At 40.1% G+C, this 72,089-nt stretch overlaps 2 protein-coding genes across 2 annotated transcripts; both read left to right on the top strand.

Moving 5' to 3' along the window:
* Nucleotides 1-7,839: 7,839 nt before the first annotated feature.
* Nucleotides 7,840-21,953, top strand: LOC311170561 (putative E3 ubiquitin-protein ligase HERC6; the record flags this gene model as incomplete). Its single annotated transcript, XM_084232963.1, has 10 exons — nt 7,840-8,175; nt 9,669-9,684; nt 10,076-10,235; nt 12,920-12,996; nt 16,220-16,441; nt 17,948-18,042; nt 19,367-19,494; nt 20,424-20,560; nt 21,098-21,165; nt 21,948-21,953. The coding sequence occupies 10 exons, from the start codon at nt 7,840-7,842 to the stop codon at nt 21,951-21,953; spliced, it is 1,245 nt and encodes a 414-aa protein (XP_084089089.1).
* Nucleotides 21,954-37,535: 15,582 nt separating this feature from the next.
* LOC311170560 (putative E3 ubiquitin-protein ligase HERC6) lies at nt 37,536-57,169 on the top strand (the record flags this gene model as incomplete). The annotated part of the gene is made up of 9 exons (XM_084232962.1): nt 37,536-37,640; nt 46,394-46,552; nt 48,917-49,060; nt 50,435-50,601; nt 51,776-51,842; nt 52,534-52,604; nt 54,401-54,584; nt 54,672-54,774; nt 57,138-57,169. 9 exons carry the CDS (start codon nt 37,536-37,538, stop codon nt 57,167-57,169), a joined length of 1,032 nt encoding a protein of 343 aa, XP_084089088.1.
* Between the last annotated feature and the right edge of the window lie 14,920 nt (nt 57,170-72,089).

Here is a 72,089-nt window from a genome sequence, read left to right as displayed (position 1 = left end):
TCATATTTCCTATCACTTGCAACCAAAGTGCAAGAATTAAATTATGTATTTTATATAAAATAGTCAATACGTGTTAAATAGTTAATAAGTGGGTGCTGTTATTTCCAAGTGCATGAACACAGATGAATTGAGAATTAAATCTCAAACAATAAAAGTGTACTCAGTTTCTTTAATGTAAATGTTATCCACTTATCTCATTAATATTTACTAAATTCTTTTTAGGTGGGAGACACAGTGCTAGGTGGTAGGGACAGAAAATGAGTACATTCATTTAAATTTTCCAATAGATTTTTGTTTAAAGATTTATTTATTTATGCATACAAAGTCTAGGGTTCCGGCCAGAGGTGCAGGGGGTGAGAGGATTCACCAGAGTGGGGAACAGAACAGATGGATCCACTGAAATCCACTGCCGAGAGGAGTGGGCCAGACAGGAGAGGTCTGCTGCGCCATGAGGATTAGCTCCCTGGTCAGGATATAACGACACCGCAGTAGCTGGAGATAGCTTGATAGCACTGAGACTTTAGCCTCTGTGCCATCAGGGAGGCCACCAGTAGATTTTTTTATAAACAAAATAACCATGAGAGCTCAATGTCTTATGCTGAAGAAATCAATCTCCGAATGTTTATACCTGAGGAGGAAAATAAACATTTAGGAAACTGATATTTAGAAAAATGTTATTGGGCCTCCCTAGTGGTACAGGAGTTAAAAAGTCTCAGTGCTATCAAGCTATCGCCAGCCAATGCATCATCAGCTCCTTCCCTGGCCACGGAGCTAACACACATGGCACAGCAGACCCCTCCTGTCTCGTTTGCTGCTCCCCATTAGCAGTGTATTTCAGTAGCTCCACCTGTTTTCCTCCTCACTCTGTCTCTGGTGAATCCTCTCATCCCCTGCACCTCTGGCCTCCACCCCAGTTCTTGTATGCATAAATAAATTTTAAAAATCTTTTAAAAAAGAAAAATATTATATATGGCATATGCTGAAATGGAACTAGCAGTATGTATGCTACTTCCACAATTCATCCACTCATTTGCCCAATACATACTTACTAACATCTGCCATGTGCCAGGGACTCCTGAGATAGGAAACATATTTTGGGTTGTCATTATTATATATTACTATACTAATGTTGTTTTGTCATTACTATTATTTTGAGAATTAAAAAATAGTCTCATCTTTAGAGAACTTAAAATATAATGGCACAGTCACACATTGCTTATGGCAGATACCGTCTGAGAAATGTGTCCCTCAGCAATTTAGTCACTATGCAAACATCATATAGTGTAAGTACCCATCCCCAGGTAGTTCAGCCTACTGTACACCCAGGCTATATGGTGCAGCCTATTGGACCACCATCGCATATGCAGCCCATAGTTGACCAGAACAGCATTGACTTGTAACTATAAAGAGAAGTAAGCTGAAAGTATATAAATGGATGAAAAAAATTATATCTAAGTGTAACCAGTGCTGACAACAGACTGTTACAGATGGTGCCCTGTGGAGAGGGCTGCTGGTGAGAAGGGATAGCTCCAGGGAAAATGTGAACAAAGTATCAGTGAGGGTGGAGGATTGTGGGGGCAGCTCCTGTGAAAAAGTATTCAGGATTTCAGGATTTTTAGATCTTCAGCAATTCCAGGGTCAGCAATTTCTGTCCCCACCATGCTGATCTTCCAGAACGCTGTTGCAGGCCTCTGAAGGACATTAAGAGGATTCCAGCAGCCAACCTCAGAGAGGAAAAGTCCGGAGGCTTTGCAAGTAACCAAGAGACTGAAACTGTTCCCAGTTTTGCTGCTGTACAGCCTGACAGGGAAGGCAAAGACCCAGAGCTGGGTGCCCTGCTGAGCGGTGAGTATGGCCCTTTGTCAGGTCATTTGGCCACTGCATCTGCTGTTTCGAGTGCCGCTTATTTGGTGTTGTGCTGAGGCATCTCGGCAGCCCTGGTGAGCATCTCCTATTGTGTTGTTGGTTGTCTTTGTGAGCTGGAACCTGGCCTACACTCTGGCTGCCATGTAATTCAGGTCCGCAGTGGCTGGAAGACACCATCTTGGGAGTTGGGCCTTTGGTTCAGGAGAGGAGCTCTGCCTTCTCAGTGGCAGGAAGGCGCCATTTTGGGACCTTTCTTGTTTAGTACTTTAAAACACCGGATACTGCTTCGGGTAAGGTAAACGGTCATTTTTTGGCCTCAGTAACTACTTGCTTTTCCCTGGTTTGTTAAAAAAAAAAAGTTCCATTATCGTTGTTCTCTGAGCTGGAGTAGTATTGCAATTTTGCACGCAGGTGAGAACTCAGACAGTGACTGGTAAACTATTTGGGCAGTGTCCTTGGCCAGTTTTAGAGACCCTTGCTGTCTGGTATCATAAATAAACAATGCTGATGATGGTTAACTCTATCGGTCATCAGTGACTTCCATTTTGCCAAATCTAAAGACCAACACACAATCCTTGTCTTGCTCCATAAGCCATTGACAGAGTTGATCGGTCTCTTGTGATTCACTGGCTTGGACATACCACTCCTCCCAAATTTCCTCTTAGGATTCCCTCTGTTAGGTTTTAGCCACACTCACCCCCTGGGTCACCTCATTCAGCCATCTGGCTTAAGTATCAAGTCCCAAGTTTATGACTCCATTGTGACTTCTTTCCACTACAAAATGGCTGATGCTCTTTTCCTTTTTTTTTTTTTTTTAAGATTTTTATTTATTTATACATACAAGAACTGGGGTACAGGCCAGAGGTGGGGGTGGGGGGTGGGGGGTTTGAGAGGATTCACCAGAGACAGAGTGAGGAACAGAACAGGCAGATTGACTGAAATACAGTGCTGAGGGAAGCAGCAGGAGAGGTCTGCTGCGCCATGTGGGTAGCTCCCTGGCCAGGGATCAGTGGATACAAATAGCTTCATGAGTTGCATCTTCACCCCTTGTGCCACCAGGGAGGCCCCTCTTTTCAAACATCTTACTGTTTACAAACATCTTACTGTTATTATCAGATTGGACTCCTGACTCATTGCCCCAAACTACCACCTCCCTCAGTTTTCCCCATCTATTGTGTACTGACTTAGGATTTCAAAGCCATCTTTTATTTTATTTTATTTTTAAATAATAAATTTTATTTTTATATTCCCCCATACAACTGCACATGCCCCATTCTGACCCCAATCCCTCCCCTCCCGGCCCCCACCCCCCAAAAAGTGTCTCTGGTTCATAGTTTTTTGTTGATTTTGATTTTCACTTTCTTATAGTTATTCATTTTCCTGGCCCCTTATTTAAGTTTTCTAGATTCCTGCTATGAGTGAGACCATCCGGTATTTTTCTTTTTCTTTCTGGCTTATTTCGCTGAGCATGATCCCTTCCAGCGCCATCCATGTTGCTGCAAATTGCATGTGTTTATCTTTTTTGAATGCTGAGTAATATTCCATGGTGTATATGTACCACATCTTCTTGATCCAGTCATCTATTTTTGGGCATTCGGGCTGTTTCCAAAGCTTAGCTATTGTAAACAGTGCTGCTATAAACATAGGGGTGCAGGTGCTCTTTGGAATTGATGTTTCTGTGTCCTTTGGGTAAATACCTAGGAGTGGAATTGCTGGATCATATGGAAGCTCTATGTTTAGTAGGTCCAGAAATCTCCACACAGCTCTCCATAGTGGTTGGACCAGTTTGCATTCCCACCAACAGTGCAGGAGAGTTCCTTTTTCTCCACAACCTCGCCAACATTTGTTGTTGCTAGTTTTTTTAATATGTGCCATTCTCACTGGTGTAAGATGGTATCTCATGGTAGTTTTGATTTGCATTTCCCTGATGACAAGTGATGTTGAATATTTTTTCATATGTCTGTTGGCCATTTGCATTTCCTCTTCAGAGAAGTTTCTTTTTAGCTCTTCTGCCCATTTTTTGACTGGGTTATTTTCTTTGTTGTTGTTGAGTCTCATCAGCTCTTTGCAGATTTTTGTGATCAGTCCTTTATCATTAGTGTTGGGTGCAAAAATGTTCTCCCAGTTGGTGGGGTTTCTCTTTGTTTTTGTTAATGTCTCTTTTGCTGTGCAGAAGCTCTTTAATATGATGTAGTCCCAGCTGTTTATCTTAGCCTTCACTATCACTGCTTTGGGTGATGTGTCTGTAAAGATGTCTTTGATGTGCAAATCACGTAGTGTTTCGCCTATATTTCCTTCTATATATTTTATGGTTTCAGGTCTTATGTCTAGTTCTTTAATCCATTTTGAGTTGATTTTTGTGTATGGTGTGAGGTAGTGGTCAAGCTTCATTCTTTTGCATGTAGCGACCCAGTTTTCCCAGCACCATTTATTGAACAAACTTTCTTTGCTCCAATGCATAGTCTTTGCTCCTTTGTCAAAGATTAGTTGACCATAAATCTGTGGGTTTATTTCTGGATTTTCTATTCGATTCCATTGGTCTGTATGTCTGTTCTTGTTCCAATACCATGCAGTTTTGATGATTATGGCATGGTAGTATAGTTTGAAGTCTGGGAGTGTGATGCCTCCATTCCCTTCTTTTTTTCAGGAGAGCTTTGGCTATTCGGGGTTTTTGGTGATTCCATATGAATTTCATCAATAATTGTTCTATTTCTTTGAAGAATGACATTGAAATTTTGATTGGAATAGCATTGAATCGGTTTATTGTCAAAGCCATATTTTAAAAGCTTCTTTTGAATGGTTTGAACTTGTTATGAGTAAATTGCTTTAATGAAAATGTTTTATTTATTTATTCATTTTTATAATTTTATTTTTGCGTAGAACTGGGATGTAGGCCAGAAGTGAGGGAGTGAGAGGATTCATCAGAGACACAGTGGGCAGCAGAGCAGATTTACTGAAATACATTGCTAATGGTAACTGTGGACAGGACAGAGAGGTTTGCTGTGTCTTATGTGGGTTACCACTCTGGCTGGGGATCAAACTCAGGCCGTACTGGTGATAGAGCTGAGACTTAACCCTATGCCACCAGGGAGGTCCTAATGAAAATGTTTTGAAGTTGGATAGGGGGTTTCCCTGGTCGCACAGGGGTTAAAGACAGCACTATTAAGCTATTGGCAGCCACTGCAGCGCAAGTTTGATCCCTGGCCAGCCAGGGAGCAACCCACATGGCCCAGCAGACCTCTCCTGTCTCACCAGCTACTCCCCTCAGCAGTGTATTTCAGTGAGTCTGCCATTTCTGCTCCCCACTCTCTCTGATGAATCCTTTCACCACCTCCCACACCTTTGGCGTGTACCCCAGTTCTTGTATGCAAAAATAAAATAAATCTTTAAAAAAAATAAAGATGGATATAAGGACTTTCTTATCAATATGAGCATGTCAGGGTAATATCAGCAATGTTGTTATGCTCCTGAGTGCTTATCGACAGGAATATATGCATAATAATGTCAACAAACCTCATGATGCTACCAAGTACTTATCAGTGTGAACATAGAGAGGACTATATGTCACTGACGCTATAATAATGACAATGGTGTCCATGCTGTAATGGACATCAATACTTTAAATACAGAAATGTGGGGCTTCCTGGTTGCACAGGAGTTAAAGACAGCACTATCAAGATATTACCAGCCACTGCAGCATGAGTTCAATCCCCAATCAGCTAGGGAGCAACCCACATGCCCCAGCAGACCTCTTCTGCCTTGCCTGCTGCTCGGATCTGCCTGTTCTGCTCCCCACTCTCTCTGGTGAATCCTCTCATCCCCTGGACCGCTGGCTTACACCCAGTTCTTGCATATATAAATAACTAAATCTTAAAAAATAAATACTGAAAGTTTATGAATGTGTGGCCTGGGCAAGGCTACACATCTCATCTAATTACTTCTTCAAAGACCTTGGGGCAATAGCCGTTCCTGCGGCAAAGTCTCTGCTGCAGCAAAGGCTAATAATCTCTGTTGCTGGTAGGAGGAACTATGCAGCAGCCCCTGAAGGATCTCGCCTATAAACACAGTGCCTCCCCTCTCTCAGCATAAAGCTCTAGCAGCAAAAGTCTTGTGCTTTGGCCTGGAGACTGGACATCAGCCCCTGGCTAACAGAGTAACACGCCTGAGTACCAACTCAGACAGGCACTCCAGGGGAGAAGGGAAATGTCCTTCTTCCCTTCTAGGTTCTTCTTGGACTGGCTGAGTAATCCAAGCAATATCAGACAGATTAGCAGGAGAAAAAAGCAGTTTAATTATTTACTTATGGGAAATCTACATAGATTATGAGGATTTCATTTCTCAGTGGGGAAAGGGCATATATCCTGTGCTAGGGAATAAACAGGGGCCTGGGCTGCAAGAAAGAAGAGGGCTCACATGATGAGGAGAGGATAACTGATACGACCAAAGACCCAGATGCTGTGTAATTACATTGTGGTTCTGCCATAGGGGGCTTTCTCTGGTAGAGTGGTCATTTCTGGAGCTAACCCTAAATCTGAGTAAACCTCCCATTTTCATCCATCTAGGTAGTTAAGGGAGTGGTTATTGTTCCTCTTGAGCCTGTAGGCCTCAAATGACCTTAGCTTGAAATAATCTGCATGCCATAGTGAGAAGTCTTAAGGTAGACTCTTCTGAGATCTTTCAGTACACCTCCACTAAATTAGGACTTTTTTTCCTACACATACACACACACACACACACACATGCTGCCTGCATCAGTGATCTATTATTGTTATGGAGCCTGTTATTCCTGTACTCATTAAGAGAGATTATTTTGTGTGCTATTGGCTTGTTTCATTACAATACATTGCATATCCTGCAGTGACCTGTGCCACATAAATTACTGACAAAGACAGTTACATTGCTCAGTGGCTGAGCAAGAATTTGAGCTTCCCTGCAAAAATAAAACACTATCCAGGTGAAGCATATCACCATTCACCAGTGCTTGGGCCAACCTTGCAGTAATCCTATTCCCTTTTTCTTCTTTCCTTCACTTCCTGTCCATATGCAAATCTGTGGTTTCCACTTGAAAATATCTTGAATCTGGCAAAGTTGTCCTCTCCTCCCTCTTCTTCATCACTTAAGTCTCCACATCTTCCTTTGGGCTTAGACTCTCCAGGGGCAACCAGAATGACTCTTCGCATACTAAAGTCAGCTCATGACACTTCTCTGCTCAGAACCTTCCAACTGCTCCTGGTTGCTCTCTGCCCCTAGATATGAGCATGATGCATTTCCTCACTTCCCACGTCCCCTCTACTCTCTGCCACTTCCTCAGAGAGGTCTTCCCTGATATTTTGTCGAAAAAAAAAAAGTACTAGTTCTTTCGACCTCCACTGTTTTATATTTCTGTACTGTTTTATTCTTCTTCATGTTGCACTGTTATACTAAGTATTTATTGATCAGCTTTATAGGGGAATGTAGAACACCAAGAAAATTTGTCTTTTCTTTTTCTTTTACTATTGCATTTGCAGTGCAAAACCAGTCTGAGAGGATGGGCACTCGGATGCTTTTCACTAAGCACTCCAGGCATTATTCTGACACTGGACGTATTGTCTCCTGACCTGACTCTAACACGTTGGGCTTGCTGTACTTTACTGTCCACACTGCATGCACATGGTAGCTGAGGCGCAGGACCCTTAGGTAACTTGCTCAGAGTCACACAGCTCACAAGTGGCTTCTAGGAGGTAAGTCCCAGCGCTTTTAACTGCTGGGACCCTCACTTCTCCTCCTTACTTTGTGAGTTTGATTTTCGAAAGTCAAGAGCAGGGAGGGGTCCAGATGACCTAGGGCAACTTGCCAGCAATCCTGAGGTCCAATTGGACCACAACGACATGCCAGAGGCAGACCCAATCAGTTTAGAGAGATCAGCCTTTGGGACACCTGCCTTTGGGAGCCCAAAGCAACAGATCCAGGGAGGCGCTCGCGAGCAGCGGAGGGATGTACTTTTGCTGGCGCGCGGGTTCTGATCCGCAGGGGCGCAGGGGGGCGGCGGGCCCAGTCCCCGGGAATCTGCGGCAGGCGGCCAGCGGGGAGCGCCACTCCCTGCTGCTGCACAGCGACGGGTCCATCTCCGCGTGCGGGGACAACAGTCGGGGCCAGCTGGGGCTGGGGGACGTGCGGGCCCGGGAGCAGCCAGGTGAGCGCCGGGCCCTGGGGCAGGACGTGGTGAGGGCGCTGGCAGCCTGCGGGGCTCCCACCACCCGAGAGCCGCAAACGCTGCTGTGGGATGCCCGGGCGCGACGTCCTCAGTTTCGTTTACCAGACGCGCTTGGGGTTTGTTTCACTTTCCAGTTCCTCCAAAGCGAAACTGAGAGGAACTAACCCTGCGCGCGCTGCTGCGGGCGGGGTCGGTGTCCCTCCCTTTCGCCTTTGAGACCAATCCTTGGTTTTCTCAAGGCATCACCTTTCAAACGCGCTTTGTGGGTTGCACAGTTGTAACGCTCTCAGAAATACCCTGAGACAGCTTTTTTCTTAAAATCAGCATATATGTAACAGCATTTTTACCGCTAGTGAAATTGTAGGAATCGCCTATAATTGCATCACCAGAAGACAACTCCTAGTATTTTGATTCATTTCCTTCTTGCCTTTCCCCCTATTATGTGGCTAACCATTATAAAAAATTATTCATTGTACAGTTTTATGTATGCAGTATTTATACAGCTCTGTAAATTGCGTTTTCACGACACGTAATAATATCATGAACATTTCGTTATGCATTTTTAAAGAACAGTTTAAATTGTCGCATTACATTTCAGGCTCTGAGATTGCTGTGATGTAATTTCTCTCCTTTTGTGGAAATTCGACTTTTTTCCATTAGGGTCTTTTATAAATAATACTATGATTGATATAAGTAAACACTTGACCAGATTTCTCATTCTTGCTTGGAATAAATCCCCAAACATTTGTCTAGGAGGGAAAAACCTTTTGTCTACCTTATTAGGTCCTTTCGTGGGGACCTGCAAATTAAATAAAGACTATTTATCTTTTTCAAAGGTTAATAATAGAAAAAAGCATGCAATTTTATTATTTTATGTGCAGGGAAAGGAAGTGATATGCAAGAAGTGGTTTGACTTGGAACTTCCATATCATTTTAACAAAAGAAAGAAGTTGGGCTTTCAGGGCTACTAAATTGTGGGGAAGTGCTTTGGAAATATTTGGAGGAAATTAGTGAAAAGCAAGGGCTATTTTAATAAAAGCTGTTTGTGGAGATTTATCTCGGTGCTGACTCTGGTGTTAAGGGTGACTATATTTTTGCTGGTATGAAGAGATACCTTCACAAAGGGAAAATTATGCCTGTCATTTAAGTAGATAAGGGAAGTATAGAGAATTTTTCCTACATCTGTTGCTTCTCAATTGTATTCAGAACAAAATAATCCTATGCCAAAGTGGCATATTGGATGTGGCCTATCCAGATCCCTTTTGGGCAGAAATAAAGGCATCATACTAATGTCAAATTGCTCTCCAGGAAAGTGGTAGTACTTCCCGCCTGCGTAGTTTTATGAACTGCTGGATATTCTTTTATTGCTGCATAGTTTGAAAACAAATCATTGAAAAGGATAAGATCATAAAGAATCAGAAAAAACCTTCATGTTAACAAAAGCTTAACTGATAATGGTGTTCTAACTCTTACCCTCTAGCAACTCAGAGACAACACTTTGGAAAAACAGGTTCTGTTCAGGTTATCCTTTGTAGTCATATTTGACCCATTTAGACGCCTAGTACTGCTTCCTTCACTGTGAGAGTCTCTGGCATCTGCCCTTTTACAGGTTCCTCCTTTGCAAGGTAGTTCCTACTCTTACTGTCCAGAGCTGGGAAGCCAAAAGAAGAGAGTGGAGGTGATCATCTCTCCAGTTCCCTTTATTTTTGCTGGATTTTGCTGCTGCTGTCATAGAGATACAAGAGTCACAGTCCCCAGAGATTCCCCTTATTCATGATGTGTGCTCCTTTATGTAGCAGCTATGTTCTCATAAAAACAGTATAATACACATTAAACTTTATACACATTAAACTTCTCTTTATACCTTTAGTATGGACTTTAGATCTGATTTAAAAGTCCATTGGAAGAGATAGAAATCCAAGTGATTCGTCTCTTTTGAAGGTAAGTGCTCTCTTAAACTTGTTAAGTTGATATCCTAGTGGGCATTGATGTTTTGTTTTGCTTTTGTCCCCACAGCACCAGTTAAGGCATTTAAAGGTCTGCGTATTGGTTTTGTGAGCTGTGGAAAGGAGCACTCTCTGGCTGTCTGCCACAAAGGAAGGGTTTTTGCATGGGGAGCAGGTTCTGAAGGTCAGCTGGGAGCTGGAGAAGATAAGAAAATAAGCCTTATTCCTGTGTAAGTATTTCAATTCATTCATTCAGTCAGTTAGTTAGTCAGTCAGTCAATATTTTTTAGTTCCATGTGCCAGGCACTGTACAAGATGCAGGGTACAAAGATGATTATGATAAACATAGTCTGTAAGCTCAAGGATTACAACATATTGAAGGAGGAAGGAGGCAACTTATAGCACCAAGTATTATTTAATTAGAGTGAAGTGAAGGAGATGGGTGGGATAAAATGAGAATGTGTCATCTTTTTCGCATCATTTTCTCTATTGGAAATAACTGTGGGGACTCACTTGAAACCTACGAGTTGGTATAAAGATTCTACCAAAAAGTGAAGGCATTTGAGCCACAGAAGATACAGAAAGATATCTCTCAGCTTAAAGCTTCACCTATTGATTAAAATAGAGACTTTCAAAAAACACAGCTGCCCTAAGCTTCTTGAGGTGACCTTTTCTGTGAATTCAGCTACTATGAAACCAGATTGGTGAATCCGCTTAAAAAAAAAAAAAAACAATCGAACCATCCATAGTCTCCCATCCAAGTCCTAAAACACCCTTTTTTACTAAGTAATATAAATAGCTGTTTACTCAGGCTATTCTACAAGTTTTCCATTATTGGGAACCCCCATGTGCATTTGGAAAATAACCTTGGATTTTCTCCATTCATCTCCATTCATCCGATGTTGGAAGAGAGTTTTCTTCTTTTTTTTTTTAAAAGATTTATTTATTTATGCTTACAAGAGCTGGGGAACAGGCCAAAGATCCGGGGGGGTGAGAGGATTCACCAGAGACAGAGTGGGGAACAGAAAAGGCAGACTGACTGAAATACACTACTGAGGGGAGCAGCAGGCTAGACAGGAGAGGTCTGCTTCACCATGTGGCTTGCTCCCTGGCCAGCCAGGGATCGAACTCTTGCTGAAGAGGCTGCAGATTGCTTCATAGTGTGGTGCTTAACCCCTTGTGCCACCAGGGAGGCCCGAGAGTTTTCTTCCTAACAAAATCTTTTCCCTAGTCACAAACCACTTAGCGCTAGTATTTTACATAGTAAAATGGTGGGGAGTTGGAGGGAAGGGAGGAAGCCACATATTCATGTTATGTCTGCAACACTACACTGAGAGAACTGGGAGTTGTGGAGCAGGCTGCACAATGCAGGATGCTGCTGAACAAGCAAGGTCCTGGCCTTTTTATTGATAGAATAAGCATATACAGCATCAGTTACAGGGGTAGGAGAACAAGGAAAAAAGATGGGTGAAACTAAAGAATGTGTTTTTGTCAATTAGGGCTTGGGGGAGACATGAGTGTGTTGGCCAGATAATTCTTATCTGCTTGACGACCAAGAGTTGTAATTGAGGGGCCTCCGTGGTGGCTCAAGGGGTTAAGCACAGCACTATGAAGTGATCCACAGCCTCTGCAACAAGAGTTCGATCCCCAGCCTGCCAGGGAGCAGCCCACATGCAGCAGCAGACCTCTCCTGTAGCTCCTGCTGCTCCCCTCAGCCGTATGTTTCAGTCAGTCTGCCTGTTCTGTTCCCCACTCTGTCTCTGGTGACTTTTCTCACCCCTCCTCCGCTCCCCGAACTTCTGGCCTATACCCCAGCTCTTGTATGCATAAATAAATAAATCTTTAAAAAGAAGGAGTTGTAATCGAAATCATACCTCAGACCCCCATCCATGGTTCGATCAACAAGGCTTGCCACTGATCAGCTTCTGGGGTCCCTTGTCATACACGGTCCTCGGCCTCCCAGGTGTTCCCAGCCATCCTCATGATGTATGAGTCGGGAGTAAGTTTATGCATCTGTGATTAGCTCCCCAAGCGTTCCCAGTCATACCTCTTTATGATACCCTTCCCCCGATGATCCAGCTTTCTGCTCTTAATTGATTTGATAGGCACCTTGTAAGGTTTGGCTACTATGACTGATTGTCCGGGCAGTTCTGACCTTTATATAGGAATGCAGAACAGCAGGTAACTAAATGGTGGCCAAACAGGCTGCTTAAGTCTAGCAGACCCACCTCTTCACAAATGCCTTACTAGGACAAAGGGTATAACAGTCTGAATTGTGCATTCATGAACTTCACACTTTGGGAATTTTCAAAAGCATGTGTTTTAATACTATTACCTTCTCCAGTATGAAATTATATGAGAGATATGATGATCTCTATCATCAAACGAGGAATGAAAAGACCAAAGTGTGAGTCTAGTGCTATGACTTCTTTCTGTGTGACCTTTTACAGTTCTATTAAGTTCAAAGATATGAAATTGCCAACTTTTTTTTTGATTCGTTCAAATTGCAATTTAATAAGATTGAACCCAATTATTTCCTTTTCTCACAGGGTTTAAATTAGTTGTTCCATACTGATTTTCTATAAAGTATAAAGCCCTGTGCTATCAGTGTGTGAAGACATTTTTCTTTTAGCCAATAAGGATAGAATGAAAGCTAGTGATTATGTCATGCATTAGAAGTTCAGTAAAAGTCACTTTTGCATCATATACTCTTTTGGAGTCATCATTGTGCCTTTGTACATGTGGTTGTCATGTTAGAAACAGTTTGAGGGTTTTGGAATAAAAGTGCTGGAGAAATACAAGAAAATAAAATTGTTTCCCTAATATAATGCATTACCTGGGATAGTTTTATATATCTGTAGGCTGCTTTGTGGCCCACTCTAAAGAAGGATTAATTTTCTCTATTTCATTATAGGGAGATAAAAACGTTCACTGATATAAAAATAATACAAGTTTCCTGTGGACACTACCACTCCCTGGCATTATCAGAAGGTATGAAAGGCTTTTTTGGTCTCCTACAGGTCATAAGGAAATACCATTTCAATAAAAATAGTATCTGGTGTGTTTTTTTTAAGATGTATTTATATTTATTTATGCATACAAGAACTGGAGTGTAGGCCAGAGGTGTGTGGAGGTGAGAGGATTCACCAGAGACAGAATGGGGAGCAGAATAGGCAGATCTAGTGAAATACACTGCTGAGGGGAGCAGCAGGCGAGACAGAAGAGGTCTCCTGCTCCATGTCGGTCAACTCCCTGGCCTGGGATCCAACTGAAGCCACAGTGGCTGATAATATTATAGTGCTGACCTTAACCCCTTCACCACAAGGCAGGCCCTATCTGTGGATTTTTTAACTCATTGGGGTTCATTGTAATGCATTAGAAGTTTTTAACTCTCCAGATCTGATAAGATGTGTTGCCCTTCATCTTTCCTTTTCACTTTCCTTTGTTCGCATTGTATACTCTAAGTAGTGCCTCATTCTTATCTCACTCCCATAAATGGCCATCTCTGTTCACCTAACCTTACTGCTGACTCAGAATCACTTTATTTCCAGCACTTCACTCTTTATGCTGAATCATTTGTCTACACTGGCAAACTCAGACAGAAAGAAAGACCTGTGTAAGGGCAGGACTGGACACTGAGCAGGGTTTCTAGGATCCCATGCAGACCAGGTAAAGGAGGAGTCAGAGTCCACGTGGTTTTTTGGCAGGCTTTTTATTGGGATTTACACAGTACACAGCAGGCATGGGTGCTGGGGGCCCGGGAGGCTGGCAGTCCTCCCAGCTCCCAGCAAGTCCTCACTTTATCAGGGCTCTTTGGTGTTCTCTCTGCTTCTCTGCTCTTCTGTTTATCTGCTGCTTCTCGGCTTCTCTTTCAGCTTCTGCTGGCGTCCCCGTGATGCTGACCTTAAAAGCCCAGTCTCAACCCAGGTGAATCCCATCTACCTATGCCCATACCCTACTCCAGGTGCCTGCCATCAGGCATGCATTCAGGACCACAGGGTTCCATCATCTATCCTGATGGCGGGAGGGCAGAAAAGCCTGACATTTTTCCTTACCCTACAGTCCACGCCGTCAGGGTTTTCTGCCATATAATCTATATATATACAGTTTTCTTAGCAAACGTAAACAATGCAGCCATGGCCCACAAAAGCAAATACATCACAATATAACAACAAAATACAACAGAACACAAATAAGTCCAGGCAAGGCCCCAACCTAGTGCAAAAGACAATTATTGGTACCAGCAGATGAGCCACCAAATCTGCTGCTGAAGGCACTGCTCATACAAGGGAGGGGAATCACTCACGGCATCTACTGTAACACACCAGGAGCCGTCAGGCTTCCTGGCCTTCTCTGGCTGTAGTCTCGGCTACAAGCCACACACAGCATCCACCCCCAGGATGCACTAGCTCTGGGATTAGCGATTCTATTCTGTTGGGGGTAATCGGCAACCCTCAGGGTTTCTGTGGCCTTCATAGCCACCAATGCGACACACAGACCCCTGCACTCAGGCCAACCCACTGCACAAGCACATGGGTCGGGGATCCAAACTCTACATACGGCCTCTCTCAGGTCCCCTCTTCAGCTTGGGCTCCACCCCAAGCCACGTTCTCCAGCCGTCCCCAAGGACGGGTTCCTCAGCTCCTTACCCTCACTCAAGAATGAGCAGGGCATCACCCACAGGTGATTTTACGAGACTCACAGGTCTTCAGCATACTCAGGCTGCTTAACAGCCGCTCAAGGCTTAGCATAAGTACCAGCTTTTGCCTTCTCAGTTGGCTTTTCTCCTCTGCCTGGCTGCTGGGCATACAGGCTGCTTTTGGCCACCAAGGCCCACTGGCCACCCCCAGATTCCCATCTCCTGGGGTTTACAAACGAAACTGTTCCACTCCCAGGGTCCCAAAACATATCAACCCGCAAGGTCCTCCGCCTTCTGGCGGGATTGTCAGTCCAAGTTCATTAATCCAAGTCCATCAGTCCAAGTCCGTTGGCCTCTCCCTGCGTCAGCAACGGCGAACTCCGAATTGTGGTCCTCTCTTTGCCGATGATTCTTGCTGCCTCAAGGGTCATTGGCTGGTCCTCTCGGGCATCTCCTTCATGCCAGGTCTCATCCTGCTTCCAGACCTTGTCCACCTCCTGTGCCGCCATGACGCCTCCAGCGCGGTCACAGGGAAACAGTCTGTTACTCCTCAGTCCCTCCAGGTCTTTCGAGGGCTCCATACCCATCTGCATGGATCATCTTGCCGACTTACGCCAATTGTAAGGGCAGGAACCAGCACAGTGCAGGTTTTCTGATCCCATGCAGACCGGGTAGAGGAGGAGTCAGAGTCCTCAGTGGTTTTTTGCAGGCTTTTTTTTGGGATTTACCTGGTACACAGCAGGCAGGGGTGCTGGGGGGCCGGGAAGCTGGCAGTCCTCCCAGCCCCCAGCAAGTCCTCACTCTATCTGGGCTCTCTGGCCTTCTCTCTGCTTCTCTGCTCTTCTGTTTGTTCTGCTGCTTCTCGGCTTCTTCATCAGCTTCTCTTTCGGCTTCTGCTGGCGTCACCGTGACGCCGCCCTTAAAAAAAGCACAGTCTCAGCCCAGGTGAATCCCATCTACCTATGCCCACACCCTACTCCAGGTGCCCGCCATCAGGCATGCATTCAGGACTGTAGGGTTCCGTCATCTATCCTGATGGTGGGAGGGCAGAAAAGCCTGACATTTTTCCTTACCCTACAACCTGTTTGTCTTTTTTACTTCAGTCAGAGAAAGAAAATCAAGATGTCAAAATCAAGTGTTTTTTCTGCTAACATCCCCCATCCTTCATCTACCCTCTCTCCACATTTCTCAGGGGATGGTGTCTGGGAGGAAGATCTCTTGATGCTGTTTTTTCATTTCTTAAGTCTTTTCATTTCTTAAAATTCTTTTTCTGGCCTTTTTGGAGGTTTTTCTATCCTTTATTCCAACTTGCTGATTCTGTCCTCTGTTTCAAGGCTATGGTCTGAGCAACTGAAAGAAAACAGTTGCCCTTAACTTGGAGGGAGACAGAGTGGGATTTATTGGAACATACTGTGGAAGGTGATATCTTGAGCATCGCCCTTATCTTTAGGTAGAACACCTTAACCTCCTTTATCACTGGGCTATGCTTTAAAGATTTTGAGAATTAGGGTGGTATTTTCTACATGAATTTGGTGTTCCATTGTGAATTTCTCTTCCATTTTTTTTTTTGTGCAGATGGCCAAGTGTTTTCATGGGGAAACAACAACTATGGGCAGCTGGGCCTGGGGAAGGTGTCCCCACCCCAAGCAAAACCAAAGAGGGTGGAATCCCTACTGGGGATCCCCATGACTCAGGTAGCTGCCGGAGGGAACCACAGTTTTGCCCTTTCTGTCTCTGGGACTTCATTTGGATGGGGATGGAACAAAGCAGGGCAACTCAACGGGAATGAAAACCCAGGTAACAAGTCTTTTCTTGTAATAAATCATTATTCCTTTCCAGTTGAAAGACCAGCTGTGCAAAGGACAGCCTTGAAGCTTAGAAGAAGGGGTTTCAAACTTTATGACTGTAGGGACAGGAACAAGGCACTGAGCAGGTTTTCTGATCCAGCAGACCAGGTAAAGGAGGAGTCAGAGTCCTCACTGGCTTTGCAGGTCTTTCATTTAGATTTACCAGGCATATGGCAGGCAGGGGTGCTGGGGGGCCAGAAGGCGGCAGTCCTCCTGGCCCCCAGCAAATCTTCACTGTATCTAGGAGCGCGCGCGCGCGCGCTCTCTCTCTCTCTCTCCCGCCCTTCTGTTCGTTTTTGGCTTCTGCTGGCATCCTGTTGATGCAACCCTTATAAACTCAGTCTCTCAGCCCAGGTGTACCCACTCTTGGTGCCCGCCATCAGGCATGCATTCAGGGTCACAGGGTTCCCTCATCTATCCTAATGGCGGGAGGGCAGAAAAGCTTGATACTTTTTCCTTACCCTACAATGACCCATTAGACACCCCCTGAAATGGGGCTGGGGGAGGTATGTGTGTATATATATATTTTTCACTGTGTAACAAATTACCGCAAACTCAATGGCTCAAAATAACACAAATTTATTATCTATTAGTTCTGATACTTGAAGTCTCATTTATGGTCTCAATACATTAAAACCAAGGTTCTGAGAGAAAAACTTTTTTTTTTTTTTTGTCTTTTCTGGTTTCTCAAAACTGCCTGCATTTTTTACTTAAATTCCTATTTATTCTTCAAAGTCAGCAATAGGAGGCCTTTGGGAGGCCATTATTCTTCTGCCATAAGAACATTTAAAAATTTCAATGCCCAGATCAGACCCATACCAATGAAACAGAATGTCTAGAGACAGAAGGCAGGCATCACTCAGTATTAATCATCCAACAAGTGATTCCAATGTGCAGCAAAGTTTGGGAACCACTGGATAGAAGATTGCTGGCAGTAGGGGAAACAACCAGTTCCTTTAATGACCTTGAAAACAAAACTACTATGAATTCTTCCCCTGAACCCCTGACTTCAACTGAATTCTCTAGATTTAATTAACATATATTTACCAGCCATTGTCTACCACACTATGCTGAGCATTTAGATCTCCTTTCATTTAACTCTATCAATATTAAGTGGGTCTTTTATTTTCTCACTTATTACAAATTTGCAAAACACCTACCATGTGACATAAATGAATGCAATATGATGCCAATATTATTGAATGAGGGTCTTAAAGTCTAGGGCAATTGCCTCTGTCATTTCCAGAGACTGGTTTAGGCCCAAAGGCCTAAAGGATTGTTTTTCTCATCTTTCCAAAAGTGGGGCTAGTTATCTCTCTATTTTATAATATATCTGATTGTTTCCTTTTAAATTCTGTTAATGAGGTATAAAAATATTACAAAAGTATAAAAATAGAAAAACTCATGAAATCTGAATCTGCTTCTTATGCTGTAGAAATCTGTTTGCTTTCTACAGTGCAAAGCCCCAAAACTCTTTTGATCAATGCACTGAAGAATCTCTGTGTGACTTACATCAGCTGTGGTCATGAGCACACCGCTGTCCTGACTCAGGTAATCCAAGATGCCTCACCACTTTTTTTAAATCCCAGAGAAAAGTTAACAGGAATAAGCACTGATTACTATTGAGAACAAGACATGTGTCAGTATCTCAAGGCAGCCAGTCTATGGGCAAATACTTCCTGAGGAGAAATGAACCCCATATAAACTATGAAATTTTCAAGGTCATATAACAAAAGCTAATGTTGGGTTCAGGAAATATTTTCATGTACCTACTAAATTAGAATATGTTTAATCCTTTCAGCGATTATTCATTCATGATGTATTTCTATAGATGAAAATTACGATAGAGGCAACAAGGTCATTTTTACTGGTTTCAGAAGCCCAATTTTACAGAAGGGAACATACATCATTCCATATCCATGTGGCACATTTATGATCTGACTTCCCCAAAGTTTTCCTCCCATTCTTGTGCTGCTAGCACAGTAAATTCCAGCGGGATCCATTCTCTCCTTAGCCACAGGAATAGACTTGAGATAACTATTTGTGTAGCTGAAATATTTATTTAAAAACTAAGTGTCTAAAACAATAGTTTTTTTATTTTTTAAAGCAAGTATGGATTACATTATTCTTAGCCGGCAGGAGAAATCTAGAGTTATTTTAATGAAGAATCATCTTTTGAAAAGAGCTTATTTTCAGAGATGCTCAAATCAAGAAAGTAACCCTATACTTAAATGGTACCATTACCCTGGGATCAATTAGTTTATCATGCTTTCATTCTACAAACACTTAGGTATTTGTGGTGCAGTTAAGAGCTTAGGTACTTCTTTTTGTATTATTATTTAAATATTTTATTTTATATAATTCTTACATCTTTTTTTCATCTTTGCACAATTTATGCATTTTCATTTTGGTTATATTCCCCATACAAATGCACTCCCCACCTTATTTTGACTCTAGTCCTTCCTTTTCCTGCCCTTTCCTCCCCGCCCCAGTGTGTCTCTGGTTTATAGTTGCTTGGTGATTTTGATTTTTACTTTGTATTGATTAGTCTTTTTCCTGGTCTCTTATTTAGGTTTTCTAAATTCCTGCTATGAGTAAGACCATCCAGTATTTTTCTTTTTCTTTCTGACTGATTTTGCTGAGCATGATCCCTTCTAGAAGAGCTTAAGTACTTCTTAAGAGAATGTCTATTATATTTCATGCTTAGTCTGTTGACTTTACATTCACCATAAGAAATAATAAATATAGGAATTATCCTATAGATTCTGTCTCTCATAACTCTCATAACTCTTTTATGGTACCTAGTCCTTTCATTTTTAGTTCATTTTTGCTTTTGTTAACCTGAAGTTAATCTGATTCGTACTATTTTAAACAGAAGGGGAGAGTGTTCACCTTTGGAGACAATAGCTATGGACAACTGGGACGCAGCTGCACTACTGAGAAGAGAGGTCCACAACCTGTGGAAGGGATTGATGGGCTTGTTTCTCAGATCGACTGTGGAAGGTAACAGGCTGTATTTTTATGGTTTTCTGTATGAAAATGTTCCTAAAGCGAAAATCCATGAAATATGTAACTATTGTTTTTCTATATCATTTTCCTTTTTGTAAATTTACTTCTTTCAATATAATTTAATTCTCATTTAAAAATTTTTAAAATCTAGACATTGTATTTATCTAATAAGAATTTGTTGGAGGGCCTCCCTGGTGGTTCAGGTGTTAAGTCTCAGCACTATCAAGCTATCACCAGCCACTGTGGCCTGCCTTCATTCCGGGCCAGAGAGCTGACCTACATGGCGCAGAGACCTGGCCTGTTTCTCCTGCCGCTCCTCTCAGCAGTGTATTTCAGTAAATCTGCCTGTTCTGCTTCACCACTCTGTCTCTGGTGAATTCTCTCACCTCCCACACCTCTGGCCTAGACCCCAGTTCTTGTTTGCATAAATAAATCTTTAAAAAAATTTTTTAAAAAGAATTTATTGGAAGCCTATAGTGTATAGAAGATATTGACAGTGGGGAGTAGTAGATTTATAACAAAAGTGATGGTGCTTATCTACTTGAGTTGATAAGACAAAATTAATCTCATGCAAATAGAGGTTGTTGTATATTTTAGAGTTTTATGTAACTTATGTATTTAATCACTTACTTTGAGTATTATCAACCCAACTGATTTAAAAAACTCAGATGTGCTTGCTTTTTAAAACACAAATGACAGAAACCATGATAAAGATCCATTCTAGCTTTAAGATTTTGGGGTTGTTAGATGTTAATACCTTCCATCTGTTTAGCCACATAATTTGATTCCCTCTAACCCTGACATTGTGATAAGGGATCAGTACCCTTAGTATAAGATAAATCTGTTATTTTGTGTTGAGTTATCTCATTTTCTCAAGGCAGAGTATCTTAGGTCTTCATTGTTGTATTTCTTCCTTCCTGAAGTTTTCACACCCTTGCATATGTCTACACCACTGGTCAAGTGCTATCATTTGGTCGTGGACCCAATCGCACCAGGAAACCAACTCGTCCAGAGACCCCAACAGAAAACTCTGACATTAGCTGCCTGATTTCTCCTCATGGTACGTGTGGTCCCACTCAGTCATGACTTTGTGTTAATTGATGCCACTGGAGAAAAAATATTACTCAGTTTCCTTTCAAAGAAACCTATAGAAATGTGCTTCTTTTAGTGCTTTTATTTTAAATTTGTATATTGTGCACTATTTCTTATGCAATCATTTCTGGGGTGTTAGGTAATCATTGCTAAAAATCAACATAATGCAAAAGAAGATCTTTAATTGGTTATTTAGGCATCCGAAAAGGACGCGACTATATAATAAATCAAACCTCTTCTAAAGTACAGCAACGTGGTTTCATTATGCAAGTGGATGAAAAAAAATACTGTCTAAGTGGACATATGGAATAAAATCTGATAACGTTATGCCATTTGTAGTCAAAATCCATTACAAGGATATAAATTTCTAATAAATAAGTAAATTTAGCTAGGAAATATCAGATATTTTTAAGACTTAATTTTTTTAAAGCAGTTTTATGTTAACTGAAGGTTTTTTTTACTTATAAAAAGAGTACGTACACATGTATTTATGACTGTCTTTTAGATCTGGCAGGTGGTCAAGTCAAACACATTTTTGCTGGAAAATATGCCAACTTTGTGACAACTCATCAGGTATCTATTACACTTTTTGTTTCCCTTAAAAATAATATTAAGATATTCAAATTTCTAACTAAAGTAATTAGATCCTCTGTTGGAATATTTTTTGAAAAACATTATGTACAATAATATGCACTTCCTCACTTGGCTGCCTAAGATTAGATCCCCCAACCCTAAATTCACTTCTTTTTAACTATTTTTTTATTATTAAGTAAAATTATTAACAATGATTTTAACGGTAATAATTAATGTTAATAGTAGGACTGTGTGTTAGGCACCAAATCACTTCATTAATCTTTATATCAATTTCAGTTGCTATGATAGTCTCACTTTCATAATGAACAACTGGGTTTTTCATGTGTTATTCAGTTACAAAAGGAAGCAAATTCTGATAGATACTACTACAACATGAATGAACATTAAAAACATTACCCAAAGTGGCACTGCTAAGATTCTGGATACAAACTAGAATAATCCACCTCCAAAATTGAAAGAAAGCATCACCCCAAGTGCCGTAATACTTTCCTAATTGTTCATTTTTTCTGTAACATTTCTTTTTAATTGAGGTCACATTGGTTTACAACACTGTAATGATTTGGGGATATAGGTTCACACTTCTTCAGAGGTATGTGACCACTCCAACAGGCCTCCAACTCCTGCCATAGCCCTCTGGATTCCCTCCCCCTTTGCTCTCTACATTTGCTCTTCCCCTTCTGGTAACTTCAGTTCTACAGTCAGATTTCTAGGGTTCATTTGGTTCAGTTTTTTTCTCTCTGTTCTGTTTCCCTATATTTCAGGTATGAGTGAAATTACATGACATTTGTCTTTCTCTTGTTGACGTATTTCTCAATACTTCCCTGACTGTTATCAGAGATGCCATTATTATATTTCTGGGTGAGTTCTAAAATGCTCATAGGGAGACAAAAACATAGACAGTTATTTTCCTAATTTGCATTTCTTTCTGCTATCAGGAATGTTTTAAACTTGACATCCATATAGACTGTCACCATACTTCCTGGCACCGAAAATGGTCATTGGCAATGGTTTCTGTGCTGCTGGAGGTAGTCAGGAGATTGTACTTGGTTGCTCTGTCGTAACTATTCAATTAGCCAGTTTATAAATGCCTCCTATATCTCAGGCTTCTGTCTTGGTGTTTGGATGAAGAGAACAATGCAGATGAGAGTGCACTCGTTCATGGTGTTTGAATTCCACAGGGAAGGACACACAACCATAGGTGCAGGGAAGAAATTTCCCCTCCCCTTCTGGCTTCTTCTTGGGCTGGATAAGCAATCAAATTCACATCAGACAGATTAGTAGGAGAAAAGAACAAATTTAATTGCATATGTATGAAGAATCTACATGGAAGTAGATTTAGACTGTAAAGTAAATGGGGTAAAATAAGTGTACTTATCCTGCACTAAGAAATGGGATAGAAGCCTGGACTTCAAGTAGAGAGAAAGGAGACTTGCATGATTTCTGTATTAGACTTTTGTCCCGTTAAAGATAGTTTTTACCAGTAGAAAGTTTATTTCTGGGAAAAAGCCTACATCTGGGCAATGCCCCCAGCTTTTATTATCCCAGGTAATATAAGGAGTGGTAAAGGTGTCTTGTGAATCTGCAGGGCCCCAACTGACCTCAGTTTGAAATAATTCACATGTCAAAGTAACATCTTTGTGTCATAGTCCAGTCTGGACTTTTGGGAAAAGCCTGTCCTTCACAGTAACATGCACATAGAAATGTAATCAGCTATGTCAGGCAGTGACAGGTGCTCTAAAGAAAACCAAATGGTCCTTTTGAGATGGATGAGGTGGACATATTTAGAAAGGTCAGTCCGAGAAGGCTTTGCAGAGGCTGTGGCCTTAGGGCAGACATCTTAGCCACAAACCAATACAGAGAAAGGGCACTCCAGGCAGAGAGAATCAGCACAATGACAGGCCCTGGGGCAAGAATAAGTGCAGCACATGTGAGGGGCAGAGGGAAAAGTTTAGTAGGAATGGATGAAGAGGTACATGAAGTGGAGCCAGGTATCTGAGGGGGGTAATTTGAGAAGTTCTTGGAGAGGAGATTCAAACCCTTATTTAACATGTGAATCAGGGGGATGTCAGGACCACAGTATACACATGGCAGTAAATAGTTGTCTCAGCGTAGGAAGAAGCAAGAGTGGGACAGTACTAGACATTGTGGAGTGCCCATTTGAAATTTGTGGTGATAGTCTTCAAGGGAAATCAGTCAGCAGAGTGGTGTGATTTTCTCCAGGGATGTTAAACTTTCATCTAATTTTGGCGTAATCCATTGGACTTTTGTGAGGTATACACAATAAGAAAGAGACAACAGAATTATGAGTGTTTGTAAGGGCCCAGTTATAGTATTGACTGTGCTGGGTCAGGAAGAGAAGAGGAGGGTAATGGATCCTGAACTGACAATAGGATGAATGGATTGGGAATCCCAATGTCCTCAAAGACTGGGTTCTCACCTAAACTAAGTGGCTTAGTCTGTTCAGGCTGCTTTAACAAAACACCATAAATGGGTAGCTTACACACCACTGAAATTTCTCACAATTCTGGAGGCCAGGAAGTCCAGCATCAAGGCACCAGTACATTGGATGTCTGGAGAGGGCCTGCTTGCTCCTTTGTAGATGACTTTCTTCTCCCTGTGTTCTCATGGAACAGAAGAGTTAAGAGATCTCTCTGGTGCCTTGGGAAGAGAAAATGGCAGTGAAGGGACACTGGGGTCACAGGGGTGAAAGAGTTCACCAGAGGCAGTATGAAAAGTAGGAAAGGTGAATTCATTGAATTTCCCTGCAAAAGGATGCAGGGGGTGAGAGATGAAAGTGTCTGCATGCTGGGAGGACTTGCTGCCTTCCTTTATACCCTGAACTCACGGGCTTTCTAACATTTAGGACACAGGTATGTGCTGGTTATCCCCCCTAGAGTGTCAGGCCACGTTAGTCCCAGCATCCCTCAGCCTACACATCTGTCTTTTGTGGCCACGGGCAGGCTGGGTGGTCCCTGTTTAAGTAACAGTCATTTGGCTCCCTTATCTGGGGAAGGTCTGAGGACTCCTTTCCTGTGGTAACTCTTCAATTCCCCTACTCTGTTTAAAATGTTCCATCCCTGTCTGCCAGGTAAGAAAGGGACTGAACGTTTAACCTCATAAACCCCCAAATCTGAGGTCTCTTGTAAGAGTCCTAGCTGCATTCTTGAAGTCTCCACCCTCATGACCTGATATCCCCTCAAAGACCCATCTATTAATACATCACAGGGGGTTAGGATTTCAACATTTCAACTTGAGGGAACATAAACATTCAGGCCATAACATTATAACATTCACCCCAGGCTCCTCCCCCAAATTCATCATCTTCTTGCAAAAAATACACAGGAGCTTGCAAAAAATACAAAAAATTCCACAGGAGCTCCCAAAGCAGCAAAGAATGCTGGCCTTGGGTTATAATCTAAAGTTATCAGAATTATGGTGTATAATGATCAGAGAGAAGAGAGTTTCCAATAGAAATTAAGAAGGTGTAGAACAATTTTTGATGATGATGAAGTACAGGGTATCATCAGTATGTGGGAAAGTGATTTTCAACTAATAGTAATTCTGTCCCAAGGAATTATTTGGCCATGTCTGCAGGTCATTTTATGCCTCTAGAGAGGCATGTGTGTTGGAGTGGCCATCTAGTGGTAGAAACCAGGCATGCTGCTAAGCATTCTGCAATGTAAGACTACCTGCCGCACAAAATGATCTGACTCAAAATGTCAATAGTTTCAGTTTAGAAACTCTGATCTAGGGTGTGGGAGGTTGGGTGCAGCAGTGGCAAAGAGTGGAAGGAGATCAAGACTTGAGAGATCAAGGTGGGAGATATATAGTGTTCATCAATTTTGAAGTTGCCAAGAATGAGAGGAAGAACAATAGGCCTGGTGGTGCCAAGGAAGACCTTCAGAGGTACTAAAGTTTTCAATGAATGGAAATGGCTGACACATTGGGAGATGTTATAGAAGGGAGAGGTGACAGAGTCTGTTGTGGACTTCAAGGAGCTGGGATTTTGAAGAAGAAAGTAGAAGAAATGGAGTGTACGTGTGAATAGGAATCACCCCATTGTCCTAAGTTTCCTGGGATGTAGAGGGAAAATAAGCTTCCTAATGATGGAACTGCAGGGCACATCAAGGACTGATCATAGAAGGAGACCTTAGGAATCATGGTTATGCATCTTAAATACGTATTTATTTAAGTATTAAATGAAAATGATCCAGAATTTCCTGACTCATCACAAGTTCAGTGGAGACAGAGGGATATAATATGTAGCAGAGCACGGAAATCTTTAGAGGACTATATTAAAGACAGATTTTTTTCTTCCACACAGTGATTTGACATCTCTGACTGAGCCATTTGGTTTGAAGTATTGTGCTGGTTTTAAACAACAATTAGTTATTTTGACAACAAATTGGATCCTATCTGCTCTCTCTTCTGTTATTTGTATACGACTAAGATATGCATGAGCTTCCTCAAATCCAAGTCTAAAAATTCCTTATATTACCTCTGGAGAGCCCCCCTCCCCTTCCAAGTTCCATTAGAGGAAAAAGAGTAGGAGATGCAAGGCATACTGGGACCTGTAGTTTGTGGATTTTGCGCAGGAACGTGCAGTCTCTTTCTAGCCTCCTCACCTAATTAAAACAGAGTTATCACAATTGTATAGAATCATGGTTCTCAAAGTGGGGTCCCTGAACCAGTAGAACTAGCATGTCCCAGGAATTTATTAGATACAAATTCTTGAGCTCTACCCTTGACCAGTTGATTCCAAAAATATAGGGATGGGTCCAGCAATGTCTACTTTAATGATAGTGCTGGATGATTCTAATGCATGGTCAAGTTTAAGAACTATTGATATAAAGTAAAAGTGTGTGGATGACTGACAGGGAAAAAAAAAACAAATGTTTATTGAACACTACCTACCATAATCCCATAGACTTTTTATAACTAGTAACGTTTACTGTTAACAGGGGCCCAAAAATCTAGGTATTGTTTGCCTATTTTTTATTACAGTTGGGAAAAAATGCATATTAATCACAAAATTTGCTATTTTAAGTGTACAATTTAGTGCTATTAGTTATATTCAAAAGTTGTATAAGTATCACCACTATCCTTTCCCCAAATTTTATGACCCCAAACAAAATTCTATAGCCATTAAATAAATACCCCAGCCCATCCAATATCTTATGCTTTCTATTTATGAATTTGCCTATTCTATATATTTTATGGAGTAGAATCCATATAATATCTGTCATCTTTTATCTGGCTTATTTTACTTAGCATAGTGTTTTTAAAGTTCATTCATGTTGCAGTATCTATCAGAATTTCCTTCCTTTGTCACTGAATAACATGCCACTATATTCCACAAATACTTCCACAGTCATCTGTTGATGCTATTGGTGGATACTTGGGTTGTTTCTGTCTTCTTGGCTATTGTGAACAATGCTGTAATGAATGTTTGCATATCATTACCTGTTTAAGTCCTTGTTTTTAATTTTTCTCTGTTATTCCATTTTTTAAGTGATAAAAGTAAGATTCTGAACAAGTGGTCAGTCTGGGAATTGGATAGCTGGTCCAGTCTGTTACCAAAGTTCCTCCTGACAAAAGTCACCATCTGAGCGAGAGGGGCTTGTATTCTGCCTCTGCCATTAGCTTTACTGGGTTATTGCCCGGCGCTCACGTATGAATGTGTGTGTGTGTGTGTGTGTGTGTGTGTGTGTTTTCCGGATCACTCTTTTTGTCTTTTGAAGGAATGTTCCACAGATGTTTCCAAGAAAACCCTGGCTGAAATAAGCCGAATTAACCAGTCTCTGACAGAGAAATGGATAGCAATGAGAAACATAGCTGAAGAAAAAGAAGCTGAGAGGTGACTCTGTCTGATATAAACCACTTCAATTTGTTTCTGAAGTCTTGGTCTTTTTTAACCTTGATTTAAGAAAGAGGGTTTGGCTTTGTTATGAAGGCACTTGCCTTTTAACCGTGATGCTCTTCTACCACCTCTTAGTGTGAAGAAGTCTTTGTTGTATTTATTCAGTCATCGTTCATTTCACAGAGGTAGATTGAAGAGATACAACATTCCAGGCACCTTGACAGGCGAGGGAGATGAAGGAGTCAGAGATGCTTTCTGACTTGCAAAGTCTTCAGTAAGGAAGACAGTTTTAATATTTTCAGCCTATTTTCTGGGACTCTATGAGTTCATGTTTTCAGAAGGATGCATTTCATTTCAACCTACATGACTCGATCAAGTCACCTAGCAGGGTTTGAGTGAGACTTAGCAGTAACATACAAAACATACCCAGAATTTGGGAAACTTAGGAGAGTAGCTATTTTCACTAATAATGATTCCCCCTAATCTGCTATACTTGGGTTGGATACTTGAATTCAGACACTAGACAAAAGGATGCATGTTATATAGTATGTTGTGACTCAATTCTTGATATTACCTTCACAGTGAAATTAGAACAATATTTTCATCTCCTGCTTGTCTGACTGCAAGTTTTTTAAAGAAAAGGTAATGTTCACAGAAGGTTTACATTCTTTTAAACTGGGGAATATTTAAAATGAAATGTTTTGACTCAGTCTTTTTAATTGTGAATTGTTCACTTGGAAAAAAAGTACAACATGTAACTGCATTAGTTGTTACAGAATTCTTCCATTTTGTAATTTTCTACTAGACCATTCATGGTAAATTGTAATTCCTAATTTACATTGTTTACTTTTCTGCCCTGCCCACCTCTATTATCAGACTGGGTGGACTGGTGGTTTTTCAGCTTTCAGTGATCAGTTCATTCTAACATTGTGTTAACAGTGAGAGGCCAAGGTTGCATTTTGCAGTTTATTGTAGTGGAACCAATAGGAAATCAAATCCTTTTATCCTTCACTAGTTTCATCTCTATAGAGGAAAGTCTAATTTCTCTCATATTTCATTTGACATTTGGTCTGATTCAGTACCTTAAACAATTCTTTTGTGAAATGCTCAACATTTGGTCTTCCATTTCACCCCCTCCCGCTATGGTACCCAATACTGTGTTGGTAAGTATAAGGTGATAACTTAGGCATACTAAAAAATTTAATAGTTTGTCTGAGCAAACATCATTGCAATGGACAGAGCCAAACCTGGAGTGGTTTGGGGAAACTCCCCTACGGAATCTGGGGGAAAGACTTCCATAAAGAAGATACAGAAGCAGAGTAAGTAAAGCTTTTGATTGACTATTGCTTGAAGCTAGTTGGCTGTTTATGACTGGTTGTCTTAGTTTTCGATTAACTTAGAGGCATTACAGACTTAGACTTGGGCTTGTTTAGGCAGGTACCACTGCATTAGAATGATCTCAGTGTAATTACCTCCTTGTTTAATTAATTTAACAGTTCATAAGGGAGGAGAAGGAGAAATACCAGCATAAAGGGGCTCTTAAGTATTCCTCTGCTTCCTCCAGGGGCTGGGTCTCTGCTGATCTGTCCCTAGCTGGTGTAATTCATTCAGGTGGACATCAGCCATATCAGGTCCCCGCTACTTCCTTGTTAATTTGTCTTCAAGATGGCTCACTGGTTTGGTCGTTTTCTATATATCATACCATTCCTGACCACTAGGTGGCTGTAAGTTAACTCCCACTTGCAGGTATTCCTTGCTCCCACAGAATCCAAGTAGCACATTTATTTATTTATACAAGAGCTGGAGTACAGGCCAGAGGCGTGGGAGGGTGAGAGGATTCACCAGAGACAGGGCAGGGAACAGAACACGCAGACAGACCAAAAGCACTGCTGAGGGGAGCAGGGGAGAGACAGGAGAGGTCTGCTGCACCATGTGGGTACCTCCCTGGCCGGCCTGGAATCGATCCTGTGTAGCACAGGCTGCTGACAGCTTCGCTGCCCTGCACTCAACCCACTGTGCCACCGGGGAGGCCCTCCTTTGATTGTTAACCTGGCTGTAGTCTCAGTCACCCTTCTGTGGGACTGGAGAACTATAGTTTCAACATCCTCCCCTAGGAACTGGAGAAGCCTAGCAAAGTTCAATGGCATGGCTTCCCTCTGGCTGCTCACAAGGCTGTGTGTTTGGCCAAAGGTCAAAGGCAAAGTGAAAGCATGACACTTGTGTCCTCTTCCTGCTTTCTCAACTATTTTCCTTCCTCTTCTAGATATGCTTCAGCCTGGAAGGGAAGGACTATTATACAAAGTGTCCTGGTTTTTCTCTTCTATAGCTTCAGTGTAATCCTTATTGCCTGTAGACAAAACTTTTCTATACTAAGACTGATCTTTCAAAAATATAAAGTGTCCATGCCTCCCTCCCATGAGAGTTGAACCTCAAGATTTGGACTTAAAATGGCAAAGTCTATAAAGGAAAATAAATGTAAGGAGAAATTTGCAGTACTTTGTTTCGGTGCCTGCTTAAGTGTTTTAGACCTAATATTACAATTGATCCATTAATCCAGCAAACTGGTAAGTAGATTATATATAGGCTTCTCATATATCACCAACACAACCCAGAGGAGCATCAGACCTAGAGGGATCTTGGTCATGTTTCTGAGGGAAATGCCAAGCCTTTAATGTGGGATGGGGAGGCTGAGGGCTTGATTAGGATGGGAGGAAAAATGCAACCATCCAGGAGGAGGGAAATAGCAAAGCAGGATTCTTGGCCGAAGATTCAGATGACCTTAGGGCATAGAATGTCTGTTGATGCTTCTATTAAAAAGTTAAAGGATTGGGCCTCCCTGGTGGCGCAGTGGGTTGAGCGCAGTGCAGTGAAGTGTCTGCAGCCTCTGCAGCACAGTTTTGCTTCCCACCATGGGGATACCCACATGGTGTGGCTGACCTCTTCTGTCTTGCCCTCTGGTCCCCTCAGCAGTGTTTTTAGCCCATCTACCTCTTCTGCTCCCCGCTCTGTCTCTGGTGAATTTGTCACTCTCCACACCTCTGGCCTGTACCCCACTTCTTGTAAAAATAAATCTTTTTTAAAAAGTTAAAGGGTTTTTTCAGAAGTCCCTATAATGAACAATAAACCACTTTCCTGACTTCTTGGAAAAGGAAAGTAATGCTAGTAAAACAGTGGATATCCAAAGTAATGCAAATGTCCCTGGGAAGGCAAGGGGTGGGTAGGTAGTTTCATTCTTAGCGCAGGTGATGAGGGAAAATGGATTCAAATCTCAGCATATAAAATTTTACTATTATAGCTGCCTAAACTTACCTAGAGATAATAGGCTGTTAACAACATTCTTTTATTTCATTACCTACCTTCTTTTAGAAGAGCGTGTAAAATTTTTATGCCAATAAATTATGTTGAAAGGAGGCAAACTTCAAGAACGTTTGCATCTGATATGTAATAAAGTAATAAATAATGATATATTTTCAGATATATTCCTCCACATTTGTTCATGTAATTTTTGCATTTCTTGTATCCAAAGAGGATCTGGAGAATCACTTTCCATTGACGTGGACTTGGAAATGGCAAGAGATACCTTTGAGAAGTTAACAAAAAAGACATGGATTTCTTCCCTGGTAATAGGCAATATTTACTAAAAAAAAAATAGAGCAATAGAATTTGTTTACAGGAACCAATATAATTGCAGTTGAATTCTGTTGGTAGCTGAGAGGAAACTGAGATAGGGTAGTTAGTTTTCATTGTAAGGTTTACATCCAGAGGCTGTATTAAGTGATGGCATTTATTTTATTCTTAAGCACTTAAAAGTAGTGAGGCTGTTTTGTTTGGAATTGATGAGTTTGGAGTGCGGGGTCCTTGGGTTCATTCTGGGAAAGGTTTCACCAGAGCTCCCCTTTCAGCAGCATGGGGTAAGTTTCCCAGGTGAGTTTCTCCATGAGACAGAGACGTTAGTTATATTTAAAGAACAGGTTCGTTGGGAAAGGGGACAGAAGAATAAAGGACACTTGCATAGACACAGGTGGGCCGATGAGCTGCCCCTTTGTGGGGGAAGTGTTAGGTTTATCCTTTTCTTTTGGTAGGGAGGGGCTCATGTTTGTGAGTGGTGAGATTGTTGCTGATTTTGGACAGCTCTGCAGAATCAGAAAGAGACCAGAGATTCCACTATGGGCCCAATCTCCATATCTTTACCTTCAGATCTGTGCTCCAGACATTCCCCATAGGAGTCTGATACCTGCTTGGGTCTTATGCCTTGTGATAAGGCACTAGGGCCTAAGGATCTTGATTTCTATAGCTGGGTTTATGGTCATGTTAATCCCCTCTACCCCCACCTCCTTGGGTGAGTCAGGTTTTAGTTTCGTGATGCCTTCTTTAGATTTTCTATTCTTTCCTTTTCAGTATGTAACAGGGTGATCTCCAGGTGAAGGGGAGGTTCCTGGTTCCCTGCTCCACCCAAAGGAGGGTGGAGCTGAGCAGGAAGGAGAAGCTGGAGAGGAGACTGGAGAAGGAATGAAGCAGGATGGAGAGCAAGAAGGAGACCTGCAGGAGGCACATGGAGCAGAGAGACATGTGAAGGCAAGCTGTGCTTGCCTTTTGGTCCTGGACTGGGTGAACAGCTGTGGGTGAGACACCCATGGGGGGTGACAATGGCAGTTTTTATTTTTATTTTTATTTTTTTAAAGATTTATTTTATTTATACAAGAGCTGGGGTACAGGCCAGATGCGTGGGAAGGTGAGAGGATTCACCAGAGACAGAGCAGGGAACAGAACAGGCAGATTGATGAATTACACTGCTGAGGGGAGCAGCGGCAGGACGAGAGAGGTCTGCTCACCATATGGGTTGCTCCAAAGCTAGCAGGGATGGAACCGGCACTGCAGAGGCTTCGGACAGCTTCACAGCACAGTGCTCAACTGCCTGCACCGCCAGGGAGGCCCTGATTTTGCTCTTTTCCTCCCAGACTTGTCTGGCTGTTTCTGACCCTTTTCCCTGGGTCTCCGCCAGAAGGGTCTTTAAACTCACGGCAGGCTTTCAGGCCTTGCTCTGGCCATCCTGTTCGGGTGGACTTTTACCCATGAGGAATGGGTAACTTCGGGTGCTTGATTTAGGAACTCAGTGGGGTAATTCCCAAAGGACTGAACCCAAGTAACAGTAGTTATGAGTTTTTTTATAGAGCTTGGACAGAAAAGCATGTGGAAATGGTACAGTTTGGTAGCCCAGATAAGCATCTTCTTTATTTGGTGAGCTCAACTGAACAGGTATCAGGGTTGGCAGGGCAAGGGTTTATATAAAGGCAGTATGTGGTTCTTTCGTGTAACAGAGCCTGGCCTTCAAGTCCCCTGGTCATTTTCCACTTCGCTAAGTTGTTTTTAAGTTCTATTGCAGTTTAGTATTTTGTGATTCTGGGTTGTATTGGGAATAAAACTTTCCCCATTCCAATTTATTTATCCGTGTACAAATTTACTTTCACTGATTTACTAATAGGCAGGAGACTGGAAAATCATAGACAAAGGTCAATAAATTTTTATTCTCTTACAAGGCATGGTGAGGGGCACCCCAGGACCCTCAAACCTGCCCAATCTAAATAGTTTCTGCCATCTGCCGCATCAAGACAAAACATACTCTAGTAAGTGAGGCCATTAATGGAATGGAATACCATTAGTGGACAGTACAGAAAAGACAAAGAAAATAGTTTTCAAATCAAGCACCTGAAGTTCCCCATCCCCTCATGGGTAAATGCTCAGCCAATCAGGGTTGGCCCAAAGCTGGGACCACTGAGCCCAAAAGCCTCCCAAAGTCTAGGGCACCTCCTGGTGGGGACTCATCAGAAAGGGGCAGAAACAGCCAGACAAGTCTAGAAGGAAAAGAGCAACATCAAAATCAAGATAAAAGCTGCCATTTTGAACCTCTCCACGGATCCTCACCCACATCTGTTTCAACCAGTCAAAAACCAAGAAGCAAGTGCAGCTTCTTCACATGTCTCTCTGCTCCATGTGCTTCTTCTTGCATTCTTTCTGGCTGTCCATCCTTCCTTCTTCCTTCCTCAGTCTCCATCTTCTACTCCTCCCTGCTCAGCTCCACCCTCCTTTGGGTGGGGCTGGGAACCTGGCACCTCCCTTTTTCCTGAGGACCACACTATTACAAATTAAATGCTTATGGGAGCATTCAGATGAAAAGGTGCTTTGAAAAGTCAGGGATAAGAGTTTTTTGGTGGTTGTTGTTGTTGTTTTATAACAATTTAATAGGGAAAAAGGAAGGAGGAGAAAGAGCTTTTTGGGAAAACAATTGGGACTTCTAGGTTAGACTGATTAACTTCTAAGGAGATGGAAGAGTTACACCTTGTGATTATGTTCATTTATGCAAATTCTCATCCAAATCTTCCTGGCAGTGAAGCCCACCTGCCTGCAAAAGGAGTTATGGCTGCTTCACTCTTGGGGGTTCTGCATCTATTCAGATAAGGGAAGCTCTGAGGCTTCTTTATCCATCATCTGTATCTCAGATGTCTTCAGTTTGAAGTCATCTTTATATCATTTTGGTGGGCCTGAGTGAGTTCCTATAGTTGGAAAGGAAAGAGAAAGAGGGTTCCTTAATATACAGTAGATATTATACTTATATTTTAAAGAGGGAATAAATGCTTTCAGGTGTATTTTCAAAATAATTTTATTTAGCTGATATGGCAGTGCACATTTCAAGGAACTTTAGTTTCATAGAATGATCCATGAGAAAAGGCTCTTCTCTTAGTGAAACAACTTTGGCAACATTGAGTCATGATGTACATTAGTAATGAAAGATTCTATGATGTCATCCACCAAAAGAAATCCAATTTTTTGATCCTCTTTTTCTCAAATGTATTTGACTTTGTGATACTATTGCCCCCTGATATATCTACTAGCTTTCCACAGAAATCATGTTCTTCTGGAGATATGAAGAAACAAATTATGAAAACATGAACAAAATAGCAACCATTTTCCAATTTGGCTGTTGCATATATCATCCTACTCTTATGTGGATCAGACACCTCAGTTAGGAGTATCTCAGATATTTCAGACAGAATAAATAATGCTAGCTGTTATAACCACTTCCAGATCTTGCAGAAATAGATTTCTTTCCCATACCATAATCTAATGAGGGATGGAGATAGGAGACCCCAGTAGAAGAAGAAAAAAATATTTTTCCTTTACCTATAAGTGTCATTGACTGTGCCCTGCAAATCAGATTGAGAAGAGACAATTTAATGGGAGAAAAAGAAACTGAGGATTAACATGTGCACCCTTCATACACTTGCACTCAGTCATGAGTAACTTAGAGAACACGGACTTGGCAAAGAAGAGTTATTTTGTGGAGAAGTGCCAAAACAAAGAAAAGGAATTCTGAGTTTCCAGGGACAGCAAACTATGAGAAAGCAAAGTAAGCCTCATGTCAGAGTGGCATTTGGGGTGGCATGTTCAGTTCCCCATCCCACCTCTGCAACGCTTCCGTGGGGGGTAGCTATGGCTCCTTTCTGGAGTTCTGAGCCCTGGGGTCATAAGATCCTCCAGCAGATTTTTTTGTGTGTTTGGTTGGCAACGAGGATAAAAGAGAACATGGCAGGTCATGGGAAGTTTTATCAGCCATACCTGGAAGTATCATGCATCAGCTTTGTCACGTTCCTTTAGCCCAAAGTCATATGGCCCCACCCCATAGCTTGGGAGGCCAGGTAGTCTTCCGAAGTCTCAGGAGAAAAAGAAACCTGGATAGCTGAGGGGGACAGGTGGCATTTTCTCTGCCATGGTGGATTTTGGGTCAGAGATATCTGGGTGTAGATCCCTGATCTGTCAATTTCTAGTTAAGCAACATCCACAATTCATTCAGCATGTCGGCGCACATGTGATTCTTTTATTCCCTTCATGCTGCCCAATGTAGAGAGGATGGGAAATAGTCATGCAGTTTGAGTAAGTTTCAGGGAAACTAAAAGATTATTCCAAATGAAATGTGCTAGAATGTACCCCTAGTCCCACTTGTTTGTCACTGTGTTCTGGAGCTAACATTTCCTGGGTCTTTCCCTGGTCCTATTTCAACTGCAGATAACTACATGTCTCCAGAAAACTCTGCACACAGAACTTCCATGTAGTTCTCCACACCAAGAAGCATTATCAGTTTTCCTTCTGCTCCCAGAATGTCCTGTGATGCATGATTCTAGTAACTGGAAGAGGCTGGTAGTTCCATTTGCAAAGGCTGTTTGTAAAATGAGTAGCCAATCTTTGCTAGTCCTAAGTAAGTTTGATTACTTTTATGTCTCATTATCTGTGTTCTCAATTGAGTTATTGTCTAAAGTAGAAGTTGTTGCAAACTCTGAGTAGATTTCAAAACACACAAATGTTTGAGTATGTGCTATGTGAATTGTTGAAAAGATTAACCAACACTTTTATAGTTATTCCCATTGTCTTACAAAGCACATGTAATTCTCAGTCTGGGATGTAGCTTTGGCAGCAGGTTGAGAACTAGAGAGGATCCAGGCAAGATAAATCTAGAATTTAAAACTTTCTGTTCATGTTATTTTAAAATGTTAGACATTTTGACCATGGGTGATAAAAAAAACAATGTTACTTTGTGTACTTTTTAAATTTATTTAATGCTATGGATCTTACTTTTATAATTTTAAGCTAATGTTAAACACCAATATTAAAAAGTAAAAGAATATATACAGTGAAATAGAAATCATCCAACTCCCCTCTCAGAAAGAAGTTACAGAATGTAGTTTCTTGTGTAACTTTTGAAAGATATTGTATATATTTTAAAAAAACAGAATTTTTATTTTTTTAATGATAGCACCATTCACATTCTTTGGCAACTTGATTTTTCCCATTTAGCAGTATATCATGGAGATGGTTCTGTTACAGCATCTTCTGAATTGCGTCTTCTATTTAATGGCTGAATGATATTCTAGTGCTAGAATAAACTATGAATAGCTCCTTTAAACTTCTGCTATTGTTGCAGTGCTAACATGTATTTCTTTATACATATATAAATTTACAAAATAGGCAAACACCAGAAGACAATAATTACTGGGTGAAATCATTTGTACATTTTTAAGTTTGAGTGATTTTGCCAAATGACCTTCCATAGAAACCATGACCACCATGTTGTCAACTTTAAGTGGTTACCACTCCATTTAGTTCAAAGTAAAGTGTGCCCTTAGACTTGGGCAATGTACAACAGTGTTATTACACTGTGGCCTTCTGGTTAAAAAAAAAAAACTCTTAATTTGAATTTCTCATGGTGAATGAGATTGCTTTGATACTCATATACCTCAGTTGCATTTGTGGAATGCATTCTAAGAACTATCAGGTCATTTCTACCCATTTTTCCAATTGTTGTTAATGTCTTTCTTTTTCACCTAGGAGCATTTAAGTTACAAAGGCAATTAATCCTTTATCATTGATATAAGTAGCAATTTTTTCTCTGGGTTATTAACTTTTTTTTACATTGTGATTTTTTCCCCCATCATAACTATTTTATGCATCCACTGTATTAACATTTTCTTTCATGGTTTGTGAATTTAGGTCATACATGGAATAGTTTACCTCACTCTGAAATTTAAAAACTTTTTCCCATGTTCTTATTAGAATATGTTCACTCATTTTATGTTTAAATCTTGACATATACGGAGTTTATCTTGATGAAGCTTAATTTTTTTCTGGATCAGTGTCCAATTGTACCCATATATTTATTGAATGATCATCTATTTCATTCCCCAGTAATATGCAGTGCCACCTTTAATATATACTTATGTATATATTAATATATGCATATCTATACTTATGTATATATTATATATAATATATACTTGTATATTTGGGTTAATTTATGGAATTTCTATTAAATTGATCTATCTTTCATGCATCTGCATCATACTATTTTAATTACATTAGTATGCAAATATATTTTAATATTTGATAGTTTTATTTTCAAGGATTATCACTTAAATGTACCAAATTCCAACTTGTAACCTCAATAGTAGCAAAATACTGTTAGTGAGCTAATTTTAAAAATACATCTGTATATATCAGGTGTTCATACAGTCTGGAAAGGTGGATAGTATTATTTTATTGTTTTACAAACTGAAAATGTCCTTTTTGACATGTTGTGTCTGTGTGTGTACACATTTCAGAATTTGTATGTACCATATTGAATTTTCAGTTTGAAAATAATTAAATTAGTCAAGTAATGAAACATAAAGATGAAGAAATCTTTATTTGAGCTTTTCATTTCAATGATACTTAACCGGGAAAGTTTTTTTTCAACATGTGTGAGTAATAAACATCTAAGATGATATCCTTAGGAAAGGTATTTTTATGGGTTATTGCCTCTGAAATGAAAGATCAATTTCTTGTATTTAAGAACTCAGCAGGAACAGAGAGTTTTGGGCAGGTGTATACTTACGGTTGATGTTTACCCTCAGAGCAGTGTTGGGCATCTTTGCAAGACTCTAGTCTCAACACATTGGTACAGATGCTTAAAACTGCCATCATCGCTCAACTGCAAAATGAAACTGAAGCCCAGCAGGGTTACTCCAATGCTAAAGCTCTTCTGGAAGTGATGAAAGAGGTGTATGAGGTAAGGCTCATCTAAAGGAATGTACATACCATTTCACTAAATCAGAATCCCTTAGATCTCAGCCAATTTGGAGTCTTGTTTTGTTTTCTGCAACAGAATTTTTCAGCCTTTATTAATTCAAAATTTTGCTTGCATTTCTGAAAAGATACACTCTGGACGAATGTCTTACATGTTGTATATTATATTGATTTACAAATAATTAAATATCAGAATGATCAGCATTTTTATTAGAATACACAATATAATCTTGAAGTAGCCTAAGGTTAGTCTACTACTATACCAAATGATTGTTGGGGGATAGTAAGGAGCTGTTGCATTTTAAATAAAACAGTAGAATTAAATTGTTATTTTCAATTAAAAAATAATTAACTAAATTAAGATGCATTTACGAATATAAATTGTTAAATGGCAATCAAAGTAAATTTTACTGTAAAATATCAATCTCAGTAGGAAAAATGTATTTTTACAAAAGCAGTATTTCTCTGAAGCTCAAATGTATTGGTATTTCTATATATCAGCTTTATTGAGATATAATGTGTATAAATGTTTAAGGTGTACAGTATGTCATTCGATACACTTACAGATTACAAAACAATTACCACCAGATTTCTTTAGCTGACATCTATGTCACCTCACATAATTACCATTACTTTATTGTGGTGAGAATACTTTCAATTCTACTTTCTCTCACTGACTTTCAAGTATATAGAAATATGTTAACTATATTCACCACCCTCCATAACTTATTCATCTCATAACTAGAAGTTTGTACCCTTTAACCAACATCTTCCTATTTTACTACTCCCAGACACTGACAGCCATCACTCTGCTCTCTGTTTCTAGGAATTGGGCTTCTTAATATTCCACATTTAACGTGATATCATATAGTATCTGTCTTTCTCTGTCTGACTTATTTCACTTAGTGTATAGTCCAAAGTTCTATTCATGTTCTGGCAAATGACAGAATTTTCTTCTTTGTTGTGGCTGAATAATACCCCACTGTGAGTGTGTATACATACGTATATCTTCAACATACATTCACCTGCCCATGGACCTGAAATTGTTTCTCTATCCTGGCTATTGTAAATAATGTTTTAGGGAACTTGGACCTGCATATATCACTTTGAGGTAGTGATTTCATTCCCTTTGGATGTAAACCCAAAAGTTAAATTGCTACACCACATGGTAGCTCTATTTTTAATTTTTGAGAAACCACTGTGCTGTTGTTCATAGTGGCTGGACCAATTTACATCCCCACCAACAGTGTGCAGGGTTCCATTTTATTCACATCCTCCCCAACAATCATTATGTCATCTTTCTGACGATAATCATTTTAACAGGTATGAGGTGATACCATATTGTAGTTTTGATTTGCATTTCTCTCATGACTAGTGATGTAGACTATCTTTTCATGTACCTCTTGAGTATCTCTGTATTTTCTTTGGAAAAAAATCTACTCAGATCCTCAGGCCTTTTTTCTAACCAAATTGTTTATTGATTTTTGCCCAGCAGTGTGAGTTCTTCATATATTTTGGATATAAATTGTATCCTATGTATATGACTTATTTTATCCACTTCCATAGGTTGCTTTTTTATGTTGTTGTTTCTTTTGTGATTCAGCGGCTCTTTGTTTACTCTAGTCCCATTTATTTATTTTCGCTTTTATTGTATTTTTGCAGTTAAGCTCAAAAAAACATTGTCCAGACCTATGTTCAGGAGTTTTACCCCTGTGTTTTCTTCTGTTTTTTTTGTTTTTAGGTTTAAGTTTTTAATACATTGGAATTTTTTTTTTTTTGAATGGTGTCAAGTAGGGATAACTTTATTCTGCTGTGTGTATTATCCAGTTTTCCAACCTATATTTATTGAAGAGATATTTTTTTCTCATTGAGTGGTCTTAGTTTCCATGTCAAATGATGTCAAGCATGCAAGGGCATATTTCATAGAGTTTCATTCTCTGCCATTTGATTATGAGTCTGTGTTTATGATAGTGCCATACTGTTTTGATAGCTCTGTAGTATAGTTGTAAATCAGAAAGTGGGATATACTTTCAGCTGTGTTCATCTCTGTCAGTATCCTTTGTGACCCTGGGATCTTCTGTATTTCCATACAAATATTAAAATTGCTTTTTCTATTTCTGTGAAAAAAAATTCTTTTAATTTTTTGGATTTTTGAGAGCGACTCCATTGAGCTTTATAGATGGCATCAAATAGTATGAACATTTTTACAATATTAATCCTTTAACTCTATGACACATCTTTCTATTTATTTGTGTCTTCAACATTTTTCATCAAATTTTGTAGTTGTCAGTGTAAAGATCTTGAATCTCTTTTGTTAAATTTATTCCTAAGTATCTTACTGGTTTTGATGCTGTTGTAAATAGTGAGATGGAGTCTTAAGAAGACAAAAAGAATCATGAAGAAAAAATTTTAAAGTAGTGTGTAAACAGAAACAAACAACAATTAAAAACAAAACAATAGTATATAAAAGGAAAATGTTTGGCATGAAACACTTGAAGACTTAAGAAGTAAAAAACTTTATAAGGACTTAAGATGATATTTTGCAATGGATTTTATAAATAACACAAAGTATACATCCCAATCTGTAGTTTTGTCCAATTTTTTTACTTGTGACATTGGTTATTGGCCTTTTTAAATTCTGGATCATCTTTTTAGAGTTTTTTTTTTTTTTCAAGGAACCAATATTTTCATCAGTTATACTCTCTTGTGTTGCTACATTTTTATTTCCTTAATTTATTTGCTTGCATTTCTTACTTCCTGCCCTTATGTTTTTGGATTAATTTGATGTGATGGTGGCTTTTTTAGATCATTGGTTTTCTACAAGTGCTTCCTCTGGAAAACCTTCTTGAGCTACAAAGTCCTTCTTCAAAAGAAACTGTACCCTATATGTCTAATAAATTGTTTTTATCTACTAGACCATGGGTTAAGGTCAGCAATCTATACCCACAGGCAGTCTCTTGTTTTATACATAAAGTTGTATTGGATCAAATACTCACTGTTTATGAGCTTTTTAATAACTGTTATATGCTACAAAATGACAGGGTTTAATAGTTGTACCAGAGACTGTATGTGTTAAGCTGAAAATATGACTTTGGATTTGAAAAAGAGCTTAACAACTACTACACCAGATAGTAAGTTTGGCTAAGCCAAAACAAATTTTGCCTATATTTTGTCCCAATCCTGACAAAACGTATGTGCTAAATTTATATTAATTAATTAATAGAGAAAATGCTAGATTTATTTTAAAAGTTACTTGTATTTGTATGGTGCTTTTATTCTTAAGATCCAGAAAATTTCCATATACATGTGGCCTAAGAATTGGCTTATTAATTCCATTGCCAATATCTTATATACTTAATAATATTATGAAAAGGGGCCTCCCTTGTGGCTCAGGGGTTAAAGACACAGTGCTCTCAAGCTATCGCCAGCCACTGCAACATGAGTTCAGTCCTGGCCAGGGAGCTACCCACATGGCACAGCAAACCTCTCCTGTCTTACCCACTGCTCCCCTCAGCAGTGTATTTCAGTCAGTCTGCCTGTTCTGGTCCCCACTCTGTTTCTGGTGAATCCTCTCACTCCCCCCGCCACACACACACCTCTGGCCTGTACCCCAGTTCTTGTATGCATAAAAAATAAACCTTTTTTAAAAAATTATGGAGAAATTATAGATTAAAAATGAAAGTTTTATAGAACTTTACTTTATCATTTACAAATGCATTGGATGTTAGAGCTCTATTCTGACTGCATAATAGTCATATATATACATATATGTATTAATTTGTTGATATAAAATGAAATTCACAGGTTCTATTCTCTCAAAGGTAAACAACAAAGCTAAGTATCCACTATCAGAAAATACTTTCCACATAAATGAACTCTCTAATTGTTTGGACTTTGTTGCTGATCGAAGAAGACTGTTTATTAGAGATAAAATGGTAAGAATAACATCTATACTTCTGAAAATTTTCATAACTTAAATGGAGACACATTAGTAGCTCTGTAGTTATCGCTTTGATAAATCAAGATTTGAAAATTTCTTCATTGCAATACTGAGGTTACTGAATTAAATGGTCATTGAAAACAAACATCCCTTCACAAAAACAAATTCACTTTCTTAGCAATTTGTAATCTGAAGTCTTACAAATTCCGAAAAATATAGAAGGAATAGTTTAAGGTGATAAAGTAATGGAATAAAGTTTTTCTTTTACCAAAACTTATTTCTGTTTGATTTTCAGGAACTTGAAAACTTTACTGAAGTTATTTTCTGTGATTTTCCATTTGTCTTTAATTTGCTATCCAAAATTAAATTATTACATGCTGAGTTCAAATTTCACATGGAGGTATGTATGTCTTACTTTTTTTTATTACATAAAGCTTCAAACATAGGCAATATAGAGGGAATGGTGTAGTGAATCCCAAATAAAAAGTTTCAGCAGCCATCAACATTTTGTCACACTTTCTTCATCTATCACTTTTGTTATTTTTGTAGTTATTATTCTTGCTTAAGTATTTGAAAGAAAATCTCAGGCCCAGCTTTACCTCTCCATAGTTCAATGCATTATTTCTGGTAGCTGGCTCTCATGCATGCTGAGATCCATCAATAAGTTTAGGTAGTGACAACATGATTATTCCATTTTAATGACCCCTGTGAAGTTTTATTTAATAATTGTATCCATTATCTTGGGTAAATTTGCAAAAATCACGATATTTCTAATTTTTATGATTCCTTACAACGTGATTAACTAAATGCTATAAAGAAGAACTTTTCCTCATCAATTAGGGTCATTTGTGACCATTACCAAACAAAAGGCTTGCTACCCAATCTGTGTCAAGGCCCCTATTACTATTATTTGAGAGAAAAAGAGTTTATTTATGATGTAAACTGGGAAGGAGGCAGAGGCCAAAGCCCAAATCTGTCTCCCCATTTAAGAAAGAGAGTGGGTTATAATGGTTTTGGGGGAACAGGGTTGAGAACAAAGACTAAGGGGCAGGTTAAGGGCAAAGGAATGTGGACTTGGCTGCAGTGTATTGGTTGGTAAGAATATAGGTCCCTTCATGGTCAAGTAATTTCAGTTGCCTGTTGGCTTAGAATTCAGTTTAGGGCAATTCTTTTTTCACATGCTTGGATTTTATGACCTCACTGCCCCCCAAATCCCTGAAAGGCACTGCAGGTCGCGCCCACATGGAAGCAGTTCCTTGCATCTGCTCCAGGGTTTGTCCCAGGTGACTGTGGACTTCTAGATTCCAGACCAAGGCCCCATGTGCCCCAATGCCATGTTCCCGGCTACAGGCCAGCCAGGTCAGCAGCAGAGCCCCCAGGCCATGTCAGGGCAGGATCAGAGTTAGGAGTTAGGTTTAGGGCCTCGTTGAACCTTTATGTAGTTACATAGTTGTTTTTTTTTTTTTTTTAAGATTTATTTATTTATTTATACAAGAACCGGCTTACAGGCTAGATGCATGGGAGGGTGAGAGGATTCACCAGAGACAGAGCAGGGAACAGAACAGGCAGACTGACAGAATACACTGCTGAGGGGAGCAGCGGGCAAGATAGGAGAGGTCTACCATGCCATGTGGGACTCTCCCCGGCCGGCAGAGATCAAACCAGCACTGCAGAGGCTGCATACAGCTTCACAGCGCTGCGCTCAACCACCTGCACCACCAGGGGAGGCCCTGTAGTTACATAATTTAGATGATGATAACTTGCTGTGTAGGCTCAAAGTCTCTGGCAGTTTTACCTCACTTTTAGCCATAAAGGAAAGCAGGGTGGTAAGAATCAGCAGGTACAGAAGAGAAAATACTCTCAAGGTTGCCCAATTTTAATATCCAGAGGATGAAAAGGGCCCTTGAGGGATTGTCATGTTTTTCCTCACTCCCACCTTGTGGCTCTCCAGTGAAGGAAGCTACTGGAGGCTGTGACCCACCTCCCAATGCCCCAAGGTCACCTACCCACACCAGTCCCAAGACCACACCTACAGGTCATCCCTGATGGCATGGGGAATTAGTGGACAGGGCAATGCGACACCGGTAGACACAGGCACAACAGCATCAACCAGTTTTCACACTGGCCACTCACATTAGCTCTATGTCTTACCCTTACTATGCACTGGTCTCTCCCACATCCTGATGGAGAAGAAGGGGACCCAGCAAGCAGGCAGGTTGAGGAGCAGAAACCCGACATCTGTGTGACCATCTGCCCGCCCTCATGCCCTCTGTTCAAGCTCCTTGGAGCTCCCAGCCCTGTGTCTCTGGCTCCTCTGGCCACAGGTGGCACCGGCTCAGCCAGTCTCACCTTTCTGGGTCACCCCTGCATAACTGCTACCCGCCCCCGCAATGCCCTTTGTCTTACTGGGTTTCTCCCGTGTATACTGAGGTATCAATCTGATTGACGCTTATTTGATTATTTGGCAGTGTAGAAGAACCCAGGAGGGTATGGGAAGATTTCCTCTTTGCCCCTCTAAAGCAATTGTTTACAGTGCTGTAGGAAATTCGTACATATTTTGAGGCAGACTTTGCAGACTTATATTCATACTTACTGCTCCATATTGTTTAGAATCAGAATAGTTGGTCATCTTTTGCACACAGGAAAAAAAAAGCATGAGTTTTATTTACACAAACAGAGAAAGTGAGAAATATATGCAATAAAGGCTTTCAGGGGCCTCCCTGCTGGTGCAGGGGTTAAAGACAGCACTATCAAGCTATCACCTAGCCACTACAGTGCAAATTCCATACCTGGCCCGCCAAGGAGCTAACACACCTGGCACAGCAGACCTCTTCTGACGGCCTCTGCTCCCCTCAGCAGTGTATTTCAGTAGAACCGCCTGTTCTGCTCCCCAGTAGAACCACCTGTTCTGCTCCCTGCCTCTGGTGAATCCTCTCACCCCCCTGCATCTCTGGGCTGCATTCAAGTTCTAGTAGACATAAATAAATTAGTCTTAAAAGACCAAAGAAGTTCATTAATTAAAATATTTTAAAATCAGGGTCACTTGGTTACCCTGAGAAATCACTCAGATAGGAAGATAGAAGTGTAATGAGACCTAACGTGGGCCCTTTGCCCACTGCACACAGATGGCCACGCCATGACAGTGGGTTGCACAGCAGGGAGAAAGCTTTGTTTATGTAACCAGTTAAGTATAGCAGCAGAAACGGGTGCAAACCTGCCTCTCCACCCCTACAGGACTAGCAGCTTTAGGGAGAGAGAAGGGCTTAGAAGTGCCTGGACTGGTCAGGAGTGGGGGAGTTCCCAACGTGCAGGTGTAAGGACTTCATTTTCTTCCCGGGTCACATTTCCTTTTGGTTGGGCTTAGCATGTGCCCTGTGCAGGGTTTCCAGCGTTTGGCATCTTAAAGCTACTCCTGGTCCACCAGAACTGCTTGATAACCTGCAAAACCCTGCGTTGCCTGGTTGTTTACTCATCAGACTCTGCTAGCCTTGCAAAAGAAGCCTGCCAGAGTGTGAAATGGGAGGAGGGAATATACACAGGAAGAGAAGGATGAGAAGTCTTTGACCATCCTTGTGAGGCAGGGTTGGACTTTGCAAAAATAGTTCCTGACCAGTTTCAGAATGATGTTTAATCTTTTTCATAATTATTACATGTTGCTCAATTATTATACCTAGTGATTGCACCAATTTATGTTACTACCAGCAATGCATGAAATGCCTCTTTTACACACTTTCACCTGTGTGGAGTGCTACCAAGCTTTTCCAATTCCGTGGGCTAATCATGATACTTCATTGTAATATTCCATTTCTCATAATACAAAACCCAAATCCTTACTTACTGTAGATAATATTCACAGTTTTCCTACTCTGAACAATGCTGAAATTATCTAGTAACTGTCCCACGCCATTCCCTCACTTACTCAATCCAATTTCAGTTGCTATTATATTCTTAGTTTTAGTCTTTTGGTCTTATATTTGCTTAAAAGTCTTGGAGCTTGATTTATATCAAGTTCCAACTGATGTTTTTTTTTTTTTTTTTTTTATTTCCAGATAACCCCTATGAGCCAGTGTTTGTTTTCCACTCACTGTATCCCTTCTGCTTCTTGTCTGGCAGTTGCATTATTCCACATATCATTTATATGGCGGTCTAATACCAGGGTACCGTTAGAGCTATAGGGATGAAAGACTCCACCAGAGAAAAGTGGAGAACTGGAAAGATGGATTTATTAAAATAACCTACAAGGGAACAATGGGTGAGACGGGATGAATTGGTTTATGTTGAAGATAAAAGCAAGTCAACACTAGATTTCTAATCTAAGAGAATTCAAAATGAGGTCACCAATAATTTTAGGTAGTTCCCAGGAAGATTTGGTAAAGGATTGCTTTCACAAGCAAGTATTTACTGACATTTAACACTATCTCTGAGCTGCTAGGCTGCCATTCTGTTCTTGAGGATTATAGCGCCAACATTCTGCTTCTTGTAACAGATGGTAGATGAATGTCTTAACATGCTGAATATCACTGTTGCCTTTAAGTATAGTGTTTTTATAAGTGGTGAGAGGTGACTTTTCATTACTTATCTATAATACATGGGAGCTAATTTGGTGCCATAATTTCTCTGATTCTAGGAAGATGTCCTCTTCCATAGTGGTGATATAATGCCCTTTCCCTTAAAAATGGCAATATGAATACATATAGCAGTGGTATGCATAAGGGTATTCTGTATAAACTTTTATTTGAAATATTAAATGCTTCATAGTATTCCTATGAAAATTCCTAAAATATTTCTTTTCCTAGGTGTTAAATGCAATTAGATTTCTTGATATCATGCAAGGAATCTTGACAAGTCATATATCACCTCTGTATATTCTTAAAGTCAGACGTAGTCACCTAGTTGAAGATACTCTGCGCCAGTTGAGCCAAGCTGAAGATACTGATCTCCACAAACAATTAATGGTACAGTAAAAAGTCTCATTGGAAATTTTTACTAAAGTGGGAGATATTTACTTTTTACTAAAGTGGGAAATACTTAATAAGGCATAGTGAAAGAACCTGCAATTGCAACTATAGTTATCAGGCTTTAGTTTCCATTCCTTGCTTAACTTCTGAGAAAATTATGGAATGTTTAATTGAACACTGGGGTTATGAGGTAACTATTAATTATTATGCCTACAAAAATGCTACGAAATCCAAAAGTTTAATAAGTTATTCTTTTTCAATAAGTCTCAATAGTTTTTTCAACAATCCCTTTATTTAATTTTTTAAAATATTTGTTTATTTATGCATAGAACAATGGGGTTTAGGTCAGAGGTGTGGAGGGTGAGAGAATTCACCAGAGACAGAGTGGGGAGAAGAACAAGTAGATCTACTGAAATACACTGCTGAGAGGAGTCACAGGTGAGACAGGAGAGGTGTGTTGCACTATATGTGAGTAGCTCCCTGGCCTGGCATTGAACTCACACCTTGGCAGTGATATCACTGAAACTTAACCCCTAGTCTACCAGGGAGACCTCCAGACTTTAATAGCTTATAATAATAACTTATTTTAGAAATCCACAATTCAGCTGAAAGTCTGCTGATCTAGATTGAATTCATATATGAGGCTTTGCTGATTTTGCCTGCACTTGTTTACATGTCTTGGAGTTGAGTAGGGTTCAGTTGAGCTAGGCTAGGCCTGAGTGGGGCAATTTAGTCCAACTTCTGATGTTTTTCATCTTCTTCTGGGCTATCATGGTGTTCTCAAAGCAGAGCTACAGACACAAGGTAATAAACTCAGTCACACAACAAACATCACTTTAGTCAAAGTAAGCATGGGCCACTCCCATGTAAGCCTCCTTCTTGGAACGAATTGCAAAGTCACAGGCAAAAAACATGGATGAAGAAGGAAAAGAACTGAGGCTATTAATGCAATCACAAAGTGCAAGGGAAGCAGATACTTTTCTATATTTTGGCTCGAGTTTTAGTCATATGCTTTCTACTATGTTGGTTCCAATTCTGGCCATTTTCACTTCATCCATTGTGGACTCCAGCAGGGCTTTTATTGTGTGTGGTACCTCAGACCATTTGTCCTATTGAGGCAATAGAATAAGTCTAGCTGACTGTAGGTAATAACTAGAGTCTGTCCAGAAGGAGTGGATTTTCCTGATCAACCTCAAGAGAAAGAATTAGGTTATCAGAGAAGAAACCAGAACCTGGAGGGTGAAGAAACCAGATCAAGAGGGTATGTCCCAGCATGGAATTCCAATGAAAAATGAAGAAACTACGTTGTAAAAAGGCAGAATTTCTAGTTTCTCTCCCTGTGTGTATTTTCCTTTAAATATTGATTATGAGGAAACCAACAGAAAATAATTCTACCTATAGGAAGTGACTGAGGTGACAAGGTAAACTATAAGATAGAACCAAACAAAAGATAGAGCCTGAGCAAGGTATGATCATCTAGGCCCATTATGAATGGGTCCTGTACACAGCAGATATATTACTGTAAATGTGCAAAAATAAGGCAATTATAAATAGTCTTAATTTGTTATTGGAATATTTAGTTGGAATCTGAAGCAGGCCTTGGAGATGATAGTCTGCAGCCAAGGAGTTGGAATGATCAAATGGGAAGGTAATATCTTCCAAAGTCAGCAGAAAGGAAACTCTTAGTGAAGATTAGTAATTTCCATATTAAAATGGATAAAAAGAAATTAGCCAGAAAAGGAAGTAGGGAATAAATTATTGGAGGCATAGGATGAAAGCCAGTACTGGCCACAAAGTCCAAAGCTGGGCTTTAGAAAGAAGGACTAGTTCCTACTGATTTCCCACATGAAGGCTATGCACAGTCAGTTCGGAGGATTCCTGCAAAGTACCATGTCCAGGCTGATTGTAAGGTTGTTTATCAGAAATCCTAATGAGGGTAGAGGCAGGAGAAATCAAGTAGTTGTAGACTGAGCCAAAGTGGCAAATCTAATGATGAGATGAAGATAGATAACAGAACGGAAGAATCAGGAAATTTAGTGGCCTCCACCAACTTTGAAGCACATAAATACTTGGTTCTGGATGCTGGTCAACATAATTGGTGAATACTGTGTCTTCCCAGAGTCCCCCTTCATCAGGTGAAGTAGCAGTGTGAAGGACCAAAGCACTCACTATACGTAATCTGACAATAAATAGATTCATGATATCCACTGCTTAGTAGCAAGGTGAAGGAGAGCAGATGGCAGTGAGGTGAGGGAGGTGGGATTCTGGGAATCCTGGTGACTATAGGAGGTTTAAAACTCTTCCATGAAGATCAGGCATATATTTGAAATATAGACCTGGGAGTAAATTCTCTTTCTTCAGATTGAATTTGTAGAAGAAATTACTTCTCGGGGTGAAGGAGTAATATCCGAGTTCTTCCACTGTATATTTGAAGAGATGACCAAGGTCGAATATGGAATGTTCATATATCCTGAAGAGGGTTCCTACATGTGGTTTCCTGTTAATGTAAGTTTTTAATGAATTTTCTTGCATTTCAAAATAGAAAAGAAATACCAGATACTACAATATGAAGACCTTACATAATAATGTAACAGTAGATGACAGCTACTCAAAATGTGGCTCAGCATCACCTGGAATGGTTAGATAAGTAGAAACTGAGACCTACCCAGTTCTGAACATGAATCTTGTAAGATCCCAAGGTGATTCACATGCACATTAAATTTTCAAACAACTTTAATGTGGTGTACTTGATACACATGTGCACAGATTTAGTATTCAATCTGCTAAGTTTTGATATACACATATATCTATGAAACTGTCACCACAATCAAGAAAATGAACATTTCCATCATCCCCCAAACTTTTCCTCATATCCCTTTTTAATATTACTCTCCCCTTACTTGTACCCCTTCTCCTGTCACTGAGTACCAGGGTTGACTGCTTGGAGTATATCAGCTAATTAACCAGACCAAGTGGAAGATTTGTGGTAAATAAGATTGGATTACTTGAATCAAGTTGGAGGCAGAGGGAGTGTTCCCAAAATACAGACTTGCCTTCCTAAAAGATTAGTTAATATTTTTTATAGGATTTCTGCTATTGGGCTAGGCTGGGCAGCGTGGAACATCTGGAATTTTTGCTACGAAGGCACAGTGTAGTTTCATTACCAGATCACATCTCTTCATGGGGTGCTTATTCAGGAAAAGATCCCCAGGTTCCCTCTTTATTTGTCTTAAGATTTATTTATTTATACATACAAGAACTGGGGTACAGGCCAGAGGTGCTAGGCATGTGAGGATTCACCAGAGACAGAGTGGGGAGCAGAACAGGCAGATCTACTAAAATACACTGCTGAGGGGAGCAGCGGGCAAGACAGGAAAGGTCTGCTGTGCCACGTGGGTTGTTCCCTGGCCGGAGATCAAACTCGTGCTGCAGTGGCTGCCGACATCCTCATAGTGCTGACACTTAACACCTTGCACCACCAGTGAGGCTCCCCCCAAGTGCCCCCTTGATGGGGGATTTTATTAGGTAAATGAACCTAAGATGATATTAGGTGACTGTAAAATTCAAAGGTGAAAACTGGCTCTATAAGACTACCTGAACATATTATTTTTTTTTATATTCCAGATGCAGTAACAAAAAGTAAATTCATTTAATAGCCTGAATTGTCCATTTGTATTTTAAAGTATGGATTAAGTTTAAATTGTATTCTTGCCTGTGTAAGAACCTCAAATTATTATTTTTCTAAGGTCCATTTTGTTTTTAATTTGTGACTTTTAGAATCAGGAACCAAAATCATTTTCACAATCTAATTATCCCTTCAGATTATTGATTATTTATAATACATTAAGGATTTGTTTTCTTTTCCTTTTCCATTTCCAGGCTACATTTGAGAAGGAGAGATATTACCTCTTTGGAGTGCTGTGTGGAATTTCCCTACTCCATTTAAATGTTGCCAATATCCCTTTCCCACTGGCTCTGTTTAAGAAACTTTTGGGTCTCAATCCATCATTGGAAGACTTAAAAGAACTCAGTCCTCTTTTGGGGAAGTAAGTAGTTAGTCCTTATAATATCTAGGTCATTTAGATATAAATCATGCCCCCACACACACACATACATGCACACACTTACAGTCTTCAAATTCAATAAATGTATGCCCTTTATATAAATTTGAATTTTAGCATGGCATAATCAAGTAAACCTTCAAAAATAGGAAAAAGCCAAATATTCCTCTAATTATAAAGCGATACACAGCTCTGGTCTGATCTCTTGATTTTATCCTGGTAGAAACAGTTGCCTGGATAGTTCATAATATTCTTAGTGAGAATCTTTCATGCTATATTTATTTTAAATGTTTTAGTATTTCATCAACTTTATTTTTTAACAAATGAAAAATAGTTTTTCAAGGTCAAAGGCAAGCTATATCCTATGAGGAGAATACTGGCAATATATATGGTAAGATTGATATCGCTGATATATAAACATATATATGTCCATGTAAGTACATTTATAGGTAATTTTAAGATGAAGACGTGCTCAACTTCACTAGTAATGGAAGAAGTACAAAATGAAAAGGAGAGGTCATTTTTTGTTTACAGATTGACACCTGTTAAAATGTTTTTCATAAAACATGGTGTTGGCCATAGACTGGGGAAAAGGACTCTCTTCTCATGTTGTGTTAGTGGAAGAATCAACTAGCTCTATTTATACTGCTTGCCCTGACAGTCAGGAACAGGGGTTCTCAATATTTGCAATACTGACATTTTGAGCTGGATGACTCTTTGTTGTGAAAGGCTGTTGTAGGCATGGAGAGACACGTAGGGCTTGTTTAGCTGCATATGGGGTTGATACCCACTAGATGTCCGCGACGACCATCTCCCTAAATGTGACAGATATGTTTCCAGATTTTTGTCAATATCTCCGGTAGGGGCAAATCAGCCCTGGTTGAAAATCACTGGTCCAGAGGAAAGGTTTCTTTTTGTAATTGCCACAGAGACACAGTCTGACTGTGAGGTGGCTTGGGCCAAACAATCAAACTGTTAAGGTTAATTCTTAAGAGGGAGTGGGACGCTAGAGCAGAGGATTTACATTGCATTTTGTACATTTTCTAGATTGTTCAGAAATTTTTCCACTGAACATTTATAACTTTTATAATTACTTTTACAATCTCAATAAATATATTTTTTTCCAATAAATATAATTTTAAACCAAAATTCTCATTAGGGGCCTGCAAGATGTTCTAAACTATGAAGCTGATGACCTTGAAGAACGATTTCAAATATATTTTTATGTGAGTACTGATGAAAGCCAGATTGTAGCTTAGATTTAATCTGCTTTTTTATTTTTTTTTTTAAAGATTTATTTACTTATACAAGCACTGGGTACAGTCAGAAGCGCGGGAGGGTGAGAGAATCCACCAGAGCCAGAGTGGGGAGCAGAACAGGCAGACTGATGAAATGCACTGCAGAGGGGAGCAGCGGGCAAGGCAGGAGAGGTCTGCGCACCATTTGGGACCCTCACCAGGTGGTCGGGGATCTAAATGGCGTTGCAGAGGCTGCCAGCAGCTTCGCAGCCTCTCCGCAGCCCTGCGCCACCAGGGGAGGCCCTAATCTGCTTTTTAAAAATAATTTTTATTATATTATCTTAAAGATGGGATTCCTTCTTTGATCTTGAAGTATGTTTTACACCTGTACGCTAAGACTTTCCTCCCACCTGCTACTTTATGTCCATCTACTCTTCAATTATAAGTAAAAGTGATTTTTTTCAATCAATGTGAACAATAAACAACAAAATAACACATGCTTAAAAACAATGGACAATATATACTAAGGTAGACTTTATATTTTTACCTATTTTAGAAGACTGTGCTACTGAATAAATAATTAGGCAGCTTCCAGTTATTAAAACTTTATAGGGAAGAATGTACCAGCAATAACAGTAGTGTGGTTGATTATTCAGACTTTCCTTCATGTTTGGTGCAGATACATTGGGACCAAATTGATAAGGCTTTAGTTCCAGATGGATTCTCTATACCTGTGGACCAAACCAACAAGTAAGTTTTGAGATCTAGAATATCTGCTTTGAACACACATAAAATGTTTGTATTGTTGTATTTCATAAATGTGTTTTAGCTTCTCACATGGTCATTGAAGTGCCTCATCTTTTAGAAAGATAAAAAGGTGTGGGGTAAGAGGAGAAAGGAAACATTAAACATTTCCTTTGCAGCACTTTTCACTAATTATTATTGTAACAAAAATTCTTTTTTAAAAGATTTATTTATTTATGCATACAAGAGCTAGGTTGTAGTCTAGAGGTGCAGGGGGTGCAAGCATTCACCAGAGAGAGAATGGGGAGCAGAACAGGCAGATCTACCAAATACACTGCTGAGGGGGGCAGTTGGCCAGCCAGGAGAGGTCTGATGAGCCATGTGAGTAGCTCCCTAGCCTGGGCTGTGATAGCTTGATAGCGCTTAGACTTTTAACCCCTTGTGCAACTGGACAAACAACTCTTTTTTAGCCTCTTGTCTGCATCAGACTTTATTTTAGGTGCTGGAGATACAGCAGGGCAAAAGATAGTCAAGATCAGGAGCATAAATTGCAATGGGGCAGAAAAACAGTGCATAAATAGATTATGTAATATAATGTCAGATAAGGATGAGCACTCTGAAAAAAATTAAAATCAAGATCCTAGAGAGTTACAGGTGAGGTATGCCAGATTGAGGACCACCTTATGAGAGCTGATTGCTAAATTTTCAAAAATATTGACAGTTTATTATTAAAATTTAGTTTGAAATCAGCCATGATGGGAATATTTATACCACAGAAATCCGCAAATTCTGCAAACCAGGGTTCCATCTCTCTTTTTTTGAGTGAGCTGGTTGTTGACCATTTACCAGTACCCCACTGGTCCCCAGGATAGGCGAGGGGGTTGGTTTAGAAGGGATGGTTTGAGGCTGATCAGAGGATGTGACCCAAGCACATTCAAGTGAAAATGGCTTTGGTAGCAGACTTGCCAGGTGGAAATTCATCATGCAGTGAAGACAGACTTTGCAGAATAACTGTATGGTGACATGGTTTGGGAGAGGGCGGAGGGGAGGAACAGAGGACCAACCCTGAGAGGCATGTTTATACCTAAATGATGAATCTCAGAAATTGCAGGAGGAAATACCTCCTCTCTGTCCTAGCTACCAGATAAGACAGTGAGGCTGGTGACTGATGGTTAGTGCGAGTAGAGAACCAAGTGGCAGTTAGAAGAGGCAAAGGTCAGATCATGGAGGGTTTTATGTTATGTTTTACATATTATTATTGCAGTGACGTTGGGGGACAATACTGTATATGACCTAGCGGTACAGGATCACACTCTTCAGTGTGTCACCACACCACACCCATTACCAAGGCACAGATAGTTCACCACGGTCCACTAGCCCCCCTCCACTTTGTTCTACTCCCTCTCCCCTCTAGCAGCCTCAATCTACAGTCAGATTTCTAAGGTTTGTTATGGAGGGGTTTGGGTTTTTTGATCCTCTTAAGGAGGTTTGGGATTTACTCTAAGGAAAATGGGAAGCCTTCAAAAGATTTTAAGCAGTGTGACATATTCAGATTAGTGTTTTTAATAATCATCTTGACTGAAGCAAGGAAATAGAAAGTAGGGTTTCTATAAACCCTGTCTTCTTCAGGGTTTATCCTTTCAGCTGGCCAGATATTTTTATATTGCTGGTTCTTAAAGGCTTGTGTCCTAAGCATAACTAATTTATTTTCTGTTAAAATAAAAATGATAAAAAATGCAAACTAGAGAATGTATTTAGTCACTTTGGTAAAGTATGTATCTTTTTTTTTTCACTTCCCAAAGGAATGACTATATTTCTAAGTGTATCGACTACATTTTCGACACTTCTGTAAAGGCAATTTATGAGGAATTTCAGAGAGGATTTTATAAAGTCTGTCACAAGGAGATAATTAGATTTTTCCAGCCTGAAGAACTAATGACAACAATGATTGGAAATACTGATTTTGACTGGGAACAATTTGAAAAGGTCAGTGATAACCCAACTGTCCCGAGTTTTCCCAAGAAATTTCTTAATATTCCTCCTAAAAATCATTTTCTCCCTCTTTTTCTCAAGAATTCAATTTATGAGTGTGGCTATCACAAATCACATCCTACTATAAAGATGTTTTGGGAAGCTTTCCATGAATTAAATTTGGAGGAAAAGAGGAAATTCTTATGTAAGTATTGCTAGTAGATGGATCATTAATTATATACATTTTATTTATTTATTTTAAAGATTTCATTTATTTAGCATTCCTTAGAAGATCTGGGGTGTAACTGTCCGGAGCCGCCTGGAGCATGCGCCGTGTTGAGCATGTGCGCGATAAGTTTCAATTTACTGTTTCGCCTACTGAGAAACCACTGCGTTTTCCTGTAAATCACGTGGGACTGGGAGGTACGATGGGAGGAGCTACGAGGGTATAAGAAGGGAACCACGGGAGAGAGTAGAAGAGACTGCATAGAGGATGAGGAGAGGAGACTTCGAGAAGGAGACTGTGGAAAGTATACTGCGGAAAGACTTCGAGAGAGAGACTTTGAGAGAGGATACTGAGAGAGGTTACTGCGAGAGGAGCAGGGAGAAGGCCAGGAAAGGTAGAAAGACAGGGAAAAGAAAAACATGTAAAAGTAAGAGAAGGTAAAGGAAAAATAAAGAAGCAACCGCTAGCGTCAAGTCGTCTCAAGCCCCTCATTTCAATCCTCAGCCCTTCTCTTTTCGTGCCTCCGAATCCCGCGGGTCGGGACAGTAAAGCCATAGGTGCAGGGGGTGAGAGGATTCACCAGAGACAGAGTAGGGAGCAGAACAGGCACATTTATGGAAATACACTGTTGAGGGGAGCAGCAGGCCAGACGGAAGAGGTTCGCTGTGCCATGTGGGTTAACTCCCTGGCTAGAGATCAAACTCAGGACATCATGGTAATAGTGCTGAGATTTAACCGATAGGCCACCAGGGAGGCCCCAATAATGTATTTCTTAAAAGATAAGTATCTTATTTGTGATTAAATCATTTACTAATGACAGGGACACATTAATAGCTATACTATTATGGTATTCACAGCTAACAGCTTGGCAGGGTTAGAACCCCAGTACCTACCTTCTAGATCAGTGTGTTTTTACTTACATAAGCTTACATTGCATTGACCAAAAAAAAAAATAATAATAATAAAGTTATTACTATTTTACTACCTTCTCTACATTATTTCTAATCCCACATCCAATTTTTGTTTGTGTCTTCTTTCCTCAGTTTAGTTGGCTCCTAGTCAAGCCTTTTAATCTCATATTCCTATCTTCATTGTATTATCTAAGTCCTATGGGCCAGTGTAATCTGTTTCCGATATTATTTTGGAAATAATAATAGCAAAGTCCACTGAAAATGATGATGATGATGATAACAGTGTTTATTTGCACATTTTATGCCAGGCATCTATCACTACATATCTGTTACTTCCCTCTATCCTAGTAGCAGCTTTCTGAGGTAGCCACTAGATTTTTCCCCATTTCGGATCTGAGGAAAAAGAGGTTTGGATCATTCAGTAGCTTGCCTAATTTCAGACACCTGGTGATTTTAGAATCAGAATTTGAATCCAACAGATTGATCCAAAGCCCAAGCTGTTGGTCGCTAAGCTCTGTGGCCTTATGGTGTAAGAACTTCTCTTGGGAATCCAAGATAGCCATTTTTCTTCTGTTATTTGTGTTGTTACTGAGGATTCTGGAGGATAATTCCAGCTTTTTTTCAAACCTAACCTCCTATTTCTTCACTAGACAAAACTTCCAATATGTGGGAATCTGCTTCAGCACGCTGGTTCCATTGTCTGTACATTCAGTGAATTTATGTACATCTTCCTGCCTCCCTGACTTTTTTCTTAGGATTCACCCCCCACACCTTGAAATCTAACTCCTCCCTTCTCCTTGAGAACTAGGTAGAGGTGAAGTCTCCTGACTACCCCAGTCTGGTCTTTGTCCCTGTCCTGAGTCTTAGGGCTTTTGCTAGGCTCTATGCCTCATACTTCTAAATGAGCTAAACTGAATTTTCTTGTATCTTGCTGCTATGATTTCATGTATCCTCCCCCCCCCACCCCACCGCTAGACCAGAAACACACTAAGGACAAAGACCAGATGTCATGATTTTTCCATGCTCTAAAAGCACCTATGTAGTTCTTTCTGTACAGTGTACACAGCAAATATCCATTGAATGAAGTGATTAGTTTCCTATTTTTTATTTTAAGTTCTTTTTTCCTAATATTTTAACTAAAGTTTATGCCTTTCTAGTTTTTCTTACAGGAAATGACAGGCTACATGTAAGAGGCTTGAAGAAGCTGGAAATCAAATTTCGCTGTCCTGATAACTTAAGTGAAAACCAGACACCAAGATCATATACATGTCATAATGTTCTGTACTTCCCTAAATATTCTACCATGCAGAAAGTGAAGGAAGCACTTCAATTAGCAATCATTTTTAACACAGGATTTATAAATGCTTAGAGAATTCAGTGAGGCCTCACTCTCATGCCCTTTCACCCCTGTATTCTTTCACTCTTCCTTAGATCTAAGAGGACCAAGGTTTGTTGGATTTTAGTGAGAATTAATTGATAAATGTTGGGATAAACAATAAAGTGATGAGTGAGTCACTTCGTCATTAATGAACCAACATTTCCTAATCCCTAACTTGAAATTATATTATTTGCCATTACTGAACTTTTTTTCTGGACAGTCATTATCATTTAAAAATAAACCACATAACAGATAAAATTACTGCCATTGCAACAAGGATAGACAGAATGTATTATACTTCGTGAAACAAGTCAGATGTAGAAAGACAACAGTATATTTCACTTATATGTGCAATATGAAGAAACAAAGACATGAATAAAATAAAATTAAAAAAAAAAACTTTTAGATTTAGAGTGGTGGTTACAGAGCAGGGAGGGGACTGGTAGGTTGGATAAATGAGTAAAGGGTGTCAACTGAATGGTGCTGATGGAAACTAGATTTTTGGTGGGGATCATGATGTAATATAAATAGATGTTGAAATATAAAGCTGTACCTAAAACATATAATTTTATGAGCCAATGTTACTGATGGAGGAAAGAATAGAAAACCTAAAGGAGGCCTCACAAGACTAAAACCTGACTCACACAAGGAGGTGGGGGTAGAGAGGATTAATGTGACCATGAACCTAGCTATAGAAATCAAGATCCTTAGGTTCCAGTGCCTTATCACAAGGCATAAGGCCCAAGCAGGTGTCAGACACTATAGGGAGTGTCCTGAGCAGGACCTGAGGGTAAAGATATAGAGATTGGGCCCATCCTGGAATCTAGGTCCCTTTGGATTCTCATTGTTATCCAAAATCAACAGCAAACAGACCACTCTACAAAGGAGTGAGCCCCTCCCAAAGAGAAAAGGACTATATCAGTGCAGTCTCTGCCCTGTCATGGGGCAGCAATCCCTCTGCCCAACTGTGACTATGCAGGTGCTTCTTTTCACCAACTCTGTCCCTCTGCAAGGCAGTAGCCTCTTGCCTGCCCATGACCTGTACCACACCGGGGCTTCTCCTCACTGACCTCCCTCAGCAGAGGCCACTCTCCTCAAGGCCACCCACCTGCAACCATGCAGGCCTCTCTCAGCAGAGCTCTCCCTTTCGGGGCAGCTCTTCCTGCCCGCTTGCATCTATGCAAGTGTCTTTTACTGTTTTATCCCTTCCTTAATAAACCTGTTCTTCAAATATAACTAACATCTCTGTCTCATGGAGAAACTTGCCTGGGAAACTCACCGCATGCCGCTGAAACGGGAGCTCTGGTGAAATCTTTCCCAGAGCTAACCAAAGGACCCACACTCCAAACTCCAAACACCACATCATTACCTCAATAAATAAATAAATATATGTGTGTGTGTGTGTGTGTGTGTGAGTGTGTGTGTGTATGTTGTAAAACAAGCATTTAAATAAACATAAATTGGACCTTTTGTGTGTCTGCAACACACCTAGACTGTGTGGAGCTGGGAAAGGGCTGCAGCCACAGCCAGAGGTGAGCTGAAAAGCCCCAATAAGCCAGGCCCCATCTGGCCGCCCGAGCCAAGAGGGGGATCCAGTCAGCATCAGGGCAGACCGTGGGTGCACAGAAGTGCCCTCCTGACTCCCCATCTTAGATAAGGGACATTTTGTGTTTGTGCAACACACTTAGACTGCATGGAGCTGGGGAAGAGCTGCCCTCACAGCCAGAGGTGAGCTGAAAGCCCCCACAAGCCTGGCCCCATCTGGCCACTAGTCTGAGCCCAGAGGGGGATCCAGCAATTTGGAGCCCAGCAGGCGATCCTGCCACCACAGGGTAGACTGTGGAACCATAAGTCCCTCCTTGGAATTAAACAAATAAAGAAGGAGGAGATTCTTTGTGACAGTGACCACTAACATATTCATAGTACTACTGCCCTACCAGGATTCAGACATAACACTTTTTGACTCAATTGGACCACAGGTTTCCAACATCCCAGAAAGAGCACACCAAAAAATGCTGGCCAGTACCAGTGACACAGTGTCCCAATGCATAGGAGAAATTAGAAAATAAGCAGCAGTGAGAAGAAAAACTACATGCAACCAAGCAAGTCCTCAGGAAAAAGACACACCACAAAAAAAAAAAAAAAAAAAAAAAAAAAAAAATACCCACCAGATTGCAACAACAGTGACTTGGAAGAACTTCTGAGCCTTCCAGAAAGAGAATTTAAAATTGCCGTGATGAAAAAACTGACAGAAATCATTAAGGAAAACAATGATCAGAAGAATGAAATTGAGTCCCTAAAGAGGGAAGTGAAGGAAATGCAGGATATCAAAGGATTAATGGAAGAGCTAAAGAACTCTAGGGAAAGCAGTGATAACAGAATAGATGAAATGGAAGAACGAATAAGCACTCTCGAAGACACAGAAATAAAAAGAACCAAAACAGAAAAAGAAAGAGAAGTACGAATGAAAAAGATTGAAAAAAAAAATTCGGAAACTATCTGACTCCATGAGAAAAGGAAATATAAGAGTTATAGGAATCCCAGAAGGAGAGGAGAGAGACCTAGGAACAGAGAAAATATTCAAGGAAATAATTGAAGAGAACTTCCCAAATGTGAAGAAGGAGCTGAAAATTGATATACAAGAAGCAAGAAGAACACCAAACTTCCACGACGAAAGGAAAAATACAGCAAGACACATAATAGTAAAGATCCCAAGAATCCAAGACAAGGAAAAAATCATGAAGCTGACAAGAGGGAAGAAACAGATAACATACAAAGGAAAACCAATCAGGATGACATCAGACTTCTCCGAAGAAACACTAAGGGCAAGGAGAGAGTGGAGGGACATAGTCAACAGACACTAAGAAAACAGATGCCAACCAAGAATACTCTATCCCACAAAGCTCTCCTTCCTCTATGAAGAAAGAATAAGGACCTTCCCAGACAAACTCTGGAATTTCATTACGACTAAACCCCCACTCCAAAAAATACTACAAGGAGTCCTAGCCAGAACCAACAGAGGGATGAATAACAATGAAACAGGCCACAAAACAAAAAGAAAAGAAAAGAAAAAGTTATTAAAAGAGTAAATAAATAAAATCAGAGGAAAGACAAACAAAATGGCAAATACAGATGCTAACATATCAATATTAACTCTAAATGTAAATGGACTGAACTTGTCAATAAAAAAACAGAGTCTCAGCCTGGATTAAGAAACAAAGCCCAACCTTTGGCTGTCTCCAGGAAACACATTTAACTACAAAAGATAAAAATAGACTGAAAGTAAAAGGATGGAAAACAATCCTACAAGCAAATGGACCAAAAGAGAAGGCAGGAACAGCTACACTTATATCAGATAAAACAGATTTCAAACTCAAAGGTAAAAAGAGACCCTGACGGTCACTACATTAAGATCAAGGGGACAATACTTCAAGAAGAAATAACATTCATTAACATATACTCACCGAATGAAGGAGCACCAAAATATATCAGACAACTATTATCTTCTCTGAAAACAGACATCAGAGAAAACACATATGTAGTAGGAGACTTCAACACACCACTATCAACAATGCATAGATCAACAAGACAAAAAATAAGTAAGGACACTAAAGCTCTAAATAAGGATCTAGAGCTCATGGGCTTAACAGACATCAATAGAACACCAAACCCAAAAAAAACGAGTACACATTTTTCTCAAGCATGCATGGATCATTCTCCAGGATCAATCACATACTGGGACACAAGACAAACATCAAAGATACACCAAGATCAAAATCATACCTCATCTTCTCTGACCATAAAGGCATCAAACTAGAAATAAACCATAAAAAGAAGGCAAGGAACTCTCCTACTTCATGGAGATTGAAACCCACACTACTGGAAGACCACTGGACTAATGAGGGGATCAAAGAAGAGATTAAAAATACTTTGAGTTGACAAGGAGGACACCAATTTCCTAAATGTATGGGACATAGCAAAATCAGTAATAAGAGAAAAATATATAGCAATAGAGGCTCACATCAAGAAACAAGAAAGTACTTAAAGAAACAACCAAATCTCAAAGCTCAAAAAACTAGAAAAAGACAAAAAAAAACCAAAGCCAGTAGAAAAAAATAATAAAAATCAAAGCAGAAATAAATGAAATCGAAACTAAAAAAACAATCCAAAAGATCAATGAAACCAAAAGATTGTTCTTCGAAAAAATAAATAAAATAGACAAACCCCTAGCCAGGCTCACAAAGGAAAAAAGGGAGAAAGCATAAATAAACAGGATCACAAATGACAGAGGAGAAATCACACAGACACAGCAGAAATCAGAAGAATAATCAGAAACTACTATGAACAGTCATATGCAAACAAGTTCAAAATCTAGAAGAGATGGACAAATTCCTACAACTCTACAATCACCCAAAGCTAGATAAAGAAGAAATAGAACACCTAAACAGACCAATTACAAGCAGCGAAATGAAATGGTAAATCAAAAACCTCCCTAAAAACAAAAGCCCAGGACCAGATGGATTTACAAATGAATTCTACCAAACATTCAGAAACGAAATAGTGCCTATCCTTCACAAACTCTTTCAAAAAATTGAGAAGGAAGGGATAATACCAAACATGTTCTATGAAGCCAACATTACACTAATACCAAAACCAAACAAGAACAACACAAAAAAGAAAACTACAGGCCAATCTCTCTAATGAACACAGATGCAAAAATCCTCAATAAAATTTTAGCTATCAGAATCCAACAATGTATCCGTAAGATAATTCACCATGACCAAGTAGGATTTATTCCAGGGACACAAGGATGGTTCAACATCTGAAAATCAATCAATGTAATCCAACACATCAAAAAAAAATATATAAAAACCATACGATAACATCAATAGATGCTGAAAAAGCTTTTGACAAAGTACAGCACCCATTTATGATAAAGGCCCTTGAAATTCTTGGGATACAAGGAACATACTTCAACATCATAAAGGCCATACATGACAAGCCCATAGCCAGTATCATTCTCAATAGTGAAAAGCTGAAAGCAATTCCATTAAGATCTGGAACAAGACAAGGATGTCCACTCTCACCACTGCTTTTCAATATAATACTGGAAATCCTAGCCAGAGCAATAAGACAAGAGAAAGACATACAAGGAATCCAAATAGGGAAGGAAGAAGTTGAACTATCACTATTTGTAGATGATATGATAATATACATAGAGAACCCCAAAAACTGAAAAACTAATTAAACTAATCAATCAGTTTAGTAAAGTGGCAGGATACAAAATCAACACGCAAAAGTCAGTAGCCTCCCTATACACAAACAATAAATCTGAAGAAGAAGAAATCAAAAAAAAATCCCTTTTATTATCAAAACAAAAAAAATCAAATATTTGGGAATAAATCTAACAAAAGAGGTAAAGGACCTATACAAAGAAAACTATAAAACACTGTTAAAAGAAATAGAAGACACAAAGAAATGGAAAGACATCCCCTGCTCATGGATTGGAAGAATAAACATTATTAAAATGGCCATCCTACCAAAAGCAATCTACAGATTCAATGCTATTCCAATCAAAATTTCAATGTCATTCTTCAAGAAATAGAACAATTATTGATGAAATTCATATGGAATCACAAAAAACCCCAAATAGCCAAAGCTCTCCTGAAAAAAAAAGAAGGGAATGGAGGCATCACACTCCCAGACTTCAAACTATACTACAAAGCCATAATCATCAAAACTGCATGGTATTGGAACAAGAACAGACATACAGACCAATGGAATCAAATAGAAAATCCAGAAATAAATCCACAGATTTATGGTCAACTAATCGTTGACAAAGGAGCAAAGACTATGCATTGGAGCAAAGAAAGTTTGTTCAATAAATGGTGCTGGGAAAACTGGGTCGCTACATGCAAAAGAATAAAGCTTGACCACTACCTCACACCATACACAAAAATCAACTCAAAATGGGTTAAAGAACTAGACATAAGACCTGAAACCATAAAATACATAGAAGGAAATATAGGCGAAACACTACATGATATGCACATCAAAGACATCTTTACAGACACATCACCCAAAGCAGTGATAGTGAAGGCAAAGATAAACAGCTGGGACTACATCAAATTAAAGCACTTCTGCACAGCAAAAGAGACAATAACCAAAACAAAGAGAAACCCCACCGACTGGGAGAACATTTTTGCACACAACACTAATGATAAAGGACTGATCACAAAAATCTGTAAAGAGCTGATGAGACTCAACAACAACAAAGAAAATAATCCAGTCAAAAATGGTCAGAAGAGCTAAAAAGAAACTTCTCTGAAGAAGAAATGCAAATGGCCAACAGGCATATGAAAAAATGTTCAACATCACTTGTAATCAGGGAAATGCAAATCAAAACTACCATGAGATACCATCTTACACCAGTGAGAATGGCGCATATTAAAAAAAACTAGCAACAACAAATGTTGGCGAGGGTGTGGAGAAAAAGGTGGGAGTGCAAACTGGTCCAATCACTATGGAGAGCTGTGTGGAGATTTCTGGACCTACTAAACATAGAACTTCCATATGATCCAGCAATTCCACTCCTAGGTATTTACCCAAAGGACACAGAAACATCAATCCCAAAGAGCACCTGCACCCCTATGTTTATAGCAGCACTATTTACAATAGCTAAGCTTTGGAAACAACCCAAATGCCCAAAAACAGATGACTGGATCAAGAAGATGTGGTACATATATACCATGGAATATTACTCAGCATTCAAAAAAGATAAACACATGCAATTTGTAGCAACATGGATGGCATTGGAAGGGATCATGCTCAGCGAAATAAGCCAGAAAGAAAAAGAAAAATACCAGATGGTCTCACTCATAGCAGGAATCTAGAAAACTTAAATAAGGGACCAGGAAAATGAATAACTATAAGAAAGCGAAAATCAAAATCAACAAAAAACCAGAAACCAGAGACACTCTATGGGGGGTAGAGGGTGGGAGGGGAGTGAGGGGAGGGATTGGGGTCGAAATAAGGGAGTTGCAATTGTGCAATTGTATGGGGATATAAAAATAAAATTTATTATTATTAAAAAAAAAAAAGGTTTATTTATTTATTTATTTATACAAGCAGAGGGTACAGTCAGAAATGCAGGTGAGAGGATGCACCAGAGCCAGAGCAGGGAGCAGAACAGGCAGAAGGACAGAAGTACACTGCTGAGGGGAGCAGCGGGCGTGGCAGGAGAGGTCTGCGCACCATGTGGGACCCTCACAGGTGGCCGGGGATCGAACTGGCGCTGTAGAGGCTGCGGCAGTTTTGCAGCCCAGTGCTCAACCGCTGTGCCACCAGGGGAGGCCCAAATCCTCATTTATTTTAAACATACCTAGCTTCTTACAATAAATGGAATGATGGTTCAGATGCATTCTATTTGAATCAGAAGAAAAAAGATAGTAATCTCTAAATCTCAGGGATATCCAGGCACCAAGATTTTGGGTTGTGTTTTTCAGGCCTTTTGTCTCCAATAGTACCTTCCCAAATGCAAACGGAGTGACTAAACATTTAAGGAAGTGAGAGTACCAATTCTTTATGTACGTTTTCATAAAATAAGAGACACTTACCAATTAATTCTATAATGCCTGTATTATCCTAATACAAACCAGACAAAGACATTACAGGAAAAGAAAAGTATAAATGTCTCTCAAAACAACACAGGCGCACAAATCTTTTACAAAATGTTAACAGGTCAAACACAGCCAACAAAATAGTACAAGGATAACCTCTTGCTCTCGAATGAGGTTTAGTTCAGAAATACATTTGAAAATCCATTATATCTCACCATATTAGACAAAGGAAAATCACATAATTACCTCAATAGAAAAAGAAAAAGTTGACAAAAATTGACTGCCATTCATGTATGATAAATACTATTAACAAATTAAGACCAGAAAGTAATTTCCTTAACCTGATAAAGTCTGCATAGAGGTAACCTCATACTTCTGGTGGCACTAATGTCTTTCCTACTAAAACTGGGAAGAGGACAAAGATGTCTTTCACGGGTCTATTCAACACTGGTCTGGAAGTACTAGTACATATTATAGCACATATCATAGAAAAAAGAAAAGGCATACTGGTCGGATAGAAACAAAACATCTCATTTATATACTACATGATTAACTGTAGAAGATTCTAAGGGATCTACAAAAAGCAGCAGTAGTGATGGAGGATACAGATAGAAAATGGAAATGAAGACCAGAAACCTGGCTCACATAATGCCAAGAGCTGGAGGTGGGGTAAAGGGGATTAACATAGCCATTAACCCAGCTATAGGTACTAAGATCTTTTGGCTCCAATGCCTAGATCACAAAGCACAAAACCCAAGCAGGTATCAGACTGCTGGAGGGGGTGTCAGGAGCTCAGATCTGAAGGTGAAGATATGGAGACTGACGGCCACTGTAGAAATTAGCCACTTTCAAATTCTACATAGTTTATTCAAAGTCAGCAACAAACAAACCACTCCATTAAGGAGTGAACCCCTCCCAAAGAAAAGACTGTATCACAACAATCTCTGCCCTGGCATGGGGCAGCAGTCCTTCTGCCCACCTGTGACTAATCAGGTGCTCCTTTTCGCCCACTCTCTGTCCATCTGCAAGGCAGCAGCCTTCCTGCTGGCCCATGATCTGTACCTGCCAGGACTTCTTTTCACTGACCTCCCTAAGCAAAGGCAGCTCTTCTCAAGGCTGCCCTCCAGTGACCATGCAGGCCTCTCTCAGAAAACCTGTCCTTTTAGGGGCAGCCCTTTCTGACCGCTTGTATCTATGCAAGTGTCCTTTATTCTTCTCTCCCTTTTGTAATAAAGCTGCCCTTCTGGATTTAGCTAATGTCTCTGTGTAGTGGAGAAACTTGCCTGGGAACTCACAGGTGCTGGTGAAAGTGGAGCTCTGGTGAAACCTTTCCCAGAGTGGGCCCAAGGACCCCACTCTTTGAGCCAAACAACTCCAAAAATTACATCATCTGGTACCCAGTGTGGGGCTTTTCACTTTGGTAAGATTTCTCCAGTTTCTCTATCATTTTGCTCTTGTGGACTCTCTTTCCCTGAGAGGAGTTGGTGTTCAGCGACTGCTGGCTGTCCTATGTGGACTGAGGGGCTCAGGCCAATGCTACTATTTGGTGGGCCCTAAAGCATGAGGAACAGCCTTCCAGTGGCCCTAGGCCTGACCAGGTGATCACTTCATGCCTCTCTCTTTGCCTCACTACCTCACTAATCTATTTCAGCTGAGCTGCCATTCCCACTCTACCTCAGGAAAAGAGCTGGATCCTGAGTTCTGTTTTTAAACCAGGTCTTGTTCTCACTGCTAAAATTAGTGGGCATGGGTCAATGATGGTAAGAATCTATTAGGGCCAGCTGCCACTCTCTAGAAGACTCTGGTTGGTGTTCACCCTGTTGGAAAAGTTGGTGTTCACCCTGAGTTAGCTCTAGTCCCGCCACCCACAAGACAAGGGGTGCAGCAATGCAGGAACTCATACTAAGCACCCACATGTCCCATCCCCCACAGCTTTCCACCGCTTAGGATTATAACACGAGACCTGGACCTGCCTTTTACAACTGCCTCTCTACTGTTCTTCCCTAACTTGGGCTACAAGCTTTCACTGTTTCCTTTGTCATTGTAAGTAACTGAAAGCCGGACACACCTGACTAGTGAGTAACCCACCCAGCCTTTTTTCTTGCTCAGATCATGCCTCTCCTTGGTTGATACATGGACCCCAAGCCTTTAATTTGAGATTCAGAAACACTAGTGCCTATCCTACACAAACTCTTTCAAAAAAACTGAGAAGGAAGGGAACTACTAAATATGTTTTATGAAGCCAACATTACACTAATACACGAAACCAAACAAGGACAACACAAAAAAGAAAACTACAGGGTAATCTCTCTAACAGAATTTGACAATGCATCAAAAAGACAATTCACCATGACCAAGTGGGATTTATTCCAGGGTCACAAGGATGGTGCAACGTCCAAAGATCAATTAATGTAATCCAACACATCAACAAAAAGAAAAATAAAAACCATGTTTCAGATCAATAGATGTTGAGAAAGCATTCGACAAAGTTCAGCATCCATTTATGATAAAGGCCCTCAAAATTCTCAGAATAGAGGGAACATACATTAACATAATTAGGCTATTTACAACAAAAGCATAGCCAATATCCCTCACAATGGTGAAAAGCTGAAAGCCTTTCCCTCAAGATCTGGAACAAGACAAGGATGCCCACTCTCACCACTGCTTTTCAATATAATACTGAAAGTCCTAGATAGCAAAAGACAAGAAAAAGGCATACAAGAAATCCAACTAGGGAAAGAAGAAGTAAAACTATCACTATTTGCAGACAATATGATAATATACATTGAGAACCCCAAAAACTCCAAAGAAAACTAATGAAAATAATCAGCCAGTTTAGTAAAGTAGCAGGATACAAAATAAACACACTAAAATCAGTTGCCTTCCTATAGACAACAAAAATAAAGAAGAAATCAAGAAAGCCATCCCTTTTATAATTGAAAGAAAAAATCAAATACTTGGAAATAAACCTAACAAAAAAGGTTAAGGACCTAAACAAAGAAAATTATAAAACAGTGTTAAAAGAAATAGAAGACACAAAGATATGAAAAGATATCCCCTGCTAATGGATTGGAAGAATTAACATTATCTAAATGGCCATCCTACTGATAGCAATTTATAGATTCAATGCTATTCCAATCAAAATTTCAATGACATTCTTCAAAGAAATAGAACAAATATTGATGAAGTTCATATGCAAGCACAAAAAGCTTTGAATCACCAAAGCTCTCCTGATCAAAAAGAAGGAGAATGGAGGTATCATATGCTCAGACTTCAAGCTATACTACAAAGTCATAATAATTAAAACTGTATGGTACTGGAACAAAAAACAGACACACAGACCAAGGAATCAAACAGAAAGCCCAGAAATAAACCCATATATTTATGGATGACTAATCTTTGACATGGGTACAAAGAAAGTGCAATGGAATAAAGACAGTTTTTTCAATAATTGGTGTGGGGAAAACTGAAGCCAGATTACTGCCTTACTCCATTCACAGAAACCAACTCAAAATGGATAGAAGACTTGGATGAAGACCTGAAACCAAAAAATATATAGAAGAAACATAGGCAAAAGACCATGACATACATCTCTGTAACATCTTTATTTTTTTTTAAAGATTTATTTATTTATGCATACAAGAACTGGAGTGTAGACTAGAGGTATAGGAGGTGGTGGTGAGAGGGTTCACCAGAGAGTGGGGGGGGGGCAGAAAAGGCAGATCCACTGAAATACACTACTGAGGGTAGCAGCAGGTGAGACAGTAGAGGTCTGCTGCGCCCTGCGGGTTACTCCCTGGCCCAATGGGGATTGAACTTGTGCAGCAGTGGCTGGCGATAGCTTGATAGCGCTGTTTCTTTAACCCTGCATCACCAGGGAGGCCCTGTAACATCTTTAAAGACACATCTCCCAAAGCAACAAAAGTGAAGGAAAAGATGAACAGCTGGGACAACATTAAATTAAAAAGCTTCTGTTTAAAAAGCTTCTGTATAGCAAAAGAGACATTAACCAAAACAAAGACACACCCCACTGATGGGGAGAAAATTTTTGCACACAATACTACTGATAAGGGACTGATCACATAGATCTACAAAGAGCTGGCACGACTCAATAAAAACAAGGTACACAATCCAGTCAAAAAATGGGTAGAAGATATTTATTGCAGCACTTTTTACTATGGGTAAGCTAGGGAAACAACCCAGATGCCCAAAATTAGATGACTGGATGAAGAAGATGTGGTATACATACACAACAGCAATATTAGCACTCAAAAAAGATAAACTCATGCCATTCACAGCAACATGGATGGAGCAGGAAGGGATTATTATCAGCGAAATAAGCCAGGAAGAAAAACGAAAGTATCTGGCAGTTTTACTTATAGGAGGAATGTAGAGGAACCAAATTAGGGAACAGGGAAAGAAAGTAATTAATAACAGGCAACTATAAATCAGACACATTCTGAAGGGGAGGAGGAGGGGTGGGAAGAGCACAAGGAACTATGGTGACGGTACAGGGGTGAATTGGTGGTGGGAATTTCACGGGGACGACACCTGAGGGGAATAGCATACAGTATACAAAAGTAAAGAATGATGTAGAATATATAAAATAAATAAATAAATAAATAAATTTCATAGTTATTCATATTTTTTTCATTTTCTAATTTATACATAATATACAAATAAGTGAAGATAACATTATTTTTTTTAAAGATTTATTTATTTATACAATAACCGGGGTACAGGCCAGATGCGCAGGAGTGTGAGAGGATTCACCAGAGACAGAGCGGGCAACAGAACAAGCAGACTGACAAAATACACTGCCGAGGGGAGCAGCAGGCAAGACTGGAGAGGTCTGCCACGCTATGTGGGACCCTCGCCGTCGGGCCGGGATCAAACCTGCACTGCAGAGGCTGCGGACAGCTTCACAGCGCTGCGCTCAACCGCCTCCGCCACCAGGGGAGGCCCAGAAGATAACATTATTTCATGTGACTTACACATTATTTCAATGACTTACACAAATTGGTCTAGAAACAATCCCTGTCAAGATACTTGAGTAAAGGTTATATGACTCTGATCACTCAAAGTTTCTTTCTTCTGGAATGTTTTTGATTATCGTTTTATATCTGAGTCCCAGGATGATGGAGCCATTTCTGTCTGGAAAATGACCAGTTGTTCTAAGAGAGGACAAAAGAATAGATAAAATAAGTACTGGCTTTTAATCATCTACCTAGCATTTGCTTCCCTTTTGCTTATCATTGGACAGAACGAATTCCCATACTCAAGCTTCATGTCCAAGTGTGAACACCACAAATAGCTTTGAGTATAATAATGCAACTTACCAGTAAGTTTTCTTTTTGCTCAAATAAGCTTAGGTCATGTTTTCTAACACTTGCAACCAAAGTGCAAGAATTAAATTATGTATTTTATATAAAATTGTCAATATATGGTAAACAGTTAATAAGTGGGAGCTGTTATTTCCAAGTGCATGAACTCAGATGAATTGAGAACTAAATCTTTCTCAACTGTACTCAGTTTAAAGAAACTACTCAGTTTCTTTCATGTAAATGTTATCCACTTATCTCATTAATATGGAGACACAGTGCTCGGTGGTGGGGACAGAAAATGAGTACATTTATCTAAATTTTCCAAAAGATTTTTTATAAACAAAATAACAATGTGAGAGCTCACTGTCATATGCTAAAGAAATCAAACTCTGAACGTTTATAACTGAGGAAGAAAATAAACATTTAGGAAACTGATATTTAGAAAAACGCTATAGGCCCTCCCTGGTGGCAAAGGGTTAAAAAAATTTCAGCACTATCAAGCTATCTGCAGCCACTGCAGCATGAGTGTGATCTCAAACCTGGGAGTTAACACACATGATGCTGCAGACCTCTCCGGTTTCACCCATTGCTCCCCTCAGCAGTGTATTTCAGTAGCTCTGCCTGTTCTGCTCCCCACTCTGTCTCTGGTGAATCATCTCATCCCCTCCCCCCACACCTCTGGCCTACAACCCAGAACTTGTATGCATAAATAAATTTTAAAAATCTTTAAAAAAAGAAAAATGTTATATATGGCATATGCTGAAATGAAACTAGCAGTATGAATGCTACTTCTACCATTCATCAACTCATCTGCCCAATACATGCTTACTAACATCTGCGATGTGCCAGAGGCTCCTGAGATAGCAAACGTATTTTGGGTTGTTATTATTATATATTACTATATCACTGTTGTTTTGTCATTACTATTATTTTGAGAATAAAAAAGTCTCCTCTTTAGAGAACTTAAAATATAGTGGCACAGTCACACATTGCTTATGTCAGATACCTTCTGAGAAATGCATCCCTCAGCAATTTAGTCGCTATGCAAACATCATACAGTGTAAGTACCCATCCCCAGGTCGTTCAGCCCACTGTACACCCAGGCTATATGGTGCAGCCTATTGGACCACCATCGTATATGCAGCCCATAGTTGACCAGAACAACATTAAGTGATTTGTAACTGTAAAGAGAGGTAAGCTGAAAGTATATAAATGGATGAAAAAAACAATGTAAGTGTAACCAATGGCTGAAGCGGAAGCAGGTGATGGCCCCTGGAGTGGGGCACTGATGAGGATAGTGAGTTCCAGGGAAAATGCGAACAAAGTATCAGTGGAGTGGAGGCTCTGATGGGGTATGTGGAGCACGGTGAGGGTAGCTCCCAGGAAAAGTATTTGGGATTTCAGGATTTTCAGATCTTCAGCAATTCGAGCATCAGCAATTTCTGCCCCCACCGTGCTGATCTTCCAGAAGGTTGTTGAAGGCCTTGAAGGACACAAAGATGCTTCCAGTGCCAACCTCAGAGAGGAAAAGTTTGGAGGTTTTGCAAGTAGCTGAATGACTGAAAGTGTGCCCAATTTACAGCCTGGCAGGGAAGGCAAAGTCCCAGAGTGGGTGCCTTGTTGAGTTGCGTGAGTGTGGCCGTTTGTCCTGTAGTTGGCTGCTTCAGCTGCTGTCTTGAGTGTCACTTGTCTAGTGCCATGCTGGGACATCTCAGCGGTGTCAGTGAGCATCTCCTGTTGTGTCTTCTGTTGTCTTTGTGAATTGGAACCCAGACTAGTCTGGCTGCCACGTGCTCTGTGTCCACACTGGCTGGAAGACACCATCTTGGGAGATTTTGCAGTTAGAGCTTTAAAACACTGAACACTGCTTTGGGTGAGGCAAACGGCCATTTTTGGCCTCAGTGACTCTTTGCTTTTCCCTGGTTTGTTAAAAAAAAATCCCATTGTTGTTGTTCTCTAAGCCTGAGTAGTCTTGAAATTGTGCACTCAGGTAAAGAACTCAGACAGTGACTGGTAAACTATTTGGGCAGCGTCCTTGTCAAGTTTTAGTGCCCCTTGCTGC

This window comes from Talpa europaea, assembly GCF_964194135.1.
Source record: "Talpa europaea genome assembly, chromosome: 5".
Lineage (NCBI taxonomy): Eukaryota > Metazoa > Chordata > Mammalia > Eulipotyphla > Talpidae > Talpa > Talpa europaea.
The sequence above is the reverse complement of the archived record's forward strand: the minus strand, read 5'-3'. Positions and strand labels throughout refer to the sequence as shown.